We start from the raw sequence: 62,224 nt of genomic DNA on the forward strand, positions 1-62,224 counted from the left end.
GGACCATCTGCTGTTACCAGCATCAAATGCATTTTCAACTTCGGATATCTTCCACTTCTGATGGATTTAATGGGACACAGTCCCATCATAAGTCAAGGAGCATCTGTACTTGGAACTCTATAAGTTTGTTGTTTGTTTGTTTTTTGAGACGGAGTCTCCTTCTGTCGCCCAGGCTGGAGTGCAGTGGTGCAATCTTGGCTCACTGCAACCTCCATCTCCCGGGTTCAAGCCATTCTGCCTCAGCCTCTTGAGTAGCTAGGACTACAGATGTGCACCACTATGCCCCGCTAATTTTTGTATTTTTAGCAGAGATGGGGTTTTGCCATGTTGGCCAGGCTGGTCTCGAACTCTTGACCTCAGGTGATCCACCTGCCTCAGCCTCCCAAAGTGCTGGGATTACAGGCATGAGCCACTGCGCCCAGCCAAGGTTGGTATTTATTATTCCATTGTCCATATGAGGAAAATGAGATCAGGTAATTTGTCCAAGTCTGCACAGCTGGTAAGTATCAGAGCAGGAGCTCACACCCAGGTCTATGCAAAGCATAGCTGCCATGTCACACTACATGCGTTTGCAAAGGCTCATTGGATTAACTATGAGGGATGAGGTTGAGCCAGGTATCTTCTAGTCTCCCAGCAGTCAGCAAAAGAATCGTCAAGTCCCAGCCTGGCTTCCAGTGCAGTCACAGGCTGTCCCCACTGGGCTGGGGAAGCACAATTTGACATGCTCTTTTGTCTTCTCGTCACTTGCCCAGAGCTAGTCCCCGCATCTGCTCTGACACACACAGCTCAGCAGCAGGCATGGTGACCTCTGAGTATGAGCACAGCCTGTCTGGGGGGCTGAGCCATTGTGTGCCCAACAGCCCATTCTTTCTTAGAAGCCCAGAGAGTGAGAACAGCTGTGAGCGACCTCCAGGCTGCTGGAGTGGAGCCAGCATTCCACACACGGCAAGAGCCAAAAGGAATTTATGGGAAAAGGGAGAGGGGGAGGTGGGGTCAGGGATCAGATCTGAGTTCAGTTACCCAACTTCCTGCTGCCCAGCGCTGTCTCAAATCATGGTAGGATCCCAAGCCTTAAAGGGACAAAGATAGAAGCCAGGAAAGCAGTTTTAGGGAGCAAAACTGAGGGTACGTACCATGCCTTCAAAGTAAATCATCTCCCCTCAACCCTAGACACACACACACACACACACACACACACACACACACACACATGCACACAAACACACCTTCTAGGCATGGAGAATAACGTGGACTCCAGTTTTAAAAGCGTGCAGTATAAGACAAGGCTTGGAAGTACATAGTGGAATTTGATTACTACCCACCTAGGGACCAGTAGAACACTTTGGCGCAAGCAACTGAGATGGTGATTTGGGGTAAGCTCCTGGAAGCAGTGGCCAGAAAACCAGTTAGCAGAGGCTGTTCTCACAGAAGAGCCCTTCGGAAGACCTGAGGCATGGTGACAGTAGTGGAGACAAAGTTCCACTTGATCTTTGTCAGTACTGCCCACAAATTCCATCCCACCTGTCCCTTCCACTGTCTCTATTCTCTCATTCATTCAACCAGTATCAGCTGAGCCAAACTGTGTGCTAAACATGTGCACACCTGTTTCATTCTCTTCCCCTATTTTTCCCTTTCCTTTCCTCCCTTCTTTATGCCACAGTCTCTCTTTTCACCAGCACCTTGCTTCCCCTGATATTCTCCTTTATGCTACTTTTCCAACATGAACTCAGGGACTGGGCCCGGAGCTCCCATCTTCTCCCCTGGGAGCAAGGGACAAGGGTCAGAGGTCAGGCAGAGTCTCTGAAACCCAGATGGCATGTCGTTTATGAAGAACTTGCACAGTGGGCCCTTGGAGCTCAAAATGAGCAGAGGTGCGGCCTGGCAGACCAAACAAGCGTACCCGACTCTCCCCATCTAGTTTAAAACAGACACACCACACCACCTTACCACTCGATATCCTAGAAAAAGACAAAAATATGCCATCTCCTCCAAAGTAAGCATCAGTGACCCTATAAGGGAGTTTCTAAACTAAACTGGTATAGTAGTTGGGGTCCAACCAGGAAAACGGAAACCACTCTAACTCTTTACAACAGGGAGGACATAGTGCAGGGAACTGGTTACACAGGTCACAGAAGGCTGAGAAATCAACTAAGGGAAGAAGTGGCAGCCCAGAGCATCTGAAAGCAACAACCATCCCCAAGGGATGGAGGGACAAAAGACGGCAGGCAGTGTTCTCTGAGCCCAGGGACCAGATCACCTGCCAAATGCTGGAATAGTAGCAGGCCTCTCCAGCAATATCTATAGACTCAGAGAAAGACAGTCACTGCCAGAAATACCACCAAAGCCGAGAGGGACACGGAGATATACACTGGCTTCTCCCCTCCTCCCACCCTCCCACTTCCCCCGCGCCCCCAGCACTTCCCACTGGTCAAACCCAGCCAGAAACCACTGATGCAGCGCTTACAGGGGTCAGCCTCCCTCATTCCAGGCAAGAGATGGGCAAGAAATGAATCTGGGAGCAAAAGGGCTCAGACGGCCTGGCTTTGTATTTTCTCTTACCAGGTACTTCTGCCAGGCCTCCAGAAGCCCACCTTTCTTTGCCTTTGATCCACAAGATTAGGGCCTGGAAGACAAGGAGAAGTCATTTTCATCCTACTGGGCAGATGTCACTGTGGGTGCCATCCTCCTAGCCCCTTGGATGTTGGCTTCTGGATGTTCAGACGTGTTTCCATCACACCATTTATTCTTCCTTCCCTCTTTCCTTCCTGTATTTCTCATTCACTCACATGATCACCTGATCACACAGGTCATTCTCTGTCAGGCGCTGGAGACATGTTGGAGAATGAGAAATACTCCCTCCCCTCAGGGAGTTCGCAGTCTAGTGACAATTTCACATTTGCGGCACAGGTCCATATGTGCACCCCAAGAAGTAGGTCCTGGGTGGGTGGCAGCACAGGGGAAGGAATGGGCAGTTCTGCCTGGGTGGTGGGCAAGAAAGGCCGTACAGAGGAACCTATGTTTCAGCTGAATCTTGAAGAACAGTTTATAGCTAAGTGAGCAGAGGTAGGGCGTTCCTGTTAGAATGAACAGCATATGCAAAGACATGAAGCAAGAAAGAGAAGAATTATAATCAGGGAGAGCAGAGTGTGAAGGTGTGGAGAGAGATGGGGTGACATGAAAGAGATAAGCAGAGCTGGTTGTTGGAGGGCCATACAAGAATATTTCTCCTGGGAGCCACCAAAGTGTTTTAAGCAAGAGGGAAAGTGTTTTAGACTGTTAAAGCTGCTCTAACAAAATGCCCCAAACTAGGTGGCTTATAAATAACAGAAATTTGTTTCCTACAGCTCCAGAGGCTGGAAAGTCCAAGATCAAGATATTGGCAAATGTGGTGTCCGGTGAGGGCCACGTCCTCATAGACGGCATCTTTTCACCGTGTCCTCACATGGCAGAAGGAGTAAACAAGCTCCCTTGGGCCTCTTTCATAAGGGTGTCAAGCCCATTCCTGAGGACAGAGCCCTCATAATCTAAGAATGTCCTAAAGGCCTCACCTTCTACCACCATCACCTTGAGAGTTAGGATTTCAACATGTGAATTTTGGAGGGACACAAACATTCAGACCATAGCAGGAAGCTTATCAGGACTGAGCTTCAGAAAGATCACTCTGGGCAGCACTGTGGGAGGCCGAGGCGGGCGGATCATCTGAGGTCGGGAGTTCGAGACCAGCCCAGGCAACACGGTGAAACACCGTCTCTACTAAAAGTACAAAAATTAGCCAGGCATGGTGGCGTGCGCCTGTAATCCCAGCTACTTGGAAGGCTGAGGCAGGAGAATGGTGTGAACCCAGGAGATGGAGCTTGCAGTGAGTTGAGATCGTGCCACCACACTCTAGGCTGTATAGAGGGAGAGTCTGTCTCTAAATAAATAAATTAAAAAAACAAAAGAAAGATCACTCTGGCTACAGTATGGAGAAGGGACCGGAGGTGAGACCCGAGGTTGCAAGATAGGGGAGAAAGTTGGTATCCAGGCAGGAGTCCACACTACAGAGGGTGAAATCAGCATCCCTCAGAGGAATTTGCAAGGACCTTGTTACAGTCAAGGCTTGCTTATGTACCAAAAAGAAAAAGGAAAAAAAAAGAAGAGGGAAGGGAAGGAGAAGGAAAGAGAGAGGAAAAGAGGGAGAGAGAGAAAGAAAGGAAACCTGCTTGGAGAAAGTTAAGCTTTTTTCCAATAAATCAGTTGTCAGGGGCTCAGGTTGCTAAGCTACAGGGAAAGTGGAACAGCCTGTGCTCGCTAAAAGGAGCTTTGGGGGAGGTGAGTGTAATCAGTCAAGTTGTTCCCTCCTCCAGGCCCAGAGCCCCAGGCCTCACCCTGTGCAGGGTGGGAGCAGAGAGCTGTTCCACCTCCAGGCAGGGCCCACAGGGTTCAAACCATGCAGCACTAGAGCAGGGAGAGAAGTTTCAGGGCCCTGACTGTGACAAGCTGAGATAGAAATTAGAACTCAAGGCAGAAATCACAAGGCAGCCTCCGCATCCCCAGACTCCCGGGTGAGCTGGGTGTGCGCCTGGTCTATTATTCACTGTGGCCACATACCAGGCTGCCATGCACCCCTCTCCCAGGGCAATTAGCACACCACTGTTCAGCCGCTATTGGGGGTCACAAGTTCCAATCATTCTTTTAACGTGTGTTTAGGCCATGGATTTTTCTGGAGTTCTATTATTCTGGGTTTGCCCTGGGTAACCAAAGTGGCTTTTTGGGCTAGGCACAATGGCTTGTGCCTGTGGGAGACAGAGGAGGGAGGATTGCTTGAACCCAGGAGTTCGAGACCAGCCTGGGCAAATAAATGAGACCCTGTCTGTACAAAAATTAAAAAACAACTATCTGGGCATTGCATTGTGGTGTGTGCCTGTGGTCCCGGCTACATGGTAGGCTGAGGTGGGAGGATCGCCTGAGCCCAGGAGGTCAAGGCTGCAATGAGCCGTGTTCGCACCACTATACTCCAGCCTGAGTGACACAGCAAGACCCTGTTTCAAAAATAGAAAAATATATAAAATAAAAATAACAAAGTGGCTTTAAAAAAAAATCACCGAATGGCTTGACTACCAGCACCTGTAGCTTCTTAAATAAATTCAGATAATGGGGAGTGGGAGAGTGGCATTGCATCAAGAAGCCCAGGAGTCGGTGCTTAATTTGCCCTCCAAGGTCTGGAATGGACAGTTTGACCCTGGAATTCAAATATGAAGCCCCACGGCCTGATGCTTCCAATACATGTGGGAGCAGGGACCTGCGTGTGACCAGGAGCCTCCAGGTGCACATTCCTTCAACCGTGTTTCCCTACCCTCGGCCTAGCTCACACAAGCTCTGTGTATTTGCTTTATAATAGCTGCTTGGAGACAGGGTAATCTTAAAGGTAACCACACCCAACCTCCTACCTTCTATCTGACATGCAGATGTCCCTTCAATCTCTGTCAGGTCTCCTTAGGCCAAGTGCTCCCTGGAGGTAAAAGTTTGGGGAGCTGGGAGCCAGGCATGGTGGCTCATGCCTGTAAGTAATCCCAGTGATGGGAGGCTGAGGCAGGAGGATCACTTGAGTCCTGGAGTTCGAGGCTACAGTGAGCTGTGATTGCCCCACGGCACTCCAGCCTGGGCAACAGAGCAAGACCCTCTCTAAACATAAATAAAGTTTGGGGAGCTGAAGACAGTACAAGTTGCCTCCCAGAATCAGACTCAGAAGTTAGGATAGTAAGATAATGGGGCACTGAGAAGTAGAGAAATCAGAGGAACAAAAGACAGGAAACTAGGATTCCATCTGTCAACACGTGGGATGGGGATTGTTGAGGGATGATGAAGTCAAGACCTGATCCAGATGGTGCAGCTGCTGTGGAAAACAGCACGGCAACTCCTCAAACAATTAAAGATAGAATTCACATATGATCTCACAATTCCACTTTGGGGTACATACTCAAAAGAATTGAAAGCAGGATCCCAAAGAGATATTCATACACCGACATTCATAGCAGCATTATTCACAATAGCTAAAATGTGGGAACAACCCAAGTGTTCATCAATAGATGGATGAACAAATGTGGTATATACAGACAATGGAATATTCTTCATATTCTTCAGCCTTAAAAAGGAAGGAAACTCTGACACCCACTATGACATGGATGAGCCTTGACGACATTATGTTAAGTGAAATAAGCCAGTCACAAAAGGACAAATGCTGTATGATTCGACTCACATGAGGTACTTAGAACAGCCAAAATCACAGACAGAAAGTAGAATAGTGGTGGCCAGGGGTTGGGGGGAGGGGAAAATGGGGAGTTATTGCTTAATGGGCACAGAGTTTCAGTTGTACAAGATGATAAGAGTTCTGGATAAATGGTGGTGATAGTTGCATGACATTATGAATGCATTTAATACCACTAAACTGTGCACTTTAAAATGGTTAAGATGGTAAATTTTATGTTACGTGTATCTTGCCACAATTTAAAAAGTGGAAAAAAATAATCTGACTGAGGAAAGTTTGATGAGAGATAAACTGAGTCACAAGAGCTGCAGCTCAAAAAGCAATGAGTAAATCACAGCCAGATATAAAAAGAGAACCGTCTTGGGGAAAATGACCAAGGCAGGGAGGATCTAGAAGAGGAAACTGATCATGGTCAACATTCCCTGCTGAGCTCCCACTCTGAGCAAAGACCATGCAAAGCACAGTGGTGTCACAAGGCCAGCTCTTCCTTAAACCTTGCAGGTCTCTCTACCTCCAGTCAGACTCCCTGTCTTAGAGGTTTATCTGTACCTCTCTTACTGAACATAACTTTCCCACTTGGTATCTATGGGATATTGTGCAACTTATTTAGCTTTCCTGTGCATTGCTTTCTTTTTTCCTCTTTAGAGATGGGGGCCTCACCATGTTGCCCAGGCTGGTCTTGAACTCCTGGGCTCAAGCAATTCTCCTACCTCAGGCTCCCAAAGCGATGAGATTACAGGCATAAGCCACCATGCCCAGCCTATGCATGGGCTTCTTATCTGGAAAGTGGGAATAATCTCTAACAGTTGTGTGTGTGTGTGTGTGTGCGCGCGCGAGCGTGTGTTTCCTCCTCCTCTTCCTCCTCCTTCTCCTTCTCTCTTCCTCCTCCTCTTCCTCCTCCTTCTCCTCCTCCTTCTCCTCCTTCTTCTTCTTTTTCTTCTTCTTCTTCTTTTTAAAAACAGGGTCTCACTCTGTCACCTGGAGTACAGTAGCACGATCATAGCTCACTGCAACCTTGAACTCCTGGGCTCAGACAATCCTCCTGCCTTTGCCTCCCATAATGCTGGGATTGGCATGAGCTGCCGCTCCCAGCCAACTATTACAATTTTTATCATCATCAGCATCATCTGTTTATTTAGTGCTCAAAGTGTGAAATAAATGGCTTCAAAAAAAGTGTAAGAGATGAGAACTCTCACCTTATTCTATAACTAAGGAGAATGAGAATGAAGGGCTCAAATACTTGTGTAAGACACACAACAATTCAGTGTTGGAACCAAGAGTCAGACTTGGATGTGCTGGACCTAAAGCTCAGTTTCTTTCCACTGTGTCATGTTCATCTCACTTGGTACCTTGTGTCCTTGAAAACGATGGATGCGGGAAGCAGCCACAGGCAGGTGGGAAGGGCACAAGCCGTGGAGTTGGAGCACCTGGATTCCAGCTCCTACTTGCTAACTGCATGACCTGGGACACATGACTTCTGCTCTTGGGACCACAGTTTTTCTGTGTAAGATGGATAATAATACCCACATCTGAGGGTTGTTGTGTCCTCACAACAGTAAAGCTACCACAGAGCATATTCTGTGTCTTGTCATAGACAATCTATTAGGTGGTTCTAAATCTCCTTCCTGGCTGGGCACAGTGGCTCATGCCTGTAATCCTAGAACTTTGGGAGGCTGAGACAGGAGGATCACTTGAGCCCAGGAGTTCAAGATCAGCCTGGGCAACATAGTGAGAGCCCGTTTTTACAAAAATAAAATAAAGAAAAATTAACTGGGCATAGTGGTGCATACTTGTAGTCCCAGCTACTTGGGAGGCTGAGGTAGGAGGATCACTTGAGCCCAGTAGTTTGAGACTGCAGTGAGCTATGACCATGCCACTGTACTCCAGCCTGGGCAACAAAGAAAGAACTTATGTCAAAAAAAAAAAAGAAAAGAAAAGAAAAAAAATCAGGCTGAGCACGGTGGCTCACACCTGTAATCCTAGCACTTTGGGAGCCCAAGGTGGGTGGATTGCCTGAGCTCAGGAGTTTGAGACCAGCCTGGGCAACATGATGAAACCCCGTCTTTACTAAAATACAAAATATTAGCCAGGCATGGTGGTGTGCACCTGTAATCCCAGCTACTCAGGGGGCTGAGACAGGAGAATTGCTTGAATCCGGGAGGCAGAGGTTGCAGTGAGCTGAGAGATCACAGCATTGCACTCCAGCCTGGGCAACAGAGCAAGCCTTCGTCTCAAAAAAAAAAAATCTATCAATCAATCTCCTTCCCACTACATGTGGAGCCCTCATTCCTTTCTTCTGGCTTCATCTTTACTTCTTGCCCAGGGAAATCATTTCTACCTGAATTTCTGAAATACTATTCCACCTTTTACTCATTCTGTGTGCTCCTATTTTCTTTCCTTAAAAGTTTCCATCCATTTCTATGGCTCCAGTCCCTGCTTACAGTTAATGCCTAGATCTGTGTGTGTACCTGGGCCTCTAACTGAAGAATTAAAACACTGTCTCATTCCAAGGACTATCCCGAAGTAAAATGATGGTTTGAGTAGGCCTGGCCTTCAGTCTTCAGCTTTTCCATGTTGTGCCCCCAGCCTGCTACAGTCTTCCTCCTCCCAGCCCCTGGCACCTGAGATCTTGGGGTTTTCTCCCCTTCCAACCAAACTGATCTTTGGACAGAATTTGAAATTCCTTCCCACTCAGGTGAAAGTAACAGACAACCACTAATACCTCCCAAGAGTAGTTATCTTTTAATGAAGGCCAGTACCTTGAGCCCAAGCCCTGAAATCACACTGCAGAGTTTCACTTTGATGCCTCTCCATGGGGAGGATGCTGGTTTCCATGCCCAGGGTCTTCCCTGGAGAAGCCTTGCCATACGGGCCACTGGAACCCTCCTCTGCTTCAGCCAGGCCCCGGTGATGATCTGGAATGCTACCTTGCTTTTGGGGGCAGTATTGTAGTCATACTTGTTACACCTATGACATCTCTTATCTTTGTATCTCAAAGAGCTTTGAAAATGTTAATTAATTTGAGACACTGTCTAAAAAAGCAGACTTGCAGGTGGCGATCTCCAACTACAACTGTAGTTTCTTTTATACTCACAAGCCTCCATTAAGAAAGAAATTCAAAGTTGCTAAAGTCCATGTCACCTGAAATCCCAGCACTTTGGGAGACTGAGGCGGGCAGATCACCTGAGGTCAGAAGTTCAAGACCAGCCTGGCCAACATGGTGAAACTTTGTCTCTACTAAAAATACAAAAATTAGCCAGGTGTGGTAGTGCATGCCTGTAATCCCAGCTACTCGGGAGGCTGAGGCAGGAGAATCGCTTGAACCCAGGAGGCGGAGGTTGCAGTGAGCCAAGATCATGCCACTGCACTTCAGCCTCAGTGACAGAGCAAGATTCCATCTCCTAATTAATGAATTAATTAATTAAAGCCCATGGCAGCCCTCATTCTAGCAAAGAGGTATCATGTCCTAGTGATTTGACTACAGGTTTAGTTATGCTCCCCGGTGATTTCTGAAAACCATTTCGTTGTTATGATTCCATTTGTATTAGGCACCTACATCATCAGCATATGGGCTCAAGTCCCAGCTCCGAATTCCAACTGTGTGACTCTGGGTAGGACTTGTGAACTTTCTGTTTCAATTTCCCCATCTGTAAAATGAGTTACTACTACCTAACTCTTGGAATTGATGGGAGCCTTAAATGAGATATTATCTACAAAGTACCTACCTCTATGCCTGGTACTTAGAGACACTGGGTAAAAGTTAGTTCCCTTCTCTCTTCCTCCCCTACATTCCCACCCTTTGCTACATAGCACTGTAGAGAAATAAAGAGAAAGATACATTCACTGCTCCTCAGTTCTGTGTGTTCCAAAAGGAGATACATTTGATCATTAAAAACCACAGGGCCGGGCACGGTGGCTCACGCCTGTAATCCTAGCACTTTGGGAGGCCAAGGTGGGCGGATCACGAGGTCAGGAGATCGAAATCATCCTGGCTAACACAGTGAAACCCCGTCGCTACTAAAAATACAAAAAATTAGCCGGGCATGGTGGCGGGCGCCTGTAGTCCCAGCTACTCAGGAGGCTGAGGCAGGAGAATGGCATGAACCTGGGAGGTGGAGCTTGCAGTGAGCTGAGATCACGCCACTGCACTCCGGCCTGGGCAAAAGAGCGAGACTCTGTCTCAAAAAAACAAACAAACAAACAAACCACAAACGCAGTGGCCGGGCGCGGTGGCTCACCCCTGTAATCCCAGCACTTTGGGAGGCCGAGGCGGGCAGATCACGAGGTCAGGAGATCAAGACAATCCTGGCCAACATGGTGAAACCCCGTCTCTACTACAAATACAAAAAATTAGCCAGGCGTGGTGGTGGGCGCCTGTAGTCCCAGCTACTCGGGAGGCTGAGGCAGGAGAATGGCATGAACCTGGGAGGCAGAGCTTGCAGTGAGCGAAGATTGCACCACTGCACTCCAGCCTGGGTGACAGAGCAAGACTCCATCCCAAAAAAAAAACAAAAACAAAAAACACAAATTCCTTTTGTCCAAAAACTTTTTAAGGGTTCAATTTCACCCTTTTCTACTCTTTACTAGGAAAGAGAAGAAAGCGAAAATAAAAGATGAACTGAAGAGAAGTTGTGGAAAGCTGTGTGTGATGATCATTGCGTCAGACACATTAAAAATAAGCAGAGTGCTTTGAATAGATAGTTTATTTACAGTCTACAAAGTGGAATTATTAACCAGGCCTAAGCTGCAATGTATAAGAAACAACCAGGGCCAGGCACGGTGGCTCATACCTGTAATCCCAACACTTTGGGAGGCTGAGGCAGGCAGATCATATGAGCTCAGAAGTTCGAGACCAGCCTAGGCAACATGGCGAAGCCCTGTCTCTACAGAAAAGACAAAAACTAGCCAGCCATGATGGTGTGCACCTGTAGTCCCAGCTACTTGAGAGGCTGAGGCGGGAGGATCACCTAAGCCCAGGAGATCGAGGCTGCAGTGAGCTGAGATTCCACCACTACACTCCAGCCTGAGTGACAGAGCGAGACCCTGTCTCAAAAAACAAAAAAAGAACCAGCAAAGTGTACCTGTTTAAGGAGACACTGTGACAACTAAGCATTTGGTATGGCTGACATTCATCTCAAGATTACAGTACCACAGAAATCTCATTCAGCCCATCAGAGCCTTCTTAAACCTGCTCTGGACAACCCCATTCTCCGAGAGCCAGTAGGTGAGGCAGGTCAGTAACTATAAATCACTAGCAGCCTTTCGAGCTCACATCAGAACCAGGAGAGCCAGAGCAGCGGTTAAATCCATGAACAAATGTGAAGCTATATTCAGGAGGTGAAGCAGGATGTCAGGAGCCCAGGTCAGGAGACAGAGTTGTAAACAGTGGATGAGGCCTGGGATGGGGTGCTGGCTGAATGGAGCAGTGTCAGCTGATCCAAAAGTGCCAGGCTGGGCCAGGCATGCAGCAGGAGCCAAGTGCCAACCCTGGAAAGGGAGGGGAACAGATGGGAGAGGAGCAGCAACCAGGAAAGAGCCAAAGCTGAAAACAAGCAGAACAGGAACAGGTCAAGGTCAGAACCTCCACTGTCAAATCCAAGCGTGAATGACAAGAACAGAGTCCAGAAGCCAGGCCGAGTGCTGGAACAGCTCCTCCAGACTGGACTTGCTGTGAGGGCAGGGGTCCCAGCCGCCTTGCTAAGTGCCGTGTGCTCAGAGCCCAGAGCAGTGTTTGGCAGGAGACAACAAGGCCTACATAAATACTAGTTGTCCGTGCCATTGTCGAAATTGGCAGAAGCCAGTGAATGAACAACATGAGGGAAACAGGGATGGACTAAATTGTGTGCACAACCTCTGAAAGTAAGCCCTTCTCAGTGAGTGCCCTGACCTGTCTTAAAGTGCTGGGATTGATCCAACCGTTTTCATTTCATGCACCTCAGACCTTCCCTCTCTCCTTCCTGACAGCCTGTATTAATTTCCTGTGGTTGGTGTAACAAATGACCACAAACTTCTGTTGTCTCTAGCTTAAAACAACAGAAATGGGCTGGGCGCCGTGGCTCATGCCTGTAATCCCAGCCTGGCCAAGATGGCGAAACCCTGTCTGTACTAAAATTAGCCAGGGGTGGCAGGCACCTGTAATTCCACATACTTGGGAGGCTGAGGCAGGAGAATGGCTTGAACCCAGGAGGCAGAGGTTGCAGTGAGCTGAGATCGCGCCATTGCACTCCAGCCTGGGTGACAAAGTGAGACTCTGTCTCAGAAAACAACAACAACAACAACAACAAAAAAACCAGAATTCTCTATAGAGACCTGAAGTCCAAAGCCAGTATCATAGGGCCAAAATCAAGGTGTGGGCAGGGCCACATTCCCTCCGGAGGGTCTGTAAGGGATAAGCCTTCCACATCTCTTCCAGCTTCTGGTGTCTCCAAACGTTCTCTGGCTTGTGGCTGCATCACTTGGATCTCTGCCTCCATCTTCACACGGCTGCTTTCCCTCCACACCTTCTCTTCTCCATGTGTCTCTCTTCTGTGAGTATCTCTCTCATAAGGATGCTTGTCAAGGAAGTTAGGGCCCACCCATATCATCCAAGATAATCTCATCTGTAGATTCCTAACTCGATTGTATGTGCAGGCACCTTTTTTCTAAGCAAGGCCACATTCATAGGTTCCAGCATGTAGGCATATCTTTTGGGGGTCATCATTCAACCCACTACACCTCCCCTGTCAAAATGTACCTGTCTTAGGCCGCACACAGTGGCTTGTGCCTATAATCCCAGCACTTTGGGAGGCGGAGGCAGTCAGATCACAGGAGGCCAGGAGTGTGAGACCAGCCTGGCCAACATGGTGAAACCCTGTCTCTACTAAAAATACAAAAATTAGCCAAGTGTGGTGGTATACGCCAGTAATAGCTACTTGGGTTGCTGAGGCATGAGAATCGCTTGAACCCAGGAGGCAGAGGTTGCAGTGAGCTGAGATCACGCCACTGCACTCCATCCTTGGGAACAGAGAGATACCCTGTGTTAAAAAAAAAAAAAAAAAATTACCTGTCTTCTTTACTTCATTACTTTAGGTCCCATGAGATATTACATTTTCAGCAAAAATGTTAATGATGTAATGTGTTTCCTTTCTGTTTTATATCAGATAATTCCTAGAGATGTAAGGCCTTGGTCAAGAAAACGGCTGTCTAGGGACTAGGATTTCAGGCCCCACCCGGGCCTCTGAAGAGACTAGCTTGGAGAAGAGGCTTTTTTTTTCTCAGCATCAACCCTTCCATCAGCTCACAGTTTGCATGGGGTTCACCCCTGTCATCTGGTCACTGGAAATCATGGGAGAGTTGGAAGTACTGTTGGAGCATTCCATCTCCTCCTGGCTTTCTAAATAGCTTTTGCATCTTTCTAGTCCTAATCCTTCCCTTTAAAACTAGCTAATAGAAGCTCTGTCCTGTGCTAAGTAATTTACAAGCATCTTATTTAATCATTGTAACATTCCCTATGAAGTGGTTACTATCATTTTTGTGCTTTGCAGAGAAAAAAATTGAAGCTTAGATATGAAATGGCAGAGCCAGGACTTGAACCCAGGTTCTCTCACTCCAAACCCCAGCCTTTGAACCACTCTACTGATGTACCTTCTATGGATCTTTGGATAGCATTTTTCTCAAAACTGGGCTGTCAGAAGCATGATGGGCGTGGCCAAGGGAGGATTACACAAGCTAGTGAGCTGCGATGGACAGCCGCTGGTTCTGCTCCCAGAAAGCCAAGGATTATGGAGTGCGATGGTTGCTGCCTGGGGTGGAGAATGTGCATGTATATTGATTAGTGCCTACCATACTAAGAAATTCCCTTCTCTTTAGAAGTATACAGTCTCAAATTGGCAAAATATAGAAGGACAAAAGTGTAAAAGGACTGAGCAGAATCTGAAGTTTTCCTGTGAGCATGGAGGTGGGGCAGGGAGAATGAAGAAGAAAATACAACTGAGAAAATAAGTTTAGTTCTTGGTAAGGTGAGATGTCTTTGACATTCATGAAGGTGTTAGGTAACACAACTGTTCCTTCCTAGCAGGAAGAACATTTGCCTGGTGATGGTCTGTCAGACTAAACTGCCTTACCTATAAAGAAGGCAGGAAACTAACATTTGAGCATGTAGATTTTCAGACTATTTCCCTTGGATTATTTCACTTCATCATCAGAGGAAGATGTTCCTCCCTTCATATTGCAGCTAGGGCAATGGGGCTCAGAGGGCTGGAGTGGTTTGCCCAACATCACTCAACTAGTAACGGCAAAGCTGAGATTTGAGTTTGTCTTCTAACTCCAATCTCAGGGCTCTAATTTAGATTGCAGTTCATCATTTATTATAAAACCCTGGCAATGCTTGATTGCCTGTTTCAGTGTGAAGAAGAGTGAGCTTGTTTCACAGCAAGGCAAAATCAGGAAACGTGCAAGGTCACTAGCCTCCCCAACCCTGCCTGCCTTCTTGTCTCGCAACTCCAGCTTTGTCCACCTCTGCCTAGAAAACTCCTTCTCAAACTTTAAAATCCACCTCAAGTGCCTCCTCTCTTTGAAACTTTAGATCCACTATCTTCTGGCTCCAGGTAGAATAGCTGTTCTTTTACATGTTCTCTCAGAGTCATATGCATATGTGCATTACTAATAAAACACTTTTAATATGCCTGTCTCCCCAACTAGGATGTGAACTGCTCAGAGACAGGGACTATATCCTATTCCTTGTGGCCTAGCCAGGTCCAGCTCAGGGAGGTTAGGCAAGAGCTGTTGGGTCTAAGGCTCTCAATGCAGTCTACCTTGGCTCTGAGCTTCACCAGTGCAATCAGGTAAACTTTGGTCTCTTCCTTCCCCTAGCTAGATGTCCAAGTGACTCATGCCTTTTCCTAGAGGCCATAAACATGTCCCTGCTCAGATGCTAGTGCTGAGTTCCACTCTGCTATGTGGCTTTGCTGGTGTCCCCTTGCCTGTCTCCATGTGGTCTCCATATGTCCCCTATATCCCTGGTCTACCCTGCTCTGTCCCTAATCATACAGGCTAGATTTGGCTTGACTTTTGCCACTGCTCTGTGACATCTCTCCTCTCCTTCTCATCACACTCCTGTCCCTGCCACATCACTCCAGGGAAAAGCAAACTGAAATCCTCTCCCAACCACTGGTGCATTAGGCCGTACGGCAGGCACGATAATGGCCCTTAAAGATATCACGCCCTCATCCCTGGAACCTATAAATGTTACCTAATAAGAAAAAGAGGCCTTTGCAGATGTGATTCAATTAAGGATACTAAGGCCAGGTATGGAGGCTGAGGCAGGTGGATCGCCTGAGCTCAAGAGTTCGAGACCAGCCTGGGCAACGTGGCAAAACCCTGTATCTACAAAAAAAGAGAAAAGAAAAATACAAAAATTTGCTGGGCATGGTGTTGTACGCCTATAGTCTCAGCTACTCAGGAGGTTGAGGTGAGATGGACTGCTTGAGCTTGGGAAGTCGAGGCTGCAGTGAGCCATGTTCTCGCCACTGCACTCCAGCCTGGATGACACAGTGAGACCCTGTCTCAAAAAATTAATTAATTGATTAAGGATTCTGAGATGGAGAGATTATCCTGGATTATCCAGGTGGGCCCTAAATGAAATCACAAGTGTCTTATAAGTTAGAGAATGAGGAGCATTACACACACACACACACAGAGACAGAGAAAGAGAGAGAGAGAGAGAGAGAGAGAGCCATGTGAAGCCACAGGCAAAGACTGGATGCAGCCATGAGCCAAGGAATGCCAGCAGCCACCAGGAACTGCAAAAGGCAAGGAGCAGTTTCTCCCTCAGAGCCTCTGCGGGGAGGGCAGCCCTGCTGCCACCTTGCTTTTGACCCAATGATACTGATTTTGAACTTCTGGCCTCCAGAAATGTGGGAAAATAAATCTCTAGTTTTAAGCCACCCAGTTTGTGCTAATTTGTTACACCAGCCACAGGAAACTAATACAGGCCCCAAAGGGATTGACCTTGCTCTCCTAGTTTTTTTTTTTGTTTTTTTTGTTTTTTTTTAACCCTGCTAGTTTTACAACTGGCTCAACTGCCTCACTCCTCTGGCTTCTTACAGCCCCTTTCTCTAAGGACCTGGGCCAGTAACCACCATTTATTGAGCACCTACTACATGCCAGGTACTGAGGCTTCACATGGGTTACATGGCTAATCCATGCAATAACCCTGTGAGATGGGTATTGAGGCCAAAAGAAGTCAGGTGACTTGCCCATGATCACACAGCTAGAAAATGCCAGAGCTGGGATCTAAAAGCAGGTCTAACTCCAAAGCCTATGGCTGTGATCCTGCTGCCTCACTACTTAAGTAGGGGCCGTCTCTAGTTGACTGACTGCCAGTTCTCATGTGTTTTTCTCCAAAAGCCTATTGGCATCTCATACAAATAATAAATGCTATTATATGGCAGGCATTGTGCTCAGGACTTTACATACATTATTTTATTTTTCTCATCAGTGCAACTCCATGAGGTAAGAGCTATTATCATCCTTTTTTTACTGACAAGGAAATTACTGCTAAGTGGCAGACCCAGCACCAGGCCCTGGGTTTCTGGGGTCCTGGACCAGTGTCATTTCCTCTGATCTGCTCAGCCTCTCATTTGCACCAGTGCCCTGGGCTGTAATTTGACCTGGACTTGGTTCAGACTTCTGAAAGGCCTCTGTGTTGTCCAAAGTTTGGAGGACTTCCATTAAGTTTATGTGTGGAGCTTGCTTGTTAGTTTCCGGAGGGTTCAAAACACCCACAGCGCTGCATAAATATTCCACTGCCCAGACATTCACAAACACCCTTCCCACATCTTTAAAAGTCTCTCTATCTAGTCCTATCTGTAGCCTCCTCCTCTCCTCATTAGAAGCCTTGAGATAGTTACATTGCAAAATTAACATAACAAAACAAATTTGCAAAATATAAATTATCGTAATGTATTATAACAATGATAATATAAAAATTGGGAAAGAAGAAAAATGTTAAGGATTTCATCAAAATATGTGTCCTAAGTAAAGTCTTTTATAAAAATGCATCTCAGTGGAGGTGGATAGAGGGAAGAATGCCAGGGAAGACAGAAAGAATGAGGCAGAAAGCAAGATTCTCTCTATTTATAAACCCTGAATACCTAAATGGGTTTATTTAGAATCAGTGGTCATTTGCATGCCTTCATATGAAATGTTGAAAAACTTAATTGAAACGGCAATTCATACAGCACAGCCAACAAACAACAAACTGCCTTTGGAAGTGAATGAGGACTCCCTGAATTTCCTGGATCATCTTTGTTCTTTATAGACTTTGCAAAGGAACAAGAACCCAACAAAAGGGAAAAAGAATTCTCCATGATTGTCGAAAGCTGTATAATAATGAAAAGAGACCAGGACCTGGCTGGGTGCGGTGGCTTACACCTGTATTTCCAATGCTTTGGGAGGCCAAGGTGGGTGGATCGTTTGAGCTCAGGAGTTCAAGACAAGACTGGGCCACATGGTGAAACCCTCTCTCTATCAAAAATAAAAATTAGCCAGGCGTCTCAGCTACTAAGGAGGCTGAGGTGGGAGGGTCTCTTGAGCCCAAGAGTTGGAGGTTGCAGTGAGCTGAGATTGCACCATTGCACTCCATCCTGGGCGACAGAGTGAGACCCTGTCTCAAAAAAAGAAAAGAGAAAACAGGACCAGGAATAGAGAAATCTGGATTTCAGTCCTACTTCTTCCCTTATATGCTGTGCGATCTTGGACAAGGCACTTCCCATCTCTGAGCTTCAGTTTTTTCCATCTGTAGGTAATCTCTGTGGTACCTTCAAATTCTACCAGAATATTTTTAACTAAAATAGCATCGTAGCTATGCTTCTCATTTTTGCTTTTGCTTTTCTTCTCACAGTCACATAATCAACTAAGAATGAGGCAAGGAGTTGTGGCTGCCGCTGAACACATACATTTATCTAGAGGGCAAATGTAGACTTTGGTTTAAATTCTTCTGATGAAACTGTGTCTCACACCCAAATCCCAAGTTCAATGGACTACTCTTGAGATGCCAGCCACGGCGGCCTTGCTAGGGAGGAGGTCCATGATGGCCTGTGTCTGAGTCTATCTCATTGCAACACTCCCAGAAAGCCAGCCCTGTCATTAAGCTCACAAAGTAAACACTGTCTTCAGCGAAAGCCTGAGTTAGCAGTCACCTAAAGGCAATTGTGCTCCTTTAAGGGGAGAGCTTTCACCATTCATTGCTCCACTAGTGCCAGCCTTAAAACTTGAAATCAAATGCAGGGCTCTCAAGGCGCTGGCCTTTCATCCAAAACCACCGAAGGCTGTGGGCAGGATTCAGAATTACGTTTCACCAGCTGGTCCAGGCCGCAGTTTGTCTGGGGAGAGAAACAGACACAGGGAACAAAGAGACGGAGGTGGGAAGGTGGTAAGAAAAGGGCCTTTCTGCTGTTATTGCCACAGAGCTAGGGGTGGTATTAACATAATCAGAATATTTTACCCAGCAGTCCAGAATGTAAATGTATCAATAAGCATTTCTTGCCCTAAACATTTATCGTAGGCATATCAAGTTTTTACCATGTCATTTTGCTCTCTTTTTTTTTTTTGAGACAGAGTCTTGCTCTGTCACCCAGGCTGGAGTGCAATGGCACAATCACAGCTCACTGCAACCTTCACTTCCCGGGTGCAAGCGATTCTTGTGCCTCAGCCTCCTGAGTAGCTGGGATTACAGGCACCCGCCACCACACCTGGCTAATTTTTGTTTTTTTGTTTTAGTAGAGACAGGGGTTTCACCATGTTGGCCAGTCTAGTCTCGAACACCTCATCTCAGATGATCTGCCCTCTTCAACCTCCCAAAGTGCTGGGATTACAGGCATGAGCCACTGCGCCCGGCCTGTTCTTGTTAATTAATATGCTTCTTCCTCATTATGTTAAAGCTGCATCTTGTGTGCATGTCCTGAACCCCCACCTAGCTGGCAAATTCTTCAAAGGCAGGGTAAGTTCCCATTGTTTAGTTTCCAAGCCCAACAAGGTGATTCGTGCTGAACTGAGCCAAGACAGGCAGACTGCCTTCACCAGGGAGTCAAGAGCAGCACCTTGGTGCATCCCCAAAGCCCTTCTCCAGGGGTATCCAGTCCATCCCCGTTATTTTTGTGGCCCACAAAGCAGTACCTCCTCCCCCAGGTCTGAGAAGACTCAGGAGGGTGTTATTAGGTTCCTATGTGGCCCAGACTAGTTGATACCCCATCTGGGACTTGCTGAATAATGATAATAATAATAGCTAACATTTACTGAGCACTTACTATGTGCAGGCTCTGCTAAATACTTTATCTTGCAACACAATCCTCATGCCAGCCCTCTGAGATAGCACTTTTATTATCCCCACTTTACAAATGAAAAAACTGAGACTCAAAATACACAGCTAGGAGATGGTAGACCTGAGATTCTGGTCAGGGCTGACTGACGTGAACCCTGTGTTTGAACTCCTAGCATAAGCTGCTTCCCAAACTAGTTTGTAAATTCTTTTGAGAGCAGAGATTCTTTTTCTTTTCTGTACTCACAGAGCCTAGAAGAATCCTGAGCAACAGTGGACTCTTAGCATCTACCTGTTTCCTGACTGACTCATGAGCGATCCATGCCCATGGCAGTCAGAGATAAGAGTGACAAGAGGTTAGTGAGGGATCTGGCAAAGAAAGTTTGGAGAGCTGCTCATAGCCAGGTCGATTTAGGGTGAGGGAGTGTAGGCACAGAGGCCCCTCTCAGCAGTACTCAGAAGCTTCCAGAGCATCCTGAGCAGGAAGGTGTCCTTCCCTTCTCAAGGAGGACTCTCTAAGGAATAAGGAGGCATCCGAACATAGCAAGGGCACAGGAGTGGCTATGGAGCCAAACCTCATTCAATGTCTCTGTCATGGTGATCACTAAGAAGCCAGTGTTGTTCTCTCCAACAAGCTGCTCATCTGTTGTCCTGATTGACCTCCAGTTTAGAAAAATGCACAGTACCCAACTGTTCCTACACTTTGACTGCTCTGCAGGATTTCTTCCTATATTGAACATGTGAAGGATTGCAGCCCTTTTTTTTCTAATGGCTTATGTTTTGACGTTTTACCTGTAAATCAATTATTTGGAACTGATAACACATTTCCCATAGGAAATCCTGTTACTTAAAGAGGTTAGGATCTCAGGCTATGTCCTAATAGTCTTATTTTACCCATTGTTTATTTATTTTTTAAAAAATTTTCTTATTTTAAGAGACAGAGTCTCGCTATATTGCCTCCCACCCCAGTCTCCCAAAGTGCTGGGATTACAGATGTGAGCCGCTGTGCCCAGCCTTTACCCATTATTAATAGCAGTGAGCCTGATGTACATATCACCTACAAATAATCATGTTCATAATAGGAAAAAATGTATTAGGTTGGTGCAAAGGTAATTGAGGTTTTTGCCATTAGAGACCGCAATTACTTTTGCACCAACCTAATATATTCCTAATTCGAACTCAGCACCCCAGGACAGGGTTTCCCCTACCTGGGGAAGTAGAGATTTCTGGAGATGAGGTTAGCAGCACTCTGTTACCTCATAACTTTCTAACTGGGCTTGCAGAAGAGATCAGAACTTGAGGATATAAGATCATGCCAGCCTTATCAAAGAAGTCGTGTCTGCAGAAGCAACAGGTTTGCAACACAATCATTGCAGCAATGATCCAGATACACACTGATATCTGTTGATTCAGGATGACACACATGAGGGTATGAGTCACACTCCAGACCTCCTCAAGATATCTTAAAAGTTCAAAGGGAGGCCGAGGCGGGCGGATCACGAGGTTAGGAGATTGAGACCATGCTCGCTAGCATGGTGAAACCCTGTCTCTACTAAAAATACAAAAAATTAGCCGGGCGTGGTGGCGGGCGCCTGTAGTCCCAGCTACTCGGGAGGCTGAGGCAGGAGAATGGCATGAACCCGGGAGGCGGAGCTTGCAGTGAGCCGAGATCACGCGACTACACTCCAGCGTGGGCCACAGAGCGAGACTCTGTCTCAAAAAAATAAATAAAAGTCAAAGGGATTTCCACCATACTCAGCTTGTTAAATATCTGAAGTGGAAAGATCAATACTCTGTAGCCCAACTCCAGCCCAAGACTCCTTCCTATGCCTACTACTCTGTGCTGAGAGACAGGGAGTTGCAGAAGGAACTCCTTCAAGAAGCTTCTTATTCATTAAAAAAAAAAAAAACATTGTAATAGCTACTTCTTCTTTTTGTTTTTTGGTACTAACTTGAGGCCAAAGGCTTTATATGTTTTAATTTGTTAAATTCTCATAAAAACCCTATGTTTAGATTTAGCTTCACTTAGAATATAAGGAAACTGAGGTTTAGCATGATTAAGTAACTTGCCTTACCTCACACAGCTAATACACAGAAAAATCAGGATTCAAAACCCGGTCTGTGGGGTGGGCACAGTGGCTCACACCTGTAATCCCAGCACTTTGCAGGGGCCAAGGCAGGCAGATCACTTGAGGTCAGGAGTTCGAGACCAGCCTGGCCAACACGGTGAAACCCTGTCTCCACTAAAACATACAAAAATTAGCCAGGTATGGTGGTGTGTGACTCTAGTCCCAGCTACTCAAGAGGCTGAGATGGGAGAATTGCTTGAACCTGGGAGGCAGAGGTTGCAGTGAGCCAAGATGGCGCCACTGCACTCCAGCCTGGGCAACAGAGCAAAACTCCAACTCAAAAAAAAAACAAACAAACGACAAAAAAAAAAAACCCAGTCTATCACATCACATTACACCCCATAAATATGTACAATTATTGTGTCAATTAAAAACAAAATTTTAAAAATAAAAAATAAAATTAAGTAACATTTTAAAAAACCCAGTCTGTTTGCGACTCCAGGGTCCAGGCTATTAACTGCTATGGTATACTTGTTTTTCCAGAGGTATGGAGGAAACATCAAAAGATTACAAAACGTACTCACTGTTAAGTATGTCAAACTTACGCATTTTTATTTAAATAATAATCTTGAAGTTGATATAGTATATGCTGGATCATCAGACAGTGCAATTATAACTAAGTCCTGTCACACAATATAAAGGCTGCCTTTTCTGTTGATTTCTGGCCAAGAGGAGGCCAAATACCATGATGGCTCACTGAAAGAATGAGGGTTTTAGGCCGGGCACGGTGGCTCATGCCTGTAATCTCAGCACTTTGGGAGGCCAAGGCAGGAGGATCACCTGAGGTCAGGAGTTCAAGACCAGCTTGGCCAACATGGTGGAACTCCATCTTTACTAAAAATACAAAAATTAGCTGGGCATGTTGGCAAGTACCTGTAATCCCAGCTACTCGGGAGGGTGAGGCAGGAGAATTGCTTGAAACAACCAGGAGGCCGAGGTTGCAGTGAGCCGAGATCATGCCATTGCACTCTAGCCTGGGTGACAAGAGTGAAACTTCATCTCAAAAAAAAAAAAAAAAAAAGAATGAGGGTTTTACAGTAAGTTGAACAGAAGCAAGTCATGGGAGCTTCTCCATGAAGTCACGTAGCACACAGCAGTACAGGCATGCTGAGCGCACAAGGACCTTCCCTTAGGTGTCATCCTCACACTGGGAGCAGACATATTACAAAGATCTCATTATACTGTAACCAGCATTGCACACCATGTTGACTCATCATTTTGAGAATGAGCTACTTGGCTGTTAAACTGCCTCAGTCTCTAGTGAGAATTGTTGAAAAGTAAAATTTTTTCCTCCCAAGTCTCCCCTTGGCTATTTTTCTTTCTTTTTTTTCTCTTTTTTTTTTTTTCTTTTTTTTTGGTAGTAGAGACAGGATTTCGCCATGTTGGCCACCCTGGTCTTGAATTCCTGGCCTCAAGCAATGTGCCTGCCTCGGCCTCCCACAGTGCTGGGACTACAGTGTTTTTCTTTCTTGATGATGCAATATTTAGTCGCAGATATCCTTTGAAATCTTCTTATTGTCCTAATTAAAAGAAGAAACTTTTAAGAAATCAGAAGATAGAAGCCTGCTAGACCAATCCTCCCATATGAGTAGAACATCAAAGTCGTTTATGAAAAAGAAAGAATCACAAAGTTTCAGTTTGTTACAACATTAGAAAGAGTAGGAGAGAAAGAAGCATAGGAAAAGCAGTACAAATAGGAAGCACAAAATAAGGTTATAGAAATGATTCCAAATTTCAGTAATCATAATAAATGTAAATGGATCAAATTGGCCTTTAAAAGTACAAAAAGAGTTAGAGTTTTAAATATTAGAAATCCAGATATATACTTTTTATAAGAGGCTTGCTAAACTGTAAGGATCCAGAATGACAGAAAGTATAAGTATGTAAAAAATAGAGGCTGCGCACAGTGGCTCACATCTATAATCCCAGTGCTTTGTAGTACTGGGAGTTGAAGACTAGTCCTGGCAACATAGTAAGACCCCATCTCTACCAAAAATACAAAAATTAGCCAGGCGTGGTGGTATGTGCCTATGGTCCCAGCTACTAGGGAGGCTGAGATGGGAGACTTGCTTGAGACCAAGAGTTTGAGGCTTCAATGAACTGTGACTGCACCACTGCACTCCAGCCTGGGTGACAGAGCAAGAACCTGTCTCAAAAAAGTAATAATAATAATATATATTTTTTAAATTAGCTGGTCACAGCAGCATGCGCCTGTAGTCCCAGCTACTTGGGAGCCTCAGGCAAAAGGAGTGCCTGAGCCCAAGGAGTTCAAGGCTGCAGTTAGCCAAATGCCACTGCACTCCAGCCTGGGTAACAGAGCAAGACTCTGTCTCCAAAATAAATTAAAAATAAAAGTGAAAATAAAATATATCTGGCAAATATCCACCCCTTCAAAAAACCTAATGTTGTTATTAATATGAGACAAATGTGTTTAAGACAAAAAGCATTTTTAGGGATGAAATGAGTCACTATATTTGATGAAAGTTTCATTGGAGGCTGGGCGCGGTGGCTCACACCTGTAATCCCAGCACTTTGGGAGGCCGAGGAGGGCAGATCATGAGGTCAGGAGATCGAGACCATCCTGGCTAACATGGTGAAACCCCGTCTCTACTAAAAATACAAAAAATTAGTCCGGCATGGTGGCGGGCACCTGTAGTCCCAGCTACTTGGGAGGCTGAGGCAGGAGAATGGTGTGAACCCAGGAGACGGAGCTTGCAGTGAGCCAAGATAGCGCCACTGTAGTCTGGCCTGGATGAAAGAGCAAGACTCCGTCTCGAAAAAAAAAAAAAAAAAGTTTTCATTGGAGAGCTATAACAACTGTAAACTTATATGTCCTTAATAACATATCTTCAAAGTATGTAATCTAAAAATTGATAAAATTTTGTTTCAAATTGAAAACATACATGATAAAAAGGATAAAAAAATTGAGGAAGGAAGGAGAAAATAAACATATGTTGAGGGCTTACTATTTGCCAAGACTGTGCCAAATACTAGGGAAACAAAGATGTGGAGACATAGTTTCTTCCCCCATAAAACTTCCATATGGAAATAATGTATAATGTGATAAAGGTTATAACAGTGGGATATACATTTTTTTTTTTTTTTTGAGACTGTGTCTTGCTCTGTCACCAGGCTGGAGTGCAGTGGCACAATCTCGACTCACTGCAACCTCTGCCTCCCAGGTTCAAGGATTCCCCTGCTTCAGCCTCCCGAGTCGCTGGGATTACAGGCATGCACCACCACACTTGGCTAATCTTTTGTATTTTTTAGTAGAGATGGGGTTTCACCATGTTGGCCAGGGTGGTCTTGATCTCCTGACCTCATGATCTGCCCGCCTCGGCCTCCCAAAGTGCTGGGATTACAGAAGTGAGCCACCACGCCTCGCCCAAGGGATATACACTCTTATAATGAATGATGGAAGACAGGATGAAGTTACTATCTGAATCAGAAGAGGAGGAGGTAAAGGAAAACTCACTTAGAAATATTTTGAAATGGCCGGGTGCAGTGGCTCACGCCTGTAATCCCAGCACTTTGGGAGGCTGAGGTGGGCAGATCACGAGGTCAGGAGTTCGAGACTAGCCTGGCCAATATGGTGAAACCCCATCTCTACTATAAATACAAAAAGTTAGCCGGGTGTGGTGGCGCATGCCTGTAGTCCCAGCTACTCAGGAGGCCGAAGCAGGAGAATCACTTGAACCTGGCAGGCAGAGGTTGCAGTGAGCCGAGATCGCACCACTGTACTCTAGCCAGGGCAACAGAGTGAGACACTGTCTCAAAAAAAAAAAAAAAAAGAAAGAAATATTTTGAAATGGTCTTAAAGGATGAGTTGGAGTTCACCAGATAGACAAGGGGCAGACGAGAGAGGACTAGGGAGAAGAGCATGTCAAGCAGAGGAAACAACACACACCACCAGCCAGAGAGGTAAGAAAGCATAGCACATACAGAGGTCTAAAGCATTGGATAAGTAAATTGAGAAAGAAAAAACATTTTTACTGGTAACGATTTCACATGCACGAAGCCTTAGTTTCAGTGACATTTACACACACCAGAAATAAGAACTGGACAAGGGCCTTCCTTCCTTCCTTCCGTCCTTCCTCTCTTCCTTCCCTTTCTTTCTTTCTTCTTTCTTTTTCTTTTCTTCCCTCTGTGGCCCAGGCTGGAGTACACTCGGCTCGCTGCAGACTCCCTGCGGCCGGCTCCCGTGATTCTCCTGCCCTGGCCTGCAGGCTGCCTGGGATTGCCAGCGCGCGCCACCACCCCTCCCTGGTTTTTCTCCTTTGGCTGGAGGCGCGGTTTCGCCATGTCGGCCAGGCTGGTCTCCAGCTCCTGACCTCCGGTGGTCTGCCCGCCTCGGCCTCTAGAGGTGCTGGGACTGCAGACAGAGGCTCGCTCACTCGGTGCTCAGTGTTGCCTGGGCCGCAGTGCGGTGGCGTGGTCTTGGCTCGCTGCAGCCTCCGCCTCCCAGCCGCCTGCGTTGGCCTCCCAGGGTGCTGGGATTGCAGCCTCTGCCCAGCCACTGCCCCGTCTGGGAGGTGGGGAGCGTCTCTGCCTGGCCGCCCATCGTCTGGGTTATGAGGAGCTCCTCTGCCCAGCCGCCCCGTCTGGGAGGTAAGGAGCGCCTCTGCCCAGCCACCACCCCGTCTAGGAAGTGAGGAACATCTCTGCCTGGCTGCCCATCGTGTGGAATGTGAGGAGCGCCCCTGCCTGGCCACCCATCGTCTGGGATGTGAGGAGCGCCTCTGCCCGGCCGCCCCGTCTGGGAAGTGAGGAGCGCCTCTGCCCGGCCGCCCCGTCTGGGAAGAAGTGAGGAGCGCCTCCGCCCGGCCAGCCATTGTCTGGGATGTGAGGAGCGCCTCTGCCCGGCCGCCCCGTCTGGGAAGTGAGGAGCGTCTCTGCCCGGCTGCCACCCCGTCTAGGAAGTGAGGAGCGTCTCTGCCCGGCCACCCCGTCTGGGAAGTGAGGAGCACCTCTGCCTGGCCGCCCCGTCTGGGATGTGGGGAGCGCCTCTGCCCGGCCGCCCCGTCTGGGAGGTCTACCACAGAGGCCAGAAGCAATGTGGGGGCTGGACGTGGTGGCTCACGCCTGTAGTCCCAGTACTCTGGGAGGCCGAGGCGGGTTGATCACTTGAGGCTAGGAGTTCGAGACCAGCCTGGCCAACATGGCGAAACATATGAAAAATACAACTGACAAACCAACCAACCAACCAAGCGACAACAAAACAGGTCTACCCTGGAGTCATACTCTGATTTTTTCTATTTTCCTCCCTTTCTGATCCTTTATCCCACTTTCTTTTTCTTCCTCTTCCTTCTCCTTCTTCTTTGTCAAATAGAGGATTGAGTTATTATCATTGATCCATACAAAGTCCCTCTCTCATTTATTTTCTTTAATTCCCACCCCCCATTTCTATTCCCCGTCTTCCCATGTGCAACCTTCCTAATATGTTTGATATGCATCTTTTCGTTTGTATGTACTTTTAGAAAATGTCTATTGTTTTGTGTGCAAAAATAAAAATAAAAAAATAAAAAATAAAGAAGACTCAATGAGTGCACAAAGTAAAAAAAAAAAAAAAAACTGGACAAGGTTCCTCTTCAGCATAAAAGTCATTAGAAAAATATTACTAATCACATGGGGGATGTGAGGAGTTTAGAAAGCTACCAGTTTAATTTTCCTTGGCAAATCCTGCAGTGCAGATTTGCTAAGTTCCAGTGTAATGCACTCTGGTGGTGTCATTTTAGCCTCGGATGATGGCACATCCCAAACAACCATGTGACTAATACCCTCTGGCTGTCACCAAAAGGTCTAAATAATACGAGCAGCAGTGCTCAGCCTCAGCGTGCTAGCAAGCTGCCTTAGTTCCTCACTTTCAAATTACAATCTGACTTGTTACACGTAATAAATGGGAGGTGAGAAAGGAGAAAGAAAAACAAGTGTGGAAACTATTCCATAGTAGTGCTATGACCTAACACATCCATTTGATTTCAGTTGGCAAGGGAAGCAGAAGATCCAGTTTGACATAAGAAATCAAGAATGGTTGCACAACAGGCTGAGTTGGGAACGTCCTTTATATATTGTCAGTCTCTACCATGGCCGGTAATTCACTCAATTGTGAACAAAATATCTTACAGAGTAGCCAAAAAGTTTTAGAAAATAATGTGCACTTTTTTAAAAATTTTTTTCCCCTTTCATACCTAGTCTGGCAGAATAATCTGCACTTTAGAAGGGACTGCTTTTTTTTCTCTTTTAGACAAAACTGTGCCCCTTGATTTTGGATCCCATTTATGCTGATACTTTTAACCAAGCAATTTTCTCATGTGCAGTGGGAATTGACATCTATCTAACCAATTTTTATTTTATTGATGAAAACTGAAAGCGGAAGCTAGAAGAATGGGGGGATTGTCCTCTTTTCTATATATTTTTTTCTTTTTGATGTCCTTTACTTCAAGTTGAGCCTGGTGTTTGCTTTAATCACAGCAGAAAGCATTTTCCAATTCGGGGAAAGGAGAGAACAGGCCATAAACCCTGTCCCCTGTTTGTTCTCCAACTACCAATTTTTGTCCTTTGCCCTGCCATGTCTTTTCCCCTCTTGTTTGCTTCTCCTTTCTTTGCTAATTTCTCAGTTCTATTCTGGCCTCACTCAAAATGGCAGAAATTATGCAACCTAGTACTTTTTTACACAAGCTCCTTTAGTGTCAAGGATTCATCAAGTGCCTGCCATGTGCCGGCACTGTTCTAGATGCCGAGAATACTACCATGAATGAAATAGAAATCCCGGCTGTCATTGGGCTTTGTCTAAGGGCCATTGGGGAAGGCCTCTCAAAAGGAAGTGATAGCTGAGCTGGGATCTGAGTCATGAAGAGGAGTGAGCCCAGGGGACAACAGCTGCAAGAGCGTTCCAACGGGAGAGACCAGCCTAGCAAAAAGGAGAAGCATCAGCCTGGTGCATTCCACGGACAGGAAGGAATGGGGCAGGGTGCCTTTAAGGGAAAAGCATCAGTTTGGATGGGGAGGGATGTAGGGTCGGGAATACAAAATAAGAGTAATTATGGCTGGGCACAATAGCTCACGCCTGTAATCCCAGGAGTTTGGGAGGCCAAGTCGGGCGGATCAGTTGAGGTCAGGAGTTCGAGACCAGCCTGGCCAACATGGTGAAACCCCATCTCTACCAAAAATACAAAAAATTAGCTAGGCCTGGTGGTACGTGCCTGTAATCCCAGCTACTTGGGAGGCTGAGGCAAGAGGCAGAGGTTGCGGTAAACCGAGATCACACCACTGCACTCCAGCCTGGGCAAAAGAGTGAAAGTGTGTCTCAAAAAAAAAAAAAAAAGAGAGAGAGAGAAATTAGCTTAGGGTGAAAGGCATTTTGCCCACAACAAAGGAGGGATTCCTTTAGATCCATCAGATGGAGGAAGGTTTGAGAGAACAAAGATGATGGTTGGGTTCCAGGGTCTGAGTAGAAGCAGGAGAAGGAATCCTCCTTTTTTTTTTTTTCAGATGGAGTCTCGCTCTGTTCCCCAGGCTGGAGTGCAGTGGCAAGATCTCAGCTCACTGCAAGCTCCACCTGCCGGGTTCACACCATTCTCCTGCCTCAGCCTCCCTCCCGAGTCGCTGGGACTACAGGCACTCGCCACCACGCCCGGCTAATTTTTTGTATTTTTAGTAGAGACGGGGTTTCACCGTGTTAGCCAGGACGGTCTCCATCTCCTAACCTCGTGATCCGCCTGCCTCGGCCTTCCAAAGTGCTGGGATTACAGGCATGAGCCACCGCCCTCAGCCAGAATCCTCTTTCTTTAGAGGTGTGAAGAGTGGGAACTGGGGACCAGTAACTCAGAGAGGCAAGGCCAGGTTCATGGAAGACTGGGGGGACGAATGGACTGATGGCAACATGCAGAGACGCACACTTATGCAGTCACATGTGCACAAAGCGACAGCAGGCGCCTTTTCAAAGTATGCCGGGTTGAGTGAAATGACCTAAATGTATCTTTTTATACAGTAAGCAGGAGGGCAGAGACCCTCTTTATATAGACTACATTCTCAACATTTTAAAAAACATTTGTTCCTGGCTGGGCGCAGTAGCTCACGTCTGTAATCCCAGCACTTTGGCAGGCTGAGGCAAGAGGATCACTTGAGGTCAGGAGTTCAAAACCAGCCTGGCCAAAATAGCGAAACCCCATCTCTACTTGAAAAATAAAATACAAAAATCACCTGGGCATGGTGGCGCAGGCCTGTAGCCCCAGCTACTCGAGATGCTAAGGCAGGAGAATTGCTTGAACCTGGCAGAGGGAAGTTGCAGTGAGCTGCAATTGCACCACTGCACTCTAGCCTGGGGGACAGAGTAAGACTGTCTCAAAAAAAAAAAAAAAGAAAATTTGTTCCTTTTCAGTAAACATAAAAACCACATACCCTTGTTTAAAATGGTTTGAAATTTCAAACTAAATAGAGTGACTGGAAAAAACATGTGGGCAATTTCAGAGTATGTTTCTTCAAGTTACTTAAGCCTCCTCTGCCCAGACTTTGGTCTGGAACCTTCTGATCTACCCGCTTTCCAGGTGAATCCCAGCTGAGCTGCTACAGCCTGGTAAGTGTGGCCAGATCTGCATAGCAGCCTCAGGCTGGGCTCATTAACTCGAAAGGAAAAAGAAAAAGGCAACAACTTAGTGGGCTGCCAAAACTGTTTTTTTTGTTTGTTTGTTTTTGTTTTTAGGCAGGATCTCACTATATCATCCAGGCTGGAGTACAATGGCAAGATGTCACTCACTGCAACCTCCGCCTCACAGGTTTAAGCCATTCTCCTGCGTTAGCCTCCTGAGAAGCTGGGAGTACAGGCGCCCACCACCACACCTGGCTAATTTTTGTATTTTTTAGTAGAGACAGGGTCTCGCCATGTTGGTCATGCTGGTCTTGAACTCCTGACCTCAAGTGATCCGCCCACCTTGGCCTTCCAAAGTATTGGGATTACAGGGGTGAGCTACCGTGCCCAGCCCAAAGCTGTCTTTAAAAATATATCTGTGGATTTAGCCGAATGAAGGAGATGAATACTGAGTTCTGAAGAGAGAGCTTTGCCTTCCTTCAGAGAGCAAAGCTTGGCTTAGTGACTAAAAGTTTCTGGAAAAAAGTTTCAGAAAAAGATTTCATTAAAAAAAAAAAAGTCAGCCGGGCACAGTGGCTCATGCCTATAATCCCAGCATTTTGGGAGGCCAAGGGGGGCAGATCACCTGAGGTCAGGAGTTTGAGACCAGCCTGGCCAACGTGGTGAAACCCTGTCTCTACTAAAAATACAAAAATTAGCCAGGCATGAAGGCGCCTGTAATTCCAGCTACTCGGGAGGCTGAGGCAGGAGAATTTATTGAACCCAGGAGGCAGAGGTTGCAATGAACTGAGATCATGCCACTCCACTCCAGCCTGGATAACAAGAACAAGACTCTGTATCGAAAAAGAAAAATAAAAATAAAACTCACCAAAGATGAGAACTTTCTGACAAGTGGAAGTAGTTGACACCCAGCACTGCAGGTGAGCTATGGTATAAAGCAGGTACCTGACCTGGGTCTAAGGTCCCTTCTAATGTTTACCTTCTATGAATTAATCTATATCTAAAGACCATGAGCACAGTATTGAATGAAGATGTTAACAAACATTGTCATTCTTTCTCTCTTCAGAAAATAGCTAGATAAAAAGAACTATCAACATCACTAGCCATCAGAGTGATGCAAATCAAAACCATGATGAGATACCACTTCCCACTCACCAGGATGGCTATAATAAAAAAGACAGATAATAACAAGTGTTGGTGAGGATATGGAGAAACCAGAACCCTCATACATGGCTGGCAGGAATGCAAAATGGTATAGCCAGTTTGAAAAATAATCTAGCAATCCCTCAAAAAGCTAAATGTCTCCCAGCACTTTGGGAGGCTGAGGCGAGCGGATCACAAGGTCAGGAGTTCAAAACCAGCCTGACCAACATGATGAAACCCCGTCTGTACTAAAAATATAAAAATTAGCCAGGCATGGTGGTGCACACCTGTAATCCCAGCTACTCAGGAGGCTGAGGCAGGAGAATCACTTGAACACAGGAAGTGGAAGTTGCAGTGAGCTGAGATCACGCCATTGCACTCCAGCCTGCATGACAGAGCCAGACTCCATTTAAAAAAAAAAAGAAAGAAAAACAAGAAAAGGAAACTACTCGCACAGAAAAATGAGAAGCAAAATTTCAGCACGACTTCTATTTGTAATTTGCTAATTAAAGTGGGCATTCTACCATGTAAATATCTGTGCCTGAATTCTGACACAGCCTTTTTTTAAAAGAATGATTTATCCTAAACTTCCAGATAGTAGCACCATGAAATGCAAACAGCAGAGACCTCTGACCTGTATTCCATGTTTAACAAACACACACAAAGCTGATTAAAAGACATGGAAGTGGCCGGGCACGGTGGCTCACGCCTGTAATCCCAGCACTTTGGGAGGCCAAGGCACGTGGATCACCTGAAGTCAGGAGTTCAAGACCAGCCTGGGCAACATGGTGAAACCCTGTCTCTACTAAAAATACAAAAATTAGCTGGGCGCAGTGGCGTGTGCCTGTAATCCCAGCTACTCAGGAGGCTGAGCCAGGAGAATCGCCTGACCCTGGAAGGTGGAGGTTGCAGTAAGCCAAAATTGCACCATTGCACTCCAGCCCGGGTGACAAAGCAAGACTCTTTCTCAGAAAAAATAAATAAATAAATAAAAGACATGGGGGTGCCTCTGGCCCTGGGATCCAGCCCTCCATGCTGGTCCAGTGCAACTCATGACCCTAAACATTTCTTCTTAAGATAACACCATTCAGGATTCACAGAAACACTTCTGTGTCTCTCTTGCCCTATGTCTTCAAAACAAAAAGCTTTGTGGGTTGTCTTGCTGCTGACACTAGGGGAAAAAAATGGCTTTGGAAAGATTTGAGTGGCAGAAACTCTTACATAAAAAAGGACAAATTAATTAAGTTGTCAAATTCCTCCTCTCAGAGAATATGAATGCAATAGATTCTTGCATTACCAAGTATCATTGGCTAGGAATGCTGAGGATCCCTTTTCCAGCTTCTCTGTTTTCCAACTGTGAGTTCTAGAGGTACTTGGGAATTAAGTGGCATTTGCAACAGTTGCACACTGTGCATTGTGACTGAGGATATTTTGCAATAGCAAACAATTCTTATTATGTTTTTTTTTCCCCCAAGACAAGGTCTGGCTCTGTCGTCCAGGCTAGAGTGCAGTAGCACAATCTCAGCTCACTGCAACCTCCACCTCCTAGTCTCAACCATCCTCCCACCTCAGCCTCCCAAGTTGCTGGGATTACTGGTGTGCACCACCACACTCTGCTATTTTTTGTATTTTTTGTAGAGATGGAGTTTTGCCATATTGTCCAGGCTGGTGGCTCATGCCTGTAATCCAGCACTTGGGAGGCCTAGGTGAGAGGATAGCTTGAGCCAAGGATTTCAAGATCAGCCTGGGCAATATAGTGAGACCTCTTAAAAAAAAAAAGTTCAGCTTTATTTAAATGATTTTTATTTAAAATGTTGGTATTCATATATTTTTATTTTGCCTTCTAATTTTAATAGATATAAATATTTTAAAACAATAATTTTCTTGAAGATATACAAAGTAATTATGATCTTAAAATTTACAGTCACTTTAACTTACATTTTGATGAAAATATACTCAAATTTTAAACACAATTACCTTCATTTTTAACTTGTTACATTATTACTATCAATTGAACACAAATTACATGAAAATCTTTATTGTAACAACATAGTGGTTTTCCTGAAATGGAGAAAATAAATGTTGTGGAATACATAAATAGAAACATAATGTCTTTTATTAATCATAGAAAATGTCACTAGCTCCTCTAAACATGTGCAATAACTAAAATTTAGCCATATTTTTTGCAGTCTTTCATACTTTATCAACACCGTAGCTTTACAAATGTTTTTAATGGACCAGGCACAGTGGCTCACGCCTGTAATCTCAGCACTTTGGGAGGCTGAGGTGGGAGGATCATGAAGTCAGGAGTTCGAGACCAGCCTGGCCAACATAGTGAAACCCCGTGTCTACTAAAAATACAAAACATTAGCTGGGCATGGTGGCAGGCACCCATAATTCCAGTGACTTGGGAGGCTGAGGCAGGAGAATCACTTGAACTGGGGAGGTGGAGGTTGCAGTGAGCTGAGATCGTGCCATTGCACTCCAGCCTGGGCAACGAGTGAAACTCCTGTCTCAAAACAAAACAAAACAAAACAAAACAAATGTTTTTAATGATGTTATGGATTTGTCAAGATTGAAGTATAGAGCACATTTTGTTTAAAATGTTTTGGCTTTCAGCCAGGTGCGTGGCTAACAACTGTAAACCCAGCATTTTGGGAAGCCGAGGCAGCCAGATCACTTGAGGTCAGGAGTTCGAGACCAGCCTGGCCAACATGGTGAAACCCTGTTGGCTGGGTGAGGTGGTGGGTGCCTGTAATCCCAGCTACTCAGGAGGCTGAGGCAAGAGAATTGCTTGAACCCGGGAGACAGAGATTGCAGTGAGCTGAGATCGTGCCACTGCACTCCAGCACAGGTGACAGAGCAAGACTCTGTCCCCCCCCCACAAAAAAAGAAAGAAAGGCCAGGCACGGTGGCTCATGCCTGTAAATCCAGCACTTCGGGAGGCCCAGGCGGGCAGATCACAAGGTCAGGAGATTGAGACCATGCTCGCTAACACAGCGAAACCCCGTCTCTACTAAAAATACAAAAAACTAGCCGGGCATGGTGGTGGGCGCCTGTAGTCCTAGCTACTCGGGAGGCTGAGGCAGGAGAATGGTGTGAACCCGGGAGGCGGAGCTTGCAGTGAGCCGAGATCGTGCCACTGCACTCCAGCCTGGGCGAGAGACTCCGTCTCAGAAAAAAAAAAAAAAGAAAAAGAAAAAGAAAACCACATCCCCTCCAGGCAGACATAACACAAAGGAGGCCCTTTCCTCCCTGCAGAATCAGCCCTGCACCAGGGAGCCAGGCTCAGCAAGAGAAGCCAGGGCTGGATTTTTATCCCTAATGTCCCTCTTGGTTGGGCACCTGGCACAGGGCACAACCTGCACTCCCATATATGTGGCTCTGGCCTAGGCAATGGCATCACACTAGAGTAAGGAAAGTGACCCAACTTCTAGTGGCAGGCATATTAGAGCGGAGATTCCAAAATTTCATTTCATATATTCCTAGGTGCCTCTGACCCCCACCCCCAAACCACAGATCAACCACAGGAGGTCTTTTCCACCTGCCGTGTAATAGAGGGTTTTTGTTTATGTTTTTGTTTTAGTGGAAGGGATTTTACAACTTTTAAAATATATGTATATATGTTTAACCCCTATCTACTCCAGCCACACAGCCACATCATGGTCCCTGGAGGCAATGGAATAGGAGGGACAGCAGTGGGGACTGGGAGGGCAGGGGAAGGGAGACTTTTCAGGGACATCCACAGCCACTGATTTTGTCCCCTACTCCAGTGGGTGTGCTCCTCTCCTTGACCTGACCAGGCACCATACTTTATAGTTACTTAGAATTTTTCAAGACCTTGGCTGGGGGGCCTCTGTGATAAATCCAAATTACTATGCTTTGGTTAAACCTTTTATATGCCAAAGCAGGCAAACAACAGATATTTTTTAACATCCACATTTGAAAACTATTCTGGGTATATTTCACTGTAATATACAGCCAGCAAAGCAACCATAACATTTCCTCATTTTCCTGACTAAATTTAGAAGCAAACATTTTCAGAATATGAAATTAAATAACAAAGGTCATAGGACAATGAATAATATGCTGTGTGTGTGGTTAATTACACTTGTTCTAAAAAAAAGTCATCCTAGCCTCTCTATAAAAATTGTGTGTGTAGCTATTTCACTTTGAAATGTCATAGGGTTACTCTGTTTCAAAAAGAAAATGGAAAAGCATAAAGATATTTATGTAATCCTGAAAGAAAATATTTCTTAAGAGAATGTAATGTTTAATTACGTATTGTTTCCCTTTGTCCTGTGGCTGGTTTATAAATATGGAAGGCACAATTCTTTGTGCTATTGAAATTAAGGGTTCACAGTATTTTTTTGTCTTTTCAGGGAAAAGAATCAAACGATTTAGATACAGAAAAGATATGATTCTTTCAACAGCTACTAAAATCTGACAAGCCATTTTAATCATAAGGTAGATAGCATTATAATTTAATCTTTTCCGTGATGAGATAATCTGTACTTTTAACTTCAAACAAGACGCTTAATACTTAATACTTCAGATTTCAAAAGTGAAACATGTCTGAAATACTTGAATGAAAGTCACTTGTCTACCTACTTTTTATTTCTGCTGTAATTAAAGCAGGGAACTTAATTGCAAGTGAACTCATTCTAATACTCCAGGAAGACAAAATAAGCAAGCCGTGTTATTAATAGCGATGACAGAAGTGATCGCTCTGGGCAGTCTGGCAAATGCTTACCTGTGACTGGGAGGTTCACCTAAAAAAAGCCACACTGAGGTCACTTTTGCTTTTTTGGGTAATTTCGCCCTACCATGCTCTGAGAGATCAGAGAAAGATTTTTCCTCTAAACTTTTTCTCTTCTTGTTCTAGGATTTACACTCTTGCTTCTTCCAATTGGTGTATTAAACATTACTAGACACCTACTAAGTGCCAGACACTTTCATAACTGTTAGGAATAGAAAGAGAAAGAATATGGTCTGCAGTCCAGGAGCTCAGACTAAAGCATTCTATGCTATGTGCTATGCTAGAGGCACGCACAAGGCTCCTGGTCCAGCCCAGCCCTCAGATTCTGAGTCCAGAGCAGAGATTCAGTTTCTTCACCTAGAAAATTTCTCTAGGGTTGATCTAAATTCTAAAATGTATATGATTCTAGTTAGCGGCTCATATTATTTCAAATAAGGTATTTAATAGCTACACTGTATGCAGCTATAGTTACTTCTTTGTTTTGTTTTTTGTTTGTTTGTATTTTGGGACAGGCTCTCACTCTGTTGCCCAGGCTGGAGTGCAGGGGCACGATCCCATCTCACTGCAGCCTCCACCTCCCGGGTTCAAGAGATTCTCATAGCTCAGCCTCCCGGGTATCTGGCATTACAGGCACGCACAACCACGCCCAGCTAATTTTTGTATTTTTAGTAGAGATGTGTTTTCACCATGTTGCCCAGGCTGGTCTCGAACTCCTGAGCCCAAACGAACTGCCTGCCTCTGCCTCCCAAACTGCGGGATTACAAGTGTGAGCCACCGCACCTGGCCAGCCATAATACTTCTATAATGTTGATGCCAGGGTCTTTTCCTGGCTCCTCTGAGTGTTTTCTTTATGTTATTAACCTGCTTAAAATCTCACATTTACATTTTATTTGTTGGGGGGAGGTGGTGTTGCGGGTATTTTGAGAGTGTGTTACCCCTTCAATCCACCTTCCTTTGATGGAGAATGATTTTATCTTATTCAAGTTACCCATTTGCTACAGATTCATATTCTAAAAAAATTTACTTGTCTTTGATCCTTTTGAAATGAACACAAGGAGTAGGAGACACACTCCTCTCTTCTGTTTTAGAAAAGAGAGGACTTAAAGCGGTTCTATCTTGCGATTTATTGGGCGGGTTCCTGCCAGTAAATGAAGCTGATCCCGGCCACGGCTTGGTTTGAATCATCCAAGCTCATGGGGTTTGCTGATTCAGGAATCACTCTGTTCTCTACAGCTCTTCTGCTGGCCACTTCTGAATAAGTAGAACCATTCTCCAGCTTGAGTGTTATTTTTTTGTTTTGTTTTATTTGAAGAGGTTTCAAGAAGACCAAGGCAAAATCAGATGAATTGTACATCAGTGAATTTCAACTGGGAATTAAGAGGGATAAAATCTTTTTCAAACTACACAGAGCTCCCCACCCCACCCCTGTCCCCATCCCTATGCATAGCAGCATTCAAGAATCACTGCAATAAAGAGTGAAAATAGGCCGGGCACGGTGGCTCACGTCTGTAATCCTAGCACTTTGGGAGGCCAAGGTGGGCAGATTGCCTGAGCTCAGGAGTTCGAGACCAGCCTGGGCAACATGGTGAAACCCTGTCTCTACTAAAATACCAAAAAAAAAACAAAACAAAAAAAAACAAAAAACCTTAGCCGGGCATGGCAGCGTGAGCCTGTAGTCCCAGCTACTTGGGAAGCTGAGGCAGGAGAATTGCTTGAACCCGGGAGGCAGAGGTTGCAGTGAGCCGAGATTGTGCCACTGTACTTCAGCCTGCCAACAGAGCAAGACTCCGTCTCAAAAAAAAAAAAAAAAAAAAAGAGTGAGTGAAAATAGGAGTTAAAACCTGGAGCCCGGGGTTCCATTGACGGTTCTGTCACCGCCTCTCCGGCTGCTCTGTGATCCTGGTTTACCTTCTGGTCATACATGAATCTGCTCATCTGCATATTTTGAGTTAAAATAAATAAAAATTTTAAGTAATTTAAATTCAAAAGAATAAAATATGTAATGAAAAAGCTGTAATAGGAATGATATATTTAGACTGCCTACTAAACTTACCCAAAAAAACAAACAGCAAAGTTGGTTTAATTCCTTTCTTTCAGTAAGTCTTGTTCCCCACTCAAGGAAATTATTTATTTAACTATAGCTGGGTTCCAGAAGATCCAGTTTCCAGCGATCCCCATTCATTGAGGTGCAATTTGGGTATGTTCTCCAAACTCTAGGGCAGCTCCCTTTACCTGGATGAATAGTAGAGAGCTGATAGGTCCCCACAGAGCCAGGCATTTACAAGTCCACAGAAGGGTAGGTGTGTAGCTGAGAGGCCCTTAGGAAATATCTCAAAGATCTTTGGGATTCCTGACCAAAAGCATTTTCTCCTTAGCTTTATCTAGGAAGTCTTATCTTTAGTTGAGACTTTATTCAGACAATGCTTGTTCTCCGAAGTGTTCTCAAAGACAGCAGCTCTTGTCCGGCTCCTCTCAGGGTCACATGTCTCCTTGGCTAGCCACCCCGCACCATGCCAGTACAAGACACTCTCAGCCCCCAGTTTCTACAGTGCGACCCACCCAGTTTTCATATTTGATTATCCGGCCTCACAGACTGGCGAAGTTAGTGGTCACACACCTGGAGTGGAATAAGGCAAATTATGAAGGTACTGTTTGTTTATGAATAAACTAATTAAAGTAGCTTGTCTGTGGTCTCCCCGTAAATGAGTGGCCAACTCAGGACTAGAGCAGGGGTCAGTGAACTGCACCCCCTCAGGCCAAATGTGGCCAGGAGCCTGTTTTTGTACCAGGAGCAAAAAATGGTTTTTATATTTTCAAAGGGTTGTATAAAAAATAATAGACTGGGCACAGTGGCTCATGCCTATAATCCCAGCACTTTGGGAGGCCAAGGTGGACAGATTACTTGAGGCCAGGACTTCCAGACCAGTGACTAACATGGCAAAAACCCGTCTCTACTAAAAATACAAAAATTAGCCAGGCGTGGTGGTGCATGCCTGTAGTCCCAGCTTCTATGGAGGATGAGGCAGGAGAATCGCTTAAACCTGGGAGGCGGAGGTTGCAGTGAGATGAGATCACGCCACTGCACTCCAGTCTGGGTGACAGAGCAAGAATTTGTCTCAAAATAATAACAATAATAATAATAATAATAAGGCTGGGCACAGTGGCTCATGCCTGTAATCCCAACACTTTTGGAGGCAGAGGTGGGTGGATCACTTGAGGTCAAGAGGTAGAGATGAGCCTGGCCAACGTGGTGAAACCCCATCTGTACTACAAATACAAAAAATTAGCTGGGCGTGGTGGCGCATGCCTATAATCCCAGCTACTCAGAGGCTGAGGCAGGAGGATCACTTGAACCTGGGAGGCGGAAGTTGCAGTGAGCAGAGATCGCACCACTGCACTCCAGCCTGGGCGACAGAGCGAAATTCTGTCTCCAAAAACAAAAACAACAAGAAGATAACAAATATGTAATAGAGGATGTATGTGGTCCACAAGCCTAATAGATTTGTTTTCTGGCCCTTTACAGAAAAAGTTTGCTGACCCATGGACTAGAGTATCCACATCTTATCCATTGGGGTCTTTTGGGTTCTTGAAGCTGAGTCCAGCTAGTATCACACTCCTGGCCTTTAGTCTTCCCCTCATTCAATGTCATGTGAGTCATACAATTGGTGAACTTGAAAGGGAACTGAGTTTAGATCAGGCCTTAGTGGCAGTGTCTTCTCAGAGCCAACCTGGATTTGTGGTATAAATTCTGGTCCACTGTCTGCCATGTAGTATGGACCCAACACAAGTCACAAGTCACTCTGCTCTGGAACTTTATCTCACAGGTAAACTCATACTAACCCAAGCTCACAGAGACTGCTGTATGGCCAAAATTCAAATTCATTCCATTTTAACCATAAATGCAACCAGCTAACTGGTGAGCCTTCACATCAGCAAACCAGAGTCTTTGCTTCCTATAATCAGGCTTCAGCACATAGAGAGCCATGTGGAGCATGAAATCTGAGTAAGGAGAGATGGGTAGATGATTTATCCAAAGATACATTTGCCACAGAGACCTGAGAGCTCAAATCCTTAGGCCAAGGCCCCTTCTCTCTTGAACAGTAGTTGGGAGTGTGCTACCCACTTCTTGCTTCTTAGGTTGAGGTTTTCCAGGCTACAGGCTGACAGCTGTCTGCCTACATCCTCTGTTCATCCAGACTTTCTCCATACAACAGATTAAATTAACAAACACATTCTGGTGATTGCCTTCCTGGCTTACCCCCAGGTCACTGAAGTTAGGGGTATTCCCAAAGTCTTCAGGTACACAGTGGTTATCTCTCAGTTTACTCCCTCCTTAGGTTTAGCCTAATCTCTATGTGATTCTGTGTATGTTCACATGCGTGCACATGTGTGCATGTGTGTGTGTGTATCTGACTGGTTTAACTCTCAGAAGGCAAATTTATTTCCTATTTTCAGGTTTTTTGGAAGATATTTTATTATTACTCCCTTTGATGCCAACAAGGTATTTTTTAGCTATTTTGAAAGAAAATCTGTAGTGCAACTGTTTTTTATATTTTGAGACTTAGCTACTTGAATTCAAACACATAAGCAGTTTTTCCTGATTTTCTATTGTAATAACTTGTGAGACTGAGTTCATGATGACAAATATCTAGTAAAGCCTCTCAGGATAACTCATCTGTTTTCATAACCACTGTTAAATAGTCTTATGTAATCAACTCAAAACATCTTTAAGATCTCTTGTTTCCAAAGGAGGTGGATAAAAATATTTTGCTGTTAAGCAAAATAATAACCAGTTGGATGCCTCCAACAATCAGCCTCAGGTCAGAAACATCCTTCCCAATTGTCTTCCTCTTTCCTTTCTTCCCACCTTCCTTCCTTCTTCCCTCTCTCCCTCCCTCCCTTCCTTCCTCCCTCCTCCCCAAACATGCGTAGAGCATCTCCCCTGTGTTAGGGATAGTTTTTGGCACCGTAGATATAATAATGAAGATACAGTGTAATAAAAGAGTCCTGCCCTGGCCGGGCACGGTGGCTCACGCCTGTAATCCCAGCACTTTGGGAGGCCGAGGCAGGCGGATCACGAGGTCAGGAGATTGAGGCCATCCTGGCTAACACAGTGAAACCCCGTTTCTACTAAAAATACAAAAAAAAATTAGCTGGGCGTGGTGGCGGGTGCCTGTAGCCCCAGCTACTGGGCAGGCTGAGGCAGGAGAATGGCGTGAACCTAGGAGGTGGAGCTTGCAGTGAGCCGAGATCGCGCCACTGCACTCCAGCCTGGGCGACAGAGTGAGACTCTGTCTCAAAACAAACAAACGAACAAACAAAAAAAAGAGTCCTGCCCTATCAGGGCTTACATTCTAGTTGACAGGAGATAGATTATTTAAAAAAAAAAAAAAGAAAAGAAAAATATCAGCAATGGGTAAATGCTATGCAGAGAATAAAACTGAATGGTGTAACAGAGTGATTACTTTAGATGGGATCATCAGTGAAGGCCTTTCTGCAGGATAACATTTTAGCTGAGACTTAGGGACAAGAAGGAGCCAATCATGGGAATCTAAGGATAAAGAACATTACAGCTAGAGCAAGGCCCCAAAGACCCAAAAGGAAGAACAGGTTTGGGAAGTGCTGGGAATAGAAAGAAAGTTAATGCAGCCAGAGTATGGCTGATGGGCAAGGAGGAGAGTAGCAGTAATAATAAGTTTTCCATCAAGAACACAGAAGAAACTGGGTACAGTGGCTCAAACCTATAATTCCAGCACTTTGGGAGGCTGAGGTGGAAGGATCGCTGGAGGCCAGGGGTTTGAGACCAGCCTGGGCAATACAGGGAGACCTCAGTATCTACAAAAAAAATTTAAAAATTAGCTGGCACGCACCCGTGGTCCCAGCTACTTAGGAGACAAGAGGATCACTTGAGCCCAGGCAGTCGAGGCTGCAGTGAACTGTGATCATGCCACTGCACTCTAATCTGGGCAATGGAGCAGGACTCCTGTCTCAAAAAAAAAAAAAAAAAGAAAAAGAAAAAGCACAGGATGTGGAGTGTATCAGTGGCAAATACCTTTGACAATTTCCTCATTTACAGAGACCGTGGAAATTGTCATTGCTTTACCCCTGCCTCATTTTTTTTCCCTTGCAAAAAAATATATAATGAGGAAAGTTAGGTGTGTAATATGGATTGGTTTAGTCTCCACAGCTTTGTTTCTGGCAAAGTTCATTTGTGTGTCTTTTCCAGATTTTCTAGGTTATACCTCATGCCAAATCAGATTAGTAGCTTTTTTTTTTTTTTTAAGGCAGGGTCTTACTCTGTCACCCAGGATGGAGTGTAATGGTGTGATCTCAGCTCACTGCAACCTCTGCCTTCTGGATTCAAGTGATTCTCCTGCCTCAGCCACCCAAGTAGCATGGATTGCAGGCATGTGCCACCACACCCAGCTAATTTTTGTATTTTTAGTAGAGACGGGGTTTCGCCATGTTGGCCAGGCTAGTTTTGAACTCCTGGCCTCATGTTATCTCCCCGCCTCGACCTCCTAAAGTGCTGGGATTACAGGTATGAGCCACTACACTCAGCCACAAGTGTCATTTGAAAAGAGCAAAAGGGCAAAGATGTTAAAAATATATCACCATGCCCCTCAATAGCTCAGAGGTCACAGGTGTTTGAAAGTCACAGGTGGAGGAGGAGGACCCAGGTGAGTGATGTTTTATGAATTGTTTTATTAAACTTGATAAACTTACCCTTTTGAAGGCATGGAGGTGTCAGGATTCTGGGTCTCAAAATGTGCCTCCCAGCTCAGTGATGTGGATATACTAAGGAAAGCATAAATGAGGCCTCAAAATGTGTGCTGGGCCCGAAGATTGCAAATTCATAAAACTCATTGTTCTCCATTTATTTAAAAAAGAGCTGGCTCTGAGGAATTATTTATATTAATCAGAGTTATAATAGACTGATTAATAAAATACAATGCCATTTATTCATTATTTGTAATGTTATAACTACCAGGCTGAAATTCATGTCTGTTGGTCAGCACATGCTCTTCCTGGTAGGAAAAATCTATTTAAGAAACCATATTAAAATCAGAAGGTTACATATTATATATGGAAGCTGAACAAATCAAGTTGGATGTTTTGAAAGGCTATTTTCAGCCAGGCACAGTGGCTCATGCCTGCAATCCCAGCACTTTGGGAGACTGAGGTGGGTGGACCATCTGAGGTCAGGAGTTCGGGACCAGCCTGGCCAAACATAGTGAAACCCCCTCTCTACTAAAAATACAAAAAATTAGCTGGGCATGGTGGTGGATGCCTGTAATCCCAGCTACTAGGGAGGCTGAGGCAGCAGAATCATTTGAACCTGGGAGGCGGAGGTTGCAGTGAGCTGAGATCACACCATTGTACTCCAGCCTGGGCGACAAGAGTGAAACTCCATCTCAAAAAAAAAAAGAAACAAAAAGAAAGGCTATTTTCATTAAGCATTGGAAGCCTGATACAGCCTTTTTTCACTACAAGGACATACAGTCCCAGCTAGGCCGATGACCTGCTATGTGGCTGGACAGGGAAGGCCAATCAATGCTGGAGAAACACTGGAAAATTTCAACTCCTAGCCTCTCCTTTTCCTAGGTCTAGGCCACTACTTCCCAAAGAGTGGTCTAATGGCCTCCTACAGTTGATTTGCCTTGGGGATTTATTTTATTTTTATTTTTGTTTATTGTTTTTCCTTAAAGAATGGGTCTTGTTTTATCACCCAGACTGGAGTGCAGTGGTACAATCATAGCTCACTGCCACCTCAAACTCGTGGGCTCAAGCAATCCTCCCATTTCAACCTCCCAAGGAACTGGGACCACAGGCACGTGCCAATGCATCCGGCTAATTTTTAAACTTTTTGTAGACACAAGGTCTCACCATTTTGCCCAGGCTGGTCTCAAATTCCTGGCCTCAAGTGATCCTCCTACCTCAGCCTCCCAAAGTTCTGGGATTATAGGCGTGAGCCACCACACCTGTTCCCAGGGATTTATTAATTTTTGGAGACAGGATCTCACTCTATCTCCCAGGCTGGAGTGCAATGGCATGATCATAGCTCACTGCAGCCTCAGCCTCCCAGGCTCAAGTGACCCTCCTGCCTCAGCCTCCTGAGTAGCTGAGACTACAGGCATGTGCCACCAGGCTCAGATAATTTTTTAACTTTTTGTAGAGACAGAGTTTCCCTATGTTGACCAGGATGCCAGGCATTTATTAAAAATGCATGCATTTTTCTTTTTCTTTTTCTTTTTTTTTGAGACAGAGTCTCGCTGTGTCACCAGGCTGGAGTCCAGTGGCACGATCTTGGCTCACTGCAACCTCCAACTCCCTGGTTCAAGGGATTCTCCTGCCTCAGCCTCCTGAGTAGCTGGGACTACAGGCACGCACCACCACACCCAGCTAATTTTTGTATTTTTGTATAGACGGGGTTTCACCATGTTGGTCAGGATGGTCTCAATCTCCTGACCTCGTGATCTGCCTGCCTTGGCCTCCCAAAGTGCTGGGATTACAGGCGTGAGCCACTGCGCCCAGCCAAAATGCACTTTTCTAGACCCCATCTCACACTTCTAATCAGAATGTCTGGTCTTGAGCTAAGATATGAATTTTAACTAGCTTTCTGGAGAAGTGTAATGCACACTAGTGTTTTGAACACCACTGCTAGCTGGTAAGCTGTATAACCGTAAGCAAGTTAGTTACTTAACTTCTCTAAGTCTCAATTTCTTTGTCCATAAAATAAGGATAATAGTAGGTTCTATTTTCTAGGGTTATTGGTGGGATCAGATGAGTCAAGACATATAAAGCTCTTAGAACAGTGTCTACCACCTAGTGAGCCCTCAATACACGATGGCTATTAGTATTTTCACCATCAGCATCATTTTTTTTTTTTTTTTTTTGAGATGAAGTCTCGTTCTGTTGCCCAAGCTGGAGTGCAGTGGCGCCATCTCAGCTCACTGCAATCTCTGCCTTCCCGGTTCAAGCGATTCTCCTGCCTCAGCCTCCTAAGTAGCTGGAACTAGAGGCACGTGCCACCATGCCTGGCTGATTTTTGTTATTTTTAGTAGAGACGGTGTTTCATCATGTTGGCCAGGCTGGTCTCAAACTCCTGGCCTCAGGTGACTCCCCCGCCTTGGCCTCCCAAAGTGCTGGGATTACAGGCGTGAGCCACCATGCCTGGCCCAACATTTTCATTTTCATTATTCAGCCCACCACATTTTTGTTTGCTCACAGACTTGATTTTTTTTTAATCAGGCAAAACCTAATGCATCGGTTACTACATAAAGAGAGACTACACCCTTGACAGAGTCTTAGTGCCATCTCCCAGATTGGTTTTTATTGACAATATTTCAGGGTTTCTCCTTCTCAAGAATGGAAAAGATAATATCCTAAGCCATCTCCAAATTATGAATTAGGATGGATTTATTTTAGAAAGGTTTCCAGTCCAGACATTGTGGTTCATACTTGCAATCCCAGTGCTTTGGAAGGCTGAGGCAGGAGGACCACTTAAGGCCAGAGGTTTGAGACCAGCCTGGGCAACATAGCAAGACCTCATCTGTCCAAAATATTTTTAAAAGTCAGGTGTGGTGCATGTGCCTATAGTCCTAACTACTTGGGAGGCTGAGGTGAGAGGATTGCCTGAGCCCAGGAATTCAAGCCTGGAGTGAGCTATGATCACACCACTGTACTCCAGCCTGGGCAACAAAGCGAGACCCTGTCGATAAAGAAAAAAAAAGTTTCTAATGTTATTCATAGTGTTTGGCTTAAGGCTTACATTTGATCTCAGAGTTTGGCACATTTTTTCCCTACCTTGAAAGTTGTTTTGCATCTTAGTTGTGGGCTAAAAGTTCTCTATTTGCTCACAATAGCAACATACCAACTTGTTTAGTGTCATTCTTCCAAATGCCACTTGTTATAAATCACCTCATATTCATATCTTCCTTTTAACAATGAACAAAATGGCTGGGCGCAGTGGTTTACGCCTATAATCCCAGCAATTTGGGAGGCCAAGGCGGGCTAATTGCCTGAGGTCAGGAGTTTGAGACTAGCCTGGGCAACATGGCAAAACCCCATCTCTACTAAAAATACAAAAAAATTAGCCGGGCATGGTGGCGCATGCCTGTAATCCTGGCTACTCGGGAAACTGAGGTGGGAGAATCACTTGAACCCGGGAGGCATAGGTTGTAGTAAGCCGAGATTGCACTACTGCACTCCAGCGTGGGCGACAGAGCAAGACTCTGTCTCAAAAAAAATAAAAAATAAAATAATAAAAAATTTTAAAATTTTAAAAAATTAAAGTGAACAAAATGTAGAAATAGAGTCCTCTAAATTGTCTGAGTGGCAGTGATTCTAACTAAATCAGGGAGGATCTTGGAGTTGCCATGCTAGTATATTTGGAAGTAGAGTACCAAAAAACAACTTCAAAATTTGCTTTATAACTTGCCAGAGTTTGTAAGTAGAACTTAGAACACCACCATTTCTGTCAACTGTCTCTTCATCTGGATACTTCAAAGTGGGTTATGAACATTAATTAAGCCTCTAAGCGTCCCTGTGATGTGGATAATTATACTAGCCATCCCTGCCTTTTGGATGATCACAGTAAAGGAGGAGGAGGTTACCTGAAGTGAATCTCCCAGGTTAAGCTGATTTGGCAGCAAAACCACCCAGGGAACTTTTTATGGTTGCAATCTAAATAATTCTGCACCTGCTTTCCCCAAACATAAATATAACTTTTTTTTTTTTTTTACAGTCTTGCTCTGCTGCCCAGGCTGGAGTGCAGTGGCAGGATCTATGCTCACTGCAACCTCTGCCTCCCAGGTCCAATAGATTCTCCTGCCTCAGCCTCCTGAGTAGCTGGAATTACAGGTGTGTGCCACCACAGCCGGCTAATTTTTGTATTTTTAGTAGAGACAGTGTTTCGCCATGTTGGCCAGGTTGGTCTTGAACTCCTGACCTCAAACAATCCACCTGTCTCGGCCTCCCAAAGTGCTGAGATTACAGGCATGAACCACCGCACCCAGCCTCCCCAAACATAAACATAACATTTTTACATGAGTTGTTGAAAAAGGAATCCAAATTTACCAAATCAAAAATTAAAAGTCTAACCTGGTGAAGAGAAAACGCAGGTATACCCTGGGATTAGTCAGAGTTTAGCTGCTCAGAGTTCCTTTCTGTCCAGTCTGCTTCCCAGTGGACTTTTGTCCTTCCCTCTTATTTCCATTTCCCAATAAACTCAGAGCCCACAGTGCTGGCCTGTAGTGTGGGAAACAGCCTGAGTTACTGATGCCAGGCATGACCTAAACAGTCTCCTGTGGGAGAGCTATGCCTACCGGATCCAAAGTGTCTACTTGGCTCCACCCCATTTCACTTGTGTGCCAATTTCTGCTAAACATAGCCCAGCTCCCAGCTGGCAAGGCTCTGAACTATTTTTAGCTGGGTCCAGGGCTCAGGCCAAGAGATCTAGATAGGTAGCTGAGATTCAGCTCTAGTGTTTTAAAAATAATAACCTTTATTGTTTTTCTTCTCATTGTAATTTATCTCTTCAGTTTAGACTTTTGGAAATATAGCCGAGAAAAAGGTGTGACCACTTAGAAAACAGCAAAAAGAAGAAAATTAAAATTTTCTGTAATACTCTTTATCAAGGTATAATATATATATAGCAATGTGCGCCAATCTTAAATATACATTTTGGTACACTTTTATGTAAGTATATTCTTTTTTAACTGCCACTTTGATCAATATGAAGAAGACTCCACATAGTGGGACACCATCTCTACAAAAAATTTAAAAATTAGCCGGGCATGGTGGCACACACCTATGGTCCCAGCTACTTATGAGGCTGAGGTGGGAAGATCACTTAAGTCCAGGAGGTGGAGGTTGCAGTGAGCCATGTTCACGCCACTTCCCTTCAGCCTGGGTGACAGAGCAAGATCATATCTTAAAACAAAACAAAACAAAACAAAACAAAACAAACAAACAAAAAGACAAAAAGAAAAATAGGACATTCCAGCACTCCAAAAAGTTCTCATTCGTCCCTTCCCAGCCAATATCCCTATGACCCAGAGATAAACCCTATTCTGACTTATATCACTTTTGATTAGTTTTATGTATTTTGAATTTCATAAAAATGAAATCATATGTACTTTTTTTTTGAAAAAGGGTCTCACTCTATTGTCCAGGCTGGAATGCAGTGGCATGATCACAGCTCACTGCAGCTTTGACCTCCCTGGTTTGGGTAGCTGAGACCATAGGTACATGCCAACACGCCTGGCTAAATTTTTTATTTTATTTTTTGTATAGATGGGGTCTCACAATGTTGTCCAGGCTTGTCTTGAACTCCTGGGCTTAAGCAAACCTCCCACCTTGGCCTCCCAAAGTACAGGATTACAGATGCAAGCCACCGTTCCCAGCCCATATATACTTTTTAAGTCTGTCTTTGTTCACTCATGTCTGTGGGGTTTATCTATGTTGTTACATGTAGTGGTGGATGGTTTCTTGTCTGTTTGTACTGTGTAAAATTCTACCACATGAATACACTATAAATTATTTATTAGTTCTCCACTGAGAGTTATTTGGCTTATTTCCAAATTTTGGTTATTAAAAATAAAACTGTCGGCCGGGCGCGGTGGCTCACGCTTGTAATCCCAGCACTTTGGGAGGCCGAGGCGGGCGGATCACGAGGTCAAGGTCAGGAGATCGAGACCACGGTGAAACCCCGTCTCTACTAAAAATATAAAAAATTAGCCGGGCGTGGTGGCGGGCGCCTGTAGTCCCAGCTACTTGGAGAGGCTGAGGCAGGAGAATGGCGTGAACCCGGGAGGCGGAGCTTGCAGTGAGCCGAGATCGCGCCACTGCACTCCAGCCTGGGCGACAGAGCGAGACTCCGTCTCAAAAAAATAAATAAATAAATAAATAAATAAATAAATAAAATAAATAAAACTGTCATGAACATTTTGTCCACATCTTTTAATGGTCATATGCATTCATTTTGGGGGGTATATACCTAGGAGTGGAAGTGCTAAACCATAGAGAAGGCTTAGATCTAGCTTTCACAGATGTGCCAGTTTTCCAAAGTGGTTGCACCATTTTACAGTCCCACCAGCAATGTGTGGTAGTTCTAATTGCTCTATATCCTCACCAACACTTGATATCATCAGTCTTTTTAATTTTAGCCATTCTGGAGAGTGTGGGTTGGTATCTCATTGTGATTTGCATTTGCATTTGCCTGGTGACTAATGATGTCTTAAGTACCTTTTTCACATACTTACTAGATATTTGGACATCCTCTTCTGTGAAATGCTTGTTCAAGTGTTTTGCCCATTTTATAATTGGGTTGTCTGTCTTTTCCTTATTGGTTTATAGAATTTGAATTCTTCACTGGAGAGAGAAAGAGAGAGGTAGATTGCAAATACCTTCTCTCAGTCTGTGACCTGCCCTTTCACAAAAGTTCTTAGTTTTAATGAATCCAATTATCAATCTTACCTCTTATGGTTTTTTTTTTTTTTTTTTTTTTTTTTATCTTGTTTAAGAAATCTGGCTGGGTGCAGTGGCTCATGACTGTAATCCTAGCACTTTGGGATGCTGAGGCAGGCAGATCATTTGAGGTCAGGAGTTCAAAACCAGCCTGGCCAACATGGTGAAACCCCCTCTCTACTAAAAATACAAAAATTAGCCAGGTGTGGTGGCAGGTGCCTGTAATCCCAACTGCCCAGGGGGCTGAGGCAGGAGAATCACTGGAACCTGGGAGGCGGAGGTTGCAGTGAGCCGAGATCACATCACTGCACTCCATCCTGGGCAATAGAGACTCCATCTCAAAAAAAAAAAAAAGAAGAAATCTTTGACTGCCGTAAAGTCATGAAGATATTCTTCCATGTATTCTTCAGAAGCTTTATTGTTTTGCCATTTAGGTCTACAATCCATCTCAAGTTAATTTTTCACATATGGTATGAAAAAAGGCCAAAGCTCATTATTTTTTTATAAGACTATCCAATTACTCCAGAATCATTTATTGAAAAGACCATCTTTTCCCCACTATATATATGAGTCTGTTTCTGAACTCTATACTCTCTTCTATTGATTTGTCTGTACTTGTACTAATATCACACTGTCTTAATTACTGTAATTTCATATTAAATTTTAAAATCTGATAGTATAATCCACCAACTTTGTTCTTTCTCTTCAAGATGGTCTTGTCTATTTTAGATCTTTTGCGGTTCTATATACATTTAAGAGTCAACTTGCCAATTTGAGGGTTTTGGGGGGGTTGTTTTGTTTTTGTTCTTTGTTGTTGTTGGTTTTTTTTTTTGAGATGGAGTCTCACTCTGTTGCCCAGGCTGGAGTGCAGTGGTATGACTTTGGCTCACTGTAACCTCCACCGTCTGGATTCGAATGATTCTCCTGCCTCAGCCTCCCCAGTAGCCGGGATTACAGGTGCCTGCCACCATGCCCAGCTAATTTTTGCATTTTTAGTAGAGATCAGGTTTCAGCATGTTGGCCGGGCTGGTCTCGAAGTCCTGACCTCAGGTGATCTACCCACCTCAGCCTCCCAAAGTGCTGGGATTACAAGTGTGAGCCGCCACGCCTGGTCTGGAGTCTTCTCCATTTTAGTGGGAAAGAGTAGACCACCTTCATTTATTCCATGAAGTTTGGATTGTGAAAATTGAAGGAGAATCTCAAATTTGAAAAACTAACAAGGAAAGATATCTTGGAATCATCTTGGACTCATCATTCTCCTTTGTCCCCCTGTGAATCCTGGGTCACCAACTTCCGGCAATCCCAGCTCAAAGGCAACTCTAGATGCTTCCTCTTCTCCATTCCCATCACTGTGGAGTAGCCTGGGTCAGCCCATTCCTGCCAAACCTGTTCTGATACCAGGCGAAGAATGTACTGTTCTTCGCTCATTCTGCTGTTTCTCTGATGAAGCATATTGAGAAGGGATTCTTTAGGATTTCTAAGACATTGGCTTCCTAAGTGGTCTTGCTGCTTCCACTCGTTTCCATCACCTTCTGCTCTCAACCTTCTTGTGGCTCCTAACACACTCTGAATGTAATCCAGTGTCCTTGACACAGCTCGCTCCATCTGGCCCTTCTCTACTTCTGACCTCTTCTATTTCTCCAACCTTTCTAGCTAATTGCTGTTCTTCATCTATGCCAAGCATGTTTCCAGCTGGGGATCTTCACAAGGTAGTTATTTTTGCTGGTAATAATCACCCCCTCCTGAACCCACTCTCAGATATTTACATGGCCCACATTCTGATTTTTTTGCAGATTGCCACTTATTTATTTATTTTCAGATGGAGTCTTGCTCTGTTGCCCAGGCTGGAGTGCCATGGCGTGATCTGGCTCACTGCAACCTCCACTTCCCAGGTTCCAGCGATTCTCCTGCCTCTGCCTCCCGAGTAGCTGGGACTAAAGGTGCCCACCGCCTTACTCCACCAATTTTTGTATTTTTAGTAGAGACAGGGTTTCACCATGTTGGCCAGGCTGGTCGTGAACTCCTGACCTCAAGTGATCCACCTGCCTTGCCTCCCAAAGTGCTGGGATTACAGGTGTGAGCCACTGTGCCCAGCCAGATTGCTGCTCATGTGTCACTTCCTCAGAGAGATTTTCCAGGACAACCCTTTCTAAAGCAGCATTCTTCTTTATCCCAACCTCTTACCCTGCTTCATTTTTCTTCCTAGCCTTTAGCACTACACACACACACACACACACACACACACACACACAGTCTTATCTCCTAGAGAACCAACGATTCTGGTTTATCCAGGAGGTTCCTGGGCAGAATTTGAGTGCTAAAAGCAGGAATGTCCCAGGCAAACTGGGATGGATTGGTTACTTCTCCCCTCCTACCAGAATATAAGTTTTACGAGGGAAAGAGCTTTATTTCATTCTCCACTGTCTCCCCAGCACATGACACAGTGCCTGGCACAGAGTAGGTGCTCATAAATATTTATTGAACAAATGAATGCATGAATAATTTCTTATTTCAAACAACATCTGGATTAAACTCTCTGACCTAGCATTCCAATTTCTTCCTGACTTCCCCATCTTAATTACCCCACCCTATTTCCTACCACTTCCTGTGATGCACCCTCTGCTCCAGGGACCCCAGTCTCCTCTCTTTCACAATCCCTTCACATGAAGAGACCTCCCCTATCTCTTCTAGCTGAATCAGTCTCTTTCACATCTTTTATTTTTTGAACTCTTTATCAGTGAAAAGGCCTGAGGGATGAATGGGTCCCTATCAGAATTCCCTTGAATATTTTTACAAAATATATTGTCCTCCACTCCCAATGCTGAGAAATAGTTATGATGCTCTTGGGAAAGGAGGAGAAATTAAACATTGATATTTTGAAAAAGTTCCCTAGGTGATTCTGACAGCAAACATGCAGCTACTTCAATCAAAAATCACTTATCGAGTCCATCAATGGATGAATGGAAAAAGAAAATGTGGTATATATTCTGCAAAGGAATACTATTCAGCCATAAAAAGAATGAAATATGGTCATTTGTGGAAACATGGATGAAACTATAGGTCATTATGTTAAGTGAACTAAGCCAGAAGACAGAAAGACAAATATTGAATGTTCTCACTCATACGTGGGAGCTAAAAAAGTTGATCTCAGGGAGGCAGAGAGTAGAATTATGGTAGCTAGAGGCTAGAAAGGGTTGAGGGGATGGTGGTGAAGAGAAGTTGGTTAATGGGTACAAATGCACAGTTAGAAGGAATAAGTTGTAGTGTTCAATAGCACAGTAAATGACTATAGTTAACAACAATATACTATACACTTCAAAATAGCTAGAGGAGAAGATTTGAAATGTTCCCAACACAAAGAAATGATAAGGTTTCAGGTGATATATATCCTAAACACCCTGGCTTGATCATCACACATTGTATTCATGTATCAAAATATCACACATACTCCATAAATATACAAGTATTATATATCAAGAAAGCCACCAATCCAAATCCCATAATATTTCACAACCCAGTTCAAACCCTTTAGTGGCATCACTGCTATTAAGACTTTGCCTGACCTCATTGCCTCCCCCTCTTTGGGATTCTAAAAAGCTTAGGATCTGAACCATACCTCTGAGCACTGGTCATACAGGTCTGGCATAGAAATGTGGACAAAATTTCTCCAGCTTTGTTTTTTGCTTAGGATTGCCTAGGCTATTCTTTTTAGGTTCCATATAAATTTTAAAATAATTTTTTTTCTAGTCCTGTGGAGAATATTGTTGGTAGTTTGATGGAAATAGCATTGAATCTGTACATTGCTTTGGCAAGCATAGCCATTTCAATGATATTGGTTCTTCCTATCCATGAGCATGGGATGTTTTTCCACTTGTTTGTGTCTTCTCTGATTTCTTTGAGCAGTGTTTTGTAATTCTCATTGTAGAGATCTTTCACCTCCCTGGTTAGCTGCATTCTTAGGTATTTTATTTTTTGTGTGGTGATTGTGAACGGGATTACCTTTCTGATTTGGCTTTCAGTTTGATTGTTGTTGGTATATAGGAATGCTAGTAATTTTTATACATTGATTTTTTATCCTGCAACTTTGCTGAAGTTGTTTATCAGCTGAAGGAGCTTTTAGGCTGAGACTATGGGGCTTTGTAAATATAGAATCATGTTGTGTTCAGAGATAGTTTGACTTCCTCTCTTCCTATTGGGATACGCTTTATTTCTTTCTCTTGCCTGATTGCTCTGGCTAGGACTTCCAATACTATGTTGAATAGAAGTGGTGAGAGAGAGGCCATCCTTGTCTTGTGCCGGCTTTCGGCGGAATGCTTCCAGCTTTTGTCTATTCAGTATAATGTTGGCTGTGGGTTTGTCATAGACGGCTCTTATTATTTTGAGGTATGAGGTTCCTTCAATACCTAGTTTATCGAGAGTTTTTAACATGAAGTGAGGTTAAATTTTACCAAAAGCCTTTTCTGCATCTATTGAGAGAATCATATGGTTTTGTCTTTAGTTCTGTTTATGTGATGAATCACATTTATTGATTTTTATATGTTGAACCAAACTTATTTCCTGGAGATGAAGCCTACTTGATCATGGTGGATTAGCTTTTTGATGTGCTGCTAAATTTGGTTTCAAACTATGCTACAAGGCTACAGTGACCAAAAGAGCATGGTACTGGTACAAAAACAGGCACATAGACCAATGGAACAGAATAGAGGCCAGGTGCAGTGGCTCATGCCTGTAATCCAGCGCTTTGGGAGGCCAAGGTGGGTGGATCATGAGGTCAGGAGTTTGAGACTGAGTTTCAAGTTTCAGCCTGACCAACATGGTGAAACCCCATCTCTACTAAAAATACAAAAAACATTAGCCGGGCGTGGTAGTATGCACCTGTAATCCCAGCTACAGCTACTCAGGAGACTGATGCAGGAGAATCGCTTGAACCCAGGAGGCGGAGGTTGCAGTGAGCAGAGATCGCACCACTGCATTCTGGCCTGGGCGACAGAGGGAGACTCTGTCTCAAAAAAATAAATAAATAAATAAAATAATAGAGAGCCCAGAAATAAGGCCACGCATCTACAACCATCTGATCTTTGACAAAGCTGACAAAAACAAGCAATGGGGAAAAGACTCCCTATTCAATAAATGGTACTGGGATAACTGGCTAGCCATATGCAGAAGACTGAAGCTGGACCTCTTCCTTACATCATATGCAAAAATCAACTCAAGACAGATTCAAGACTTAAATGCAAAACCCCAAACTATAAAAACCCTGGAAGAGAATCTAGGCAATATTATCCTGGACATAGGAATGGGCGAATATTTCATGACAAAGACACCAAAAGCAATCGCGACAAAAGCAAAAGTCGGCAAATGAGAGCTAATTAAACTTAAGAGCTTCTGCACAACAAAAGAAACTATCAGCAGAGTAAACAGACAACCTGCAGAATGGGAGAAAATATTTGCAAACTATGCATCTGATAAAGGTCTAATATCCAGCATCTATAAGGAACTTAAATTTACAAGAGAAAAACAACTCCATTAAAAAGTGTGCAAAGGACATGAACATCTAGACACTTCTCAAAAGAAGACATATATGTGGCCAAGAAGCATAAGAGAAAAAGCTCAATATCACTGATCACTGGGGAAATGCAAATCAAAACCACAGTGAGATACCACCTCACACCCGTCAGAATGGCTATTACTAAAAAGTCAAAAAATAACAGATGCTGGTGAGGTTGCACAGAAAAGGGAACCCTTATACACTGTTGGTGGGAGTGTAAATTTAATCAACCATTGTGGAAAGCAGTATGGTGATTCCTCAAAGAGTTAAAAGCAGAACTACCATTAGATCCAGCAATCCCATTACTGAGTACATACCCAGAGGAATATAAAGCATTCTACCATAAAGACATCGGCATGTGAATGTTTACTGCAGCACTGTTCACAATAGCAAAGACATGGAATCAACCTAAATGCCCATCAATGACAGACTGGATAAAGAAAATGTGGTACATATACCCCATGGAATATTATGCAGCCATAAAAGAAGAAGAAGATCAAGCCAGGTGCGGTGGTTCACGCCTGTAATCCCAGCACTTTGGGAGGCCAAGGCAGGTGGATCATCTTAAATCAGGAGTTCGAGACCAGCCTGGCCAACATGGCGAAACCTTCTCTCTACTAAAAACACAAAAATTAGCCGGGTGTGGTGGCAGATGCCTGTAATCTCAGCTACTCAGGAGGCCAAGGCAGGAGAATCACTTGAACCCAGGAGGTGGTGGTTGCAGTGAGCAGAGATCGTGGCACTACGCTCCAGCCTAAGCAACAGAGGGAGACTCTGACTCAAAAACAACCTAACAACTACAACAAAAAGACAAGATCATGTCTTTTGAGGGAACATGGATGCGTGGATGGAGCTGGAGGGTATCATCCTTAGCAAACTAATTCAGGAACAGAAAACCAAATATCACATGTTCTCACTTATAAGTGGGAGCTAAATGATAAGAACTTACGAACACAAAAAAGAAAACAACAAGCACTAGGGTCTACTTGAGGCGGGAGGGTGGGAGGAGGGAGAGAAGCAGAAAAGAGGACTATTGGGTACTGAGCTTAATACCTGGGTGATGTAATATATGTACAACAAATCCCGGTGACATGTGTTGATCTACGTAACAAACCTTCACATGTACCACCAAACCGAAAATAAAAATTTTAAAAAAAGGAATGTGGACAAAAGACAGTTGTTTATTGTGAATGTTTGTCTGGCCAAGAAGCCCCCTCAGATGTGCAGGGAAGGCATTCCCTTTCTCCTGGAGGTAGCTGGGGATGACCTCTCCTTCTCATTCCTGAAGACTCTGTCCCACTGCCAGAACCACCCATATTCTGCTCCTCCTCATCCATTTGCCTGCTGTAAGTTAACAATCCTTGCCATCAAGTTACATCCGCTGCCCTACCCCACCGCCACTCACTTTTTCTCACAACAGAGTCCCAGAGCTAGACCACCTAACTAGCCCAGCATCTCTAAATCACACTGCCTGGGTATTCCAGCCAGGGCTTTAGAATTGGACTGACCTGGTGCCTAAAGACAAGTCAAAGCCTCTGAGTCTTGATTCATTCCCACATCTATAAAAGGGAAAATACTTACTTCACAGGATTTTCTGAGGGATTAATTGTGATCATGTCAGTAAAAATTCCCAGCACGTGGTACACTTATGAACCTCCAGCCAGGAACCTTTCTGACAAAGGAGTAATGCCTGTCACCTGGGCATGGGGACATAGGATCTCCCAGCCAGGTTGGGCTCTGTCTTAATAGGAATGTCACTACTAAAAGTACCCAAATGTTCCTAGAACTTGGGATCACTCAATCACATTCTCTGGGTGGTTTGTTAAAACCTGGACTGGACTATGAGGGGCAAGAGCAACCTCTTTTTAGCAACAATAAAGTCATTCTTTGAGCTGATTGCACCATTAAAACACACAGGGGCAAAACAGAAAAATGCTGTGCTCATCGCTGAGCAGGTTGCCCTGAAAAGCAGAGAATGAAAAATAGGAATAAGAGTGGGCATGGGGACCCTGGGTTCTAGGGTGCTCTTGTGCAGGAAGGAGAGGTGACAAAAAGAGTAGGCTCTTGCACAGTATGAAGGCTTTTGAGTAAAAATCTGAAGGAGATGGAGAGATTGAGATTCAAGTCCTAGTTTTGCTAATAAATCAATGCAATTTAACTTTGTTTTTGTTTTCTAGAGACAGGTTTTGCTCTGTCACCCAGGCTGGAGTACAGTGGCATGATCATAGTTCAACACATCCTCAACCTCCTGTGCTCAAGGGATCCTCCTGCCTCAGTCTCCAGAGTAGCTAGGACTACAGGTGCACACCACAGGGACTGGCCAAGTTTGAATTTTGTTAGTAGAGATGAAGTCTTGCTATGTCGCCCAGACTGGTCTCGAACTCCTGGGCTCACGCAAGCCTTCTGCCTCGGCTTCCCAAAGTGCTGGGATTACACACGAGTCACCAAGCCCAGCCATAATTTAACCGTTCTAGATCACAACTTCCTCAATCGCAAAGTGAAATTAAAAGTAATTGTATCTTTTTTAAAAAAAGTTCCCAGCACAATATATTCACTCCCTTTCTTCCTTCTGCCTTCACATTCCCTATCCTTTGGTTTGGGAACCAGCTCCTTCCTGGCAACCAAACCCCAAGATGTCATGAACTGTGCTCAGCCCACCATGCCCTACCCCCACTCCCCCCTGCCCCCCCAAGGATTCAAAGGTATCAGAGCATCCCTTGCCCTCCATGCTGCCAGCCCAGCCTTTGTTTCCCATATAGGGTCCAGGTCTGTCTGTAAATTGGAACTAGAATTGTCTTCACGCCTATTGGCTCAGGGTAGTAGAAAACACCGAGAGATGTTTTCTGCCATGCCAAATAGGAATCCTCAATAGATTTTCCCCATAAACTCTGTTATAATTGGTGGCTAGAGTCCATATTGCCATGGACACTCTTCTATATTTACATTAAGGACTAAATTGATTTTGCAGACTGATCTGAGAGTTTAACCACCATTTGTACCACAGTCTCTGTGGGGAAATATATTCCATGTTCCAAACAATTGACCCTTTGGAGTTGGTCCAGTTCCTGAGCTGGGGACGGCATGTACAATATTATGTTACATTTTGAGTTTTATTTGTATGTCTTAGAATCAGAGACTTGTTTGAGCTGGAAGAAGCTTTGGAGATCATTTATTAATGGGTACATTTTGTAGGTAATGAATCCAAGGTTCAGAAAGATAGAATTGTCTAAGGTTATTCAGCTGCTTTGTTCTCCCACCTCCAAGCCAATGCTTTTCCCACTATCCAAGTTATTTTGTGGTCATTTTCCCACATAGTCATTAAACAACTTGAAAGTTGGGAAGTCATGCCTTCTTCAACACAGACTCAAACTCACTTAGTGTTTCATAAATACTTAATTGGTTCATTATTCTTTTTGCTTCAGAGGTCTATTCACTGTAAGGTTTTCTTAAATAACAAGTACCATAGAGCATTTCAATTAAGAACTTATTATGATAGACTGGATTTGGTTTAAATCAACATTTAAATAATAATTAATAAATATTCTATTTAACCAGTGTTTCCTATATAAAAGACCCATTGGTGTTGGATGTAACTCTGATGAATATATTTCACAGCTCACAAATAGTTTGGCTTTAGTTTTAACAGACATATGCTATTAATTTTAATGTGGTCTTATATATTATGAGAAGCTACTCATTTTATAACTACATAAAAAAAGTAATGCTTTCCTTGTTTTATCTACCAAAACCCAATTGAAACAGAGACATAAAAACCATTTAGGGCCAGGTGCAGTGGCTCACGCCTGCAATCCCAGCACTTTGGGAGGCCGAGGTGGGAGGATTGCTTGAGCCCAGGAGTTCGAGACCAGCCTGACACAGCGAGACCCTGTCTCTACTACAAATAAAAAAAATAGCCGGGCATGGTGGCACGTGCCTATGGTCTCAGCTACTAGGGAGGCTGAGGCAGAAGGATTGCTTGAGCCTGAGACGTCAAAGCTGCAGTTAGCTGTGAATGAGCCACTGTATTCCAACCTGAGTGAGGTTCTATCTCAAAAAAAAAAGAAAAAGAAAAGAAATTAAGCCATTTAGCGGTAAACCTCCAACTGAAAAGGTGAATTATATGTGACTTGGATATATTACAGGAGAAACAGAGCAACAAGAAACAAAACATTTACAGTACACTGTTTTATTTGAAACAAATATTCACATATTGTATACTTTCCTTCACCAAACAGTTTTTCCTGGTATCCGTTTCAGTGAGCAGGATGGGGGCGGGGCGGGGGGAAGCAATAAAAGAGAAACATTCTTACCTGTGTAGATGACTTGCTTTTATTGTAACAAAGGCAACTGGCCCTGTAATCTAATTACAAGAAAAAAAGGCCACAGATCAACTCTTCAACAATTAAATAGTCATTACTTGTGGTAGCTGTTCATCTAGCTTTAATTGCCTTATAGTTAACAGTTCTAAATAGCCAGTTAACTCCTTCAATTACTAGATATTTATTTTTCAATCACTTTATCTTGAAAGATACAGATATACTATGGAGTTAGCTTAAGACAAACTGAGAGAGAGAGAAAAGAGAGTTGGTTGGGGCCACAGGGGAGGTTACTGACCAAGGGCAGGGAAGGAGGCATTTATTTATATTTGCCTTATAATTCTGGGGGGCTAAATTGGCTGAGGACATGCCTTATGGCTTAGCTATAATTTTGGCTATTCTCATATGTATAATGAAATGAAACCAAAACTAAATCTTAAGAACAAATCTTGGCCCTGCCTGGCTGTACCACCTAGGCCTGGCTCTGTATTGAGAGGGGTGGCCTCCTAATGATGCATATATGTCCTTCATTGGTTTTTCAATTTTCTTGAATTGGGCTGACTATAAAAGCTTAATGCATGTGATATAAACAATGGCTGCCCTCCAGATATAACTAGTAAAATTTAAACTTACTGCTACTTAAGGCTTATTAAACACTTGATTGAGAAGAATCATATTTATGGAAGGACAGCCCAATGAATGTTGACTCATTCATTTAAAAGTCATCTTGGATTAAGCCAGAGCAGCAAAAAGCTATATATCACCCCCTCCACATTTTGCTACCTAAACTTACTCACTTTCACATCAGATTGGCTACTGGCTAATACTGAGAGGCATACAAGAAAAACATCCCTATGAAAGTCTTTGCTGTGTTTACTAACCGGAGTCACCAGGCTGCTGTTTACTGTGTTCCAAAATGCCTTCTTTAAGGACAATACATAGAGACAGCTCTCTGGTCTCAATACAGAGATGGTTGGGTTCCTCTGAGGACTGGTTTGCCTTTATCTGATAGGCACAAACATTACCTATTAGTAAAAAATTAAATAATAATTTTATTAAGACCCCTAAATCATGATGCCCAAACCCCTTGCAATCAGGAAATCTAGATAAAGAACAGGAGTTTCCCTTCATAGACATTTCTAGAATTACCCAAGGATATTAACATGCATGACCCAGATGCCTCCCTAAGCCTTATGGTGTGCTGGTAAATGTTTAACAACCATTATTCAGAAATAAGGCAGGAAAACTGCCATCTATGACTGGTAAGATTACAGGTGATTTTTATATTTTTTTCTTCATTTTCCCAACTTCCTTCAGTAAACACATTTTACTCTGAAGGGGGTGAGGGTGGTGGCTAATGTTTGGGATTATGGTGAGCTGCCCTAGAAATTATTGGCTTATTAAGTAACACTTTATATATGTACCAGTTTCACTTCAAAATCTGAAGCATTCTGAACTCTTAATTATTTTGGAGGGACATCCCACAGAAAAGTTGGCTGAGCCCCTAGTGATAAAGCTCTTTCTTACAGTGGCCCATTCCTGCCCGAGACTCTAGGCACTGGAAAACCTGGTGGGGGTGGAGAAGGTAACATCAGCAGGCAAGTACTCAGAACCACTCTCCTATCTCCTACCTCTTCTTCTCACGACCTCCAAAACTCTGCTGAGACCGGCCTCCCTCTGCCTCACTTGTGGTGATTTTCTCTCGGATGCTCGCTTTCTCTCTGTGCAATCTTTCCTTTGGGTGTCCCTTGTCCTTTAAACATGTCTGCATATACTTGAACTCTAATTGTGGACAGGGTTTGAAGTTCTTTTTCATGGGATTCATGGGCCCCATGAAAATTAGAGGCTAAGTAGGCACCTATTTACGTGCTCCCAAGCATTCTGTTACACTTAAAGAGGCTCATGGAAGAGATTTGGGCAAGTGGCGTAACTCTACAAGCTGCTATATTCAAGTCCTAGTTCCAGCTTAGCCAAAACACCTACTCCACTTGCAACTGATCTTTTTCTTGGTTGCTAGAAAACTGACAGTCATATGTGTGGCCTACCTCCAGCAAACCAATAGGACCTTACACCATGCATTTTGCATACAAAACTGCTGGCTTAATCTCATCTTTCACACTCACGGTTTTCTTTTGTCCTATTTTTCTCTGTACTTATTTTTAATTTACCCTGCTGTACACATTTATGTAAACTACGTTAAATCCTTTCCTCTGGAATAAAGTAGGGTGTAAATAACTTTAACAAAACAACAAAGAGTAATGATGAGCCAGGTCTTCACTCCTGAAGGCCTCAAAACGAACTGGCAGTGATCTGTGAAAACTACAGAGAACTGCCAGTTCATCTCCACAGATTACCGCAGTCTGTGAAAACTACTCCAGCCAGGACCACCACTATAGCTTGCTGCCTGTTGTGTTCACAATCGGTGCCCAAACTCAATCCTGAAATGGAGAGAAAAATAGGGGGAAAAAGGCATTAGGAAATCCTAGCTCTATGTCATCTGGACATTAGAAAGCACTTGGTTGGACAAAGCTTTTTCTCCCCCACAGCACATGCCTGTTTCAGCATCTCAGCCCACATTCACGGAGAGGGAGAATATAGCAATTGTTAAGAATGCAGACTCTAGCACTACATGCCTGGGTTTGAATCCCAGCTCTGCTGCTTATTTGTGTGATTTGGGCTAGGTTTTTTAACCATCTGTGCCTCGGTGAATCCCATCTACAAAGTAGAG

The 62,224-nt window shown here is 44.4% G+C and overlaps 1 long non-coding RNA gene across 1 annotated transcript; it reads right to left on the minus strand.

Moving 5' to 3' along the window:
• Positions 1 to 18,159: 18,159 nt before the first annotated feature.
• LOC116480264 (uncharacterized) lies at positions 18,160 to 47,444 on the minus strand. Its single transcript, XR_004251239.1, has 2 exons — positions 47,266 to 47,444; positions 18,160 to 18,609 (listed from the first exon to the last, which is right to left on the minus strand). It is a non-coding gene; the product is annotated as an uncharacterized LOC116480264 (long non-coding RNA).
• Between the last annotated feature and the right edge of the window lie 14,780 nt (positions 47,445 to 62,224).

This window comes from Hylobates moloch, unplaced genomic scaffold (assembly GCF_009828535.3).
Source record: "Hylobates moloch isolate HMO894 unplaced genomic scaffold, HMol_V3 SCAFFOLD_13, whole genome shotgun sequence".
In the NCBI taxonomy this organism is placed as follows: domain Eukaryota; kingdom Metazoa; phylum Chordata; class Mammalia; order Primates; family Hylobatidae; genus Hylobates; species Hylobates moloch.